Source organism: Gymnoscopelus microlampas (assembly GCF_963454915.1).
Source record: "Gymnoscopelus microlampas genome assembly, chromosome: 6".
NCBI classification, from domain to species: Eukaryota; Metazoa; Chordata; class Actinopteri; order Myctophiformes; family Myctophidae; genus Gymnoscopelus; species Gymnoscopelus microlampas.
Genome location: NC_139943.1, coordinates 47,721,084 through 47,786,971, shown reverse-complemented (window position 1 = coordinate 47,786,971; position 65,888 = coordinate 47,721,084). Strand labels below are relative to the sequence as shown.

Here is a 65,888-nt window from a genome sequence, read left to right as displayed (position 1 = left end):
TGAGGCTTATTTTTCAACTCAGTCTTGCTGAATAACTTGACAATGAGATGATGATGGACATGGCTGCAGTCTCAAAAAATTGTCTCTCCACTCCTACATACATACACTCTACCTCAGTGGTTCTCACCCAGTGGTCCGGGGACCACTAGTGGTCCTTGAGGGGGTTCCAGGTGGTCCCCAGCTAAATGGAGAGTTGGTAACCAAATGGACCCTTATAGATCTTTAACTCCTGAGAGTGTAAAATGAAACATCTGCATTGCTTAATTAAAGAATTGTTATTTTGATCAACGTTTGCCAGTTATCTCTCCTATGGTACCAACATTAATACAGCATGGAATTGTGGACAAAATCTTATCCAACGACAAGAAAATATTCTAAGTCTTGGGTCTGAGAGGCTAAAATCTCATCAAATGGTGGTCTGTGGCTCATGCCGAATAAATAATGGACCTTGATATGAAAAGGGTTGAAAACCACTGCTCTATCTGAACTAGTTTGATGCATCATTAACCCTAGCATATGCACTTCAAACGCTGTTTGACTCAGGTCTGATAAATGATTTGCTTCATATATATTTCTTAAATTGCATGGGATTACAGTTCAGGACTAACAGCCTTTATGTTTTTTGTGTTAAAGTTATGTTATCGTTATGTCTTAAAGTGTGGTTTGATTTGAAAAGTCTAGGCAAGATATCCGCTGGACAAAATATTCACACTACTAATAAAAGCCAAACAACCATGACTTCTTAACCACGCAATGATATTTTGCAAACATTGGCTCAATTATTCAGGTAAAGTTCAGTAAAGTTTTAGTGACTATAGAGAAATTGCAAAACAATGGCAGGTGAAGCTGTGATTAGACAATGACACACATACAGTATGATATACATGTACATACAGCAAAGTATGATATTGATGCCTACAAGTAATGTAATAGGTATGATATGTGTACAAGAGAGACAGCAGGAAATAATATATTACCCTCGACACTTACAGTACCCGACTTAACAATTGACGACCAATTACCTTTTTGATAAAAACCTGTCTTGCATACACTTTATGGGAATAATTAGAACAGTTGGTTTCCTTCTTCAGCCTTAGTTGGCTCACATTCCTCTGTTACATAACTCACAAGTATTAGAGCCTTTTTCTCTCTTTATCTCACAAAGTTGAAGTATCTCTGCAGGTTATACATAAATGGCACATAAAAAGAAAAGAAAAATGAAACATTTATTACACCACACACCTCCCCCTTGTGATGCAATGTGATGTGACCTTGCTTCCTAACACAGCAGCAGGTAATTCTAAATTGATGCCGCAATGAGCTGCTGTTTTGTTTGGCTACAGGCGAGATGAAGCATGATGCTGTCACTCTCACTTTGTGGCGGTGTCATTGAATCAACATTTGAGGCCATCACTGTCCAACATTTGCAACAAAAACAAACCGACATACTATGAATGTTACTTTCAGCTCATGATGTTACTCAATACATTTATATATATTTTTACTAACCAATTGCTGGTAGAATGTTGTGACATTTTCAGCCGTGGGACATATCATATATTAGTTCAGGGGTTTCCCAAACTTTCCATGCCAAGGGGACCCCCAATTAGTCATAGCCTTTGGCTGCGAAATGGCAAAACCACCTGAAAGTGGCAGATCTACAAGCTCACGATGCAACATGTCTTTTTTAGTACGTTTATAGACAGGTTATTTTCTAAACCCTTTTTTTATTGTTACAAAAAAAATGCCCAATATAGGAATGCCGGGTTTAAAGTGGTTAAACTGGCACAATTATCCTATGAATTGAATATGAATTGAAACAAAATGGTTTAATCTGGCAGCCCCAAACGGTGCGTTTGATTAGTCTAGTGACTTGTGACTGTCAAATAAAAGCAGCAGCACCTGCTAATTTTACAGAGTGGAAGTCAATTGATCCTGGCAAGCGCCAGAGGCGAAGGTTCCCTCACACAACTGGTGTTTACAACAGACCTGGCTCTCATAGTTTTTGCAAATTATCTTTATTTTTAGAAGGAAATTGGGCCGTCCACTTTTGTACTGGTTTAGTTCGGGCATTTGGCTGATGCTCTTAGTGCTAATTGCAAACACTTATGTATTTGGGACTCCCATTTCCCCTTTTCACAGCAGCCATATTAATAGGTGAACACAAGGAAGGTAATAATGTTACACATGCACGTGTGTTTAATTTAGGTGTTGCTGTGTGCTGAGGAAGAAATTATATGGCTGCTTTGCTTATATCTAACCTTTAGATGTTACCATCACTTATAATACTTCTACAATACATTATATTTGACAGTTTCTAAGAGTCTAAATGTCTCCACTAGGCATAATAGCTGTTGTTTTGTACAGCCTATCTTGTTATGGTGCACTTTGTCCTTGAAACAGCTACAGTATAACTATGATCTCTGCCCTGTGCTCGAGGCAGAACTACCGTACCACTGACATGAGTGTTAATGTACTTCTGACCATGATATCATGTAACATAAACAACCACCTCCACCTAGAATATTGTCTCGACTCCTATGTGCCTCATCGATTGCTGATTGATTCAGAATTCCGCGACTGCTCATGAAGCATACTATACAGGAATTGTCTTTGCAGGCACAGTGCCATCTATAAACCACAACTAACCTTAATACGTTCCATTTTTTTTACCCATCAAAATGGCTGCTGTGAAAAGGGTCTATTTATTTGAAGATATTGTGTTACTACTGTGTGATGAGGTGTGGGTAAGGACAGGCATGACAAGGATTCTCATTTCATTAGGCATATAACTTCAAATCAGGTGAGCACAGTACAGCTGTTCCAGGACACAGCAATTCATGAATGATCACTGGTTATAGGCAGTACTGTCAGTAGGAAACTCTAGTTCTGGCACAGAACAGGAGACTGTCCATGAACTGAGCTCTGGGTAACCTTTCTAACAACTAGCAAGGACATAATGTCATCTGCCTTATAAACTGCCAAAGCCCTGCAACCAATGAGAATGAGACCAGAAGATGCACATGATCCAATCAATCTAGAAGTACATCAAATGTCCAATAACCTAATCCCATACTACATGTGTCACACAATTATGTTGTTCTGAGATTAAGTCGGGGGCTTGAGGACATTCTATGTAGTTTAACTTTAACTTCAGTGTAAAATGTAGGGGAGGCACAGGAGAGAAAGCTCTGGTCCTTGTCTTGCAGGGTTCATATATTGTAGGTCTAGAGACAGGTCTGAACCACTACAACAAAAGCACATTTTAAATGAATTAAGAGTCAGAGCTGGCCACGCATGACTATAGAATATTCTAAAGAATGTTTGGACAATCCTAACAGTAATTCTAAATCTCAATTTAGTACATTTTGTGGTTATTTAGAACTTAATAGAGAGTACTACATACATTATGTCAGAAATGAGAATCACAATGAGACTTTTCAAAGAAGAACATTTCACAATTTAACACAGGCCTGATGTACTGTACATTTCTGCCAACAAACACAGGAAGAAAAAGTGTAATGATACAGAAGCAATTCATAATTGAATAATTTTCCTTTGAAAATAAAGAGGGCAATTGTACCCAAGAATAACAAACACTGACATGCATGATGTTACAAGATGTCAGAGAAAAGAATATTCACAGCAGGATGACACTCACGTTTGATTCATGTTAAAATCAGAATAGTAAAAATCAGTAGTGGGAGTATACATGACTACTACAATTGTTTTTAATGTGTTTTTTTTTTAAATGATGAAGCAATTGTTGATTGCTGGCTTGTTGTTGATTCTGTCTTGTGTTTTTATTTAATTTCTTGTGTGTATGTGTCTTTGTAATGTGCATGTCATTTTGTCAAAAATATATACAAATATTGAAAGAGAAAAGCAGTTAAATCAGGGTAAATTGATTTCTTTCATTTCAGAACAAAAAAAAACGATTAAACAATTCTGTATCGTCTTTACGGTGTTAATATGGCAGCCTTAGCGCCAGGAAGTTACTTGGTTTTACAAAAGGAACTTTAAAACTGCTGTACCTGCTTCTCCAAAGAATGCTGTGACAGGTTTTCCATTAAGTTATCGGTGTTCAAACAACACCCCTGGGTGCAATTTGACAAATTTTTAACACCTTTTTAATCTACATATGAAAGGCAATCATAATATATCAAAGTGGAGGCGACTTCTCTACTTGCGATCAACTAGAACGTCTTATGCCATTAAATTGGATAATTCTGCATCTCAAAACAAAACAATTAACAGGTGATTGTTGCGATAACAGAAGGTTTATGGTAGTCCTAACGCAGCCCTACATCTCCTATTTTGTATGTTACTCATTACATATTCTTTCATCTACAGTATAATATATTCTAGTTGCATACTGTATATTTTTTTGCATAATGTTTGACATCCTGTTAAGTGTCCTGGCATAAGAAAGTGCTATACAGATCAAGTTTTACTTTATCTGTTGTGGCACCAATCATTACCAAGAACAAATGTTGATTAATTATCTAAATTAAATTTCGAGGATCCAGTGCCCAATTGAGTGGAAAGTTGAATAGAATATTGATAGTGATGAGATGATGATTTAAAAAGGATATAAATCCCTAGTAATACTCGCTTTCTACTAGAAAGCCAGTCTTCTATCCTACCAGTATCTATCCATAGTACTGCTTCTATCAGATAGGTAGCCCAGTCCAGAGCGTTAGTGAGTTCTCTCTAACGCCCTGCCAGGCGCTCGGCTCTGCTCATAGACAAGGAATTCCACTGCCCTGCGAGGGCTCCAACTGTAGTAAAGACAAACAAAACCACTTCGCTACTCACCAAAACAAAGGCTGTTTTGTGTTTGTTGAAAGTCTATTCTCGGAGGTGGGAAGCCTCGTACCATTGACCAGATCTGCAGAGGGCACAGTGGCGTAAATAAAATAATTTCCGTCTCGGACATATTTAATTTTCTGCCCAAAAAGTGTATTTTACAGAGTAGGTGGGGTGCTGAGAGGCTTCCCACCTCCGAGAATAGACTTTCAACAACACAAAACAGCTGCAGTGAGTAGCGAAGTGGTTTTGTATATTTTCACCACAGTTGGCGCCCTCGCAGGGCAGTGGAATTCCCTGTCTATGAGCAGAGCCTAGATAGAGAGAACTCACTAACGCTCTGGACAAGGGCTACCAGATAGGTATTGCATTCACCTGATGTCTTTGTCTAATCAGAAACTATTTAGATCTGGGACACCAGGTAAATTAAATTAATACCCTGGAAGTAGAGAAGGGTCTCCGACGAGTTTGAAGAACCACTGGTTCAGCATTGTGCAACTTCACATCAACCCATTCAATCCAGGAAAGCATCATTTTAGATGTCTTTGGTTATTCAAAAATAGCAGATATACAAGCTCATAGCGCGAGTTTCTTGTCAAGGACCCCCAAAATTACGATCCCCATCAAAATATGTTGTTCCAGGGACCCCCCCCCCCCCGAAGCAAAGATTTGAGTTAAAATGTTGTTTCAAATTATATGTATTCAAAGATTTGCACAAATATTCAAGCTTTTTCAAAAAATAGCAGATCTACACGCACGTAGTGCGGCATTCGGTGCCCCGCTATGACCTTGTAGAGCTTGTAGATGTATTTTGGAATAGCCAAAAGTATAGAATAATGGTTATAGCTCAAATCTAAAATGACACAGATGCGTTCCCGGATTGAATGGGTAAACAAAGCCCTCTACTCTCACAATGAAATGCATCATCTCTGTCCATTGCAAATTCTATACTAAAGACAATCAAATTCTTTATGAGGTTGTTGGCATATAAACATACACAGGTACTGTATATCTTGATTTTGATGTACACCATGTGTCAATTACATAATAAAAGCTGATATTAACAGTTAAGCAGCAGGCTGAGGACAGGAAATTGGGGGAAATTAAGTATGAATGTTTTCATTGTGTTTTACAGTTTTAAGTAACCATACAGGTAACCCACATTCCCTTATGGCACAATGACGATCAGTTGATCTTTTACAATCACATTTGAGAAGCTATTTTGATGATCTGGTAATTCTTACACCTTTTGTTTATTAAATGTATTTATTGCGTTTAATTGTGTTGTCTTGTTTTAACTGTTTTTTTATTTTTGTATTCTGTGGATATTTTTTCTTCTTTCCCAATTTTAATCTTCAGGAAATAATTCCTTTAATCTATTTTGAAAAGTGTTACTCTTCCTATATAAAAAGTATATATTGTTATTTAAATCAGATTAATGTTGAGAACCTCACAGGCCTGCTGGGAAATCAATTTGCTTTTGGCTCTCCCTGGTGGACAGGATGACATAATACACTGTTCTACTAATACACTATCAAAGCACCATTGCCCTTAACCACTTGAAGCCTCGCATCCCTATTCTGGATCTGGGGGGGAACATTACCTGAAAATATCTGATCTACAAGCTAACAACCCAATGCATTGTGAGGTTGTAGACTGGCTATTTTCGGCAAAAGTACAGTGCAGACCCCGTTCATCTAATATTAGTTAAGAGGGTATAAAGAATTGTTAAAACACTCAGGTTATGCTGCAAACGGTAAAGTCGTCTAAAAAAAGAATACAATTTCTTTCACACTCCAAAAGCTTAAACTATGCAGATTTTTATTTAACTTTGTTAAAATGTCTGAACAGGATTATCCAAATAAATAAATACATATTATTCTCAACACAAAGCAATGGTTTGTTTGTTAACTTCATTAAACAGTATTTCACACAATAACTCTATCCACGCAGTATTGTTGTTGAGTTCCAGTCTCTCATTAAATTTCTCGTAGTGCCTCTGCACTGATCCACTCAAAATGAGTTCTCCAGGCGGTTTCCAGTGCTTCATGAATCATGAAGTGTTTGCTTTGCTCTGGTCCCAGGTACCCAGAAAAATACTAGTTTTTATTTTCCCCAAAGTAGATGACTCGTCTCAACTCTTCTCTTCTACCAGCTACTTAGTAATTGGTTCTCAACTCTGGTCCTCCTGGGAAGTGCATGGGGACCAAGACTACTGCTACAGTAGTATTCAATTCAACCAGATAGTCCTTTTTTCCCCATTGTCCTAGGTTTGTATAGGTTGATGACACTATCAACATGACACTAACACAATATTTAGCAGAGTTCTGAGTCAAGTTCAACTGGGGCATCTGTGCTTAAAATATATACATTCTACATGCATGCTAAAGGCCAGTCCACACCAATTCAACTCCTTGCAACATGCAACTCCTTGCAACATGCAACTACTTGCAACCATTATCCCCAATGGCAGTTGCAAGGAGTTGCATTGGTGTGGACTGACCTTAAAACTGTTTTGAAGCAAGGAGTTGCGACTAGTTGCATTGGTGCGGTCTGGCCCAAGGGACACTTCCATTTATATAGAAAAAAACAACACACAAACGGTTAATGTCATGGAGCTCTGAATAGATCAGTGTCTCTCAAATGTTCTCAGTAGAGCCCCGCTTCCCCCCCAAAAAGCCCCACCAGCCTGAGTTAAATGTTGCATTTGAAAGGGAATCCAACCGAGTTCCCTTCTTTCTGTGATCTTTCAGTCCACTGTACCATCCGTATCCAATACTGTAGAACTCAAGCCAGTGCTACGCCTTGATCTCACAACTTTTTTAATCTTTTTTATATCCTCTGTGTTCCACATGATGCCGGGCTCTCTGCTGGGTACATGAATTCCCTGGGTGAAGAGTTAAACATAAAAAGAACAGCCGATGACATGGAGTGGCGAGTAGATTGGTGTCTCTCTTACCAAGGAAAACAAAACGAGAACCGCAAGGTGGGTTTGGGCTCACAGCTGGCATCCTGGATTGGCATTGTGACTTTTTGAATCTCTCCTATCTATTTGTCAACCCCCCATAAATCCAGTCAAAAGCAACACCATTACACGGCATGTTTTTGGTGTGTGCGTGTGTTTTAGGTATTCTACTTGGTGGCAGGCTCACCGTCGGACCTCATGCTGAAGGGTTCAAGGCGTTCGCTCTCGGGCAGCATGTTGTTAAGGCGCTCCATCAGAGGGATGGTCTGGTCGATACCCATCTGGATGCGTCGCAGGATCATGGACATTTCGTTGACTTTCTGGATCTGCTCTGCGTACTTGGCATAGCGCTTCTGCCGCTCCTGCATGATGCTGAACAGGGTCTCTACTGAAAGGTCCATCTGGGCGAGGGGAGAGAGAGGGGGGAACACCACAGATGGATACAAAAAGTGAAACAGAGTAGGAAGCAGAGAGAAAGTAAAGAAGAGAGAGAGGGGTCAGAGATGAAAAGAGAAAGAGGAAGGGACAGAGAGATGGGAGACATATTAATAGGCATTAAATATAACTATAGTGTACATTTTTAATTTATCAAATCACCATCATTTAGTTCTCAATAGTTATACAGTATCAGGAATAAAAACGTCTTTTTGCATATTCATCATCATAATTAATTATTTGTATTTTCTATTTACTGTATTACCATTTGTCTGCACATTGATGCATCACACTCACAGCCGAGTCGTAATAAAATCAGGACGAGTCGCGGCACGCTCCCGTGTGTGTGTGTGTGTGTGTGTGTCCACAAGTTCAGATGGATCATGTTTACAATAAACTGAATATACAGTAGCACCCAAGAATGGTTCATATGGCACTGTTCTCACTGTAATACAGAATTTCGAACATGATGGGAAATCATTGCAATAGTCTTTGCAAAACCTTCTAGTATAGTGTGAGAGCGAGGGTGTTTGACTTCAGTGACATCTTGTCAATGTCATGTTGTGTATGGGAGGCATTAAAAGGTAGGGTAAGTGATTTACTTTTATATAGCTCTAAATAGCTCTATATTCTGATAGTACTCATTGCTATAGAGTGTTTGTTCAGTAAAAGGAGTCTCCATGTCTCTCCAGCTCTTTATTAAACAGAAAATGCATTTTCAGTGCTCTCTCCTGATTGGCTTAAATGTTGTCACCTACCTGAAAATGTACTATATTCTGTTTACTAAAGAGCTGGGGAGGCCCCTGTGACCAAACAAACGCTCTGTAGCAATGATCACTACCAGAATATAGTACTTTAACCTTTTAATACAAAATACCTTTAAACGAATTAAGCATGGCTTCAACGGAAACAATATACAAGAAACATTTAAGAACATTCCTCACTATACAACAAAAGCACAATTCAAAATGACACAGTCTGCCTTGGGTGAAGCCAATGTTTGCATCGGTGGAGAGATTCTCACAGAGAGAGACCACACACATATATGTGTATTTACCTCTTTAATCCTCTTGACCAGGGCGTTCTGGTCAAAGGCCACAGCCTCAGCACACTGGTGGAGGTGGTCCTGGTAGCGGACACACAGCTGCAGTACCTGGCCCGAGTCCAGCCTCTCCAGACACACACTACTCGGGGACGTCTGGCCACTAAGCACGCCTGCAGAGCAACCAAGATCAAATGAGTTTGTTTCATTACACTGACATACACACGCCTGCAGCTGTTCCTAGTTTTAGTTAACCCTTTAAGACCAGGAACGCATCTGTGTCATTTTTAGATTTCTTTGGCTATTCAAAAATAGCAGATATACAAGCTCATAGTGTGGCACCGAGTGCCGCGCTACGAGCTTGTAGATCTGCTATTTTTTGTAAAATTGTGAGCATTTGTGCAAATCTTTTCATGTATATATATTTATTTAAAGCGAACATTTGTAACTCAAATTGAACCACTGATTTTGAAAGTTAAAAAAAAATGTTTTAGGATTTAGAAAACATTTGTAGAATCCCCAAAAAGCAAAGATTTGAGTTACAAATGTTCGCTTTAAAAGATACACATATTCAAAGATTTGCAATAATTTTCACAATTGTTCAAAAATAGCAGATCTACAAGCTCATAGCGCGGCACTCGGTGCCGCGCTATGAGCTTGTAGATCTGCTATTTTTTAATAGCCAAAGTATAAAATAATGGTTAAAGTGGTTGAAATCTAAAATGACAGATGCTTTTCCCGGTCTTAATGGGACAAACTGATACTACACATACACGGTTATATAAATTCACAAGCATGACCTAGCTAATACAACTTAAGTCTTCATCTGTTGACCACTGAGTAGCTTCATTGGTGAAATTTTGAATTATGTGCCTTGGTTAAGGCATGATGCCAGTGATAAATGCTGAGGGACGAAGAGAATGTTTCTAATGCACTTTACTGATCATATCTGTGACCTTCTGGTGACAAGCGTCAACCCCATACAATAGGCTGCATCCTTTTGTTTGCCGTTTGCCGACCTCTACTTCAAGGTTACTGCTGTCCTACTGCCACTATGACGAAGTTACAATTTAGACATTAAGAAGATGCTCTTGTCCAAATTGACTTACAAAGTACAAGGTATTTGTACTTGTAAGCATTATTTTAATAAAGTTGTTTTTATTTTGTTTCTGTAAAGCGACTTTGAGTACCGGTACTTAGAAAAGCGCTATATAAATCGTATGTATTGTTATTATTATGCGCATTTGTAACAACAGGTTAAGTGGTTGTGTAATTAATGTAGATTATATATATTTTTTACCTTTATTTAACCAGTAATGAACCACATTGAGACTGAAGTCTCTTTTATGAGTGTGAACTGGCCAAGAGAAGAGGCAAATAAATGTTACACTCTGCAGTAACAACAGATACAGGACAATAACAATCACAGACATATAACATCCGTAAAAACAATACACACTACCTAGGAAGCTCAGGGAAAAACAGTACAATACAATCAAAAAAGCAGACCAAGACCAATATAAAACCTAAGAGCAAGAACATTTGATACACATCAAAATAGGAGCACTGTCTCCTGTAGCCCTGGTCCAGAGCGTTAGTGAGTTCTCTCCAACACCCTGCCATGTGCTCGGCTCTGCTCATAGATGGATTTTTTATATTATTTTCATCTGTAGAGGGGCGCAGTGGAGTAAACATGGAAATGATTGTGTTTACTCCACTGCGCCCCTCTACAGATCTGACCAGATCTGTAAAGAGCGCAGTGGAGTAAACACAATAATTTCCATCTCGCGGTCATATTTATTTTCTGCCCAAAAAGTGTATTTTACAGAGAAGGTGAGGTGCTGAGAGGCTTCCCACCTCCGAGAATAGACTTTCAACAACACAAAACAGCCTTTGTTTGCAAAATATTTTTTTCATGTTTCCACTAGGTGCATGTTTTGCTAACAATCATGTTCCGTCTGCCTGTTTCAACCTTGTACTGAGACAAGTTCAAATCACAAGACCAGCTTGTAAAGTGTGGGTGGGTAAAGTGAACAAGAAAGACTGTCAAAGCCCTTAAACTCTCCACTGTTCAAGTGACATTGCCCAGTGACTAACAGTATAATGCGACTACTGGGAAGTGAGAAAATTTGTAACTACAAGTGAAAAACACATGTTAAAAGATATATGGTGGACTTTCTCTGAAGAAGTAAAGACATAACAATCCAACAGACTTGTAGATATCATGGGAAGCTAAGAGAATCTGAAGCTACCTTTCAGAAGTGGCTGAAATGTGGGGATCTCCTGGAGCTTGATGACATCTGGGTCATTGTGGATGTTCCGCATCGACTGTGTCCCCTGTGCCACCACCACTATGTCATCCATCTTGGCCTTATGTTTGGCCGGGGAGGGCACCACTGCAATTAACCAAATTGACCAAATTCATCCAGCTCATCATCAGACTTTAAGAAAATATATATGTTTAAAGCAGAGCACATTGAAGAGACGTAAACAGGTTGGGGAATGAATGTCCAAAGTCAGCTTTCAACCTAGGATTATCTGCATATTAACTGGTAAAAAAAAGGGAGAGAGAGAGAGAGAGAGAGAGAGAGAGAGAGAGAGAGAGAGAGAGAGAGAGAGAGGGAGAGAGGGAGAGTGAAGGAGACCCTATTAACCACACAATGACCCAGACCAGGTATAGTGGGCCCCTGAGAAAACTGGGCACCATTAAAAAAAACAAATGTTTTTATATATATATATATATATATATATATATATATATATATATATATACATATATATATATATATATATATATATATCAAAAAGGGAACTGAAACCTGAACACGATATGTTGTCAACTTGTCAGCACAATAATAAGCTGATCACGCGCCGCGTTTTCTGCTTTTATCACATATTTCTTGACTTCTGACAAAACTGTAATTAAGTAAATTAAGTAATCAAGTACAGCCCTGCTAGGAAAGTTCACCTGATGCGCTGTAATCGGAATGTTTGTGTTCCGACTCCCCGCTGTGTTCCGCTCCCATGGCTGTAGGCTAGCTGACTTCTCCTTCTCCTTCACACACTGACTGTCAGCAGGCTGATGGATTCTGTGCCATAAGAATAGTTTGCTGCTGATGTTTTAACAACAGAACCCAATGCAACATCAAAGGAGCTCCACTGTAGACTTAGATCTCTCTGTTTTATGGCCAAATACCCGATAAAGAGCAGTTAGTTGTGAACGACGGTGCTGCTGCTGGTCAGGCTGCACATTAAAGCGAGGAGGCGGAGAGCACTTCCGTACACAGTGATCACGTGGAAGGCCGGTGCAGCTTCACGCATGCTCAGATGCAGACTCTGAAGTACAGCGGCAGTGGTGTAAATAAATAAGTAACTGAGTACATTTACTCAAGTACTGTACTTAAGTACAGTTTTGAGGTATTTTTTGTACTTTACTGGAGTATTAACAATTTTCTGTACTTGTACTTCTACTCCACTACAAATATTGTACCTTTTTTTTTTTTTTACTCCACTACAATTATTTGAAACCTTTAGTTATAGTTATTTTGTAGATTTTGATTATTATTACAAAACATACAGTAACCTCTTCACCCCTATATACATTATGGCCATTTGAAAATAGCCGATCTACAAGCTGTGAGTTTGTAGACCAATTATTTGTTTACCAACATTGAGACTGGACCATAGGACTGGACTCACAGGTGATTGTTTCATGCAATCAATTCCCAACATAAAGTTAAACATTTTAGTGTTTTTTCCATTACTTATTAAGTGATAAGGGTTATAAGGGGCTGCCAAATCATGTTGCAGGTGACGTTTGTGGAATTATTTCTTCTTTGTTTCTTTATTCTAGCACATTTAATTTCCCTGGTATGAAATGTGCTTTACAAAATTGACTTAAGGGATTATCTAAAATGGTGTAGCCTACATGTCAATTGATAATGGTTTCTGAAAATTGAATTATTCACAGACCACGGCATCAGTCGAAAAACACACAATGCTGCCATCTTATGGCCTTGCTTGGGTTAACACTTCTGTGTGAAGACTGTCCTGCTCTTTATACATCTATGATATGACATGAGGAGACTGTCCTGTTCTTTATACATCCATGATATGATGAGACTGTCCTGTTCGTTATACATCTATGATATGATATGAGGAGACTGTCCTGTTCTTTATACATCTATGCTATGAGGAGACTTTTTTAATGTTAAACAATGAGCGTCTCCAAAGCTAAATATAAAATATCTATCACTAGCCAATGTGGAAAGGCGATGGGGCAAAGGCAAACACTAGGCCTACTAGACAAGAAGCCACACATAGGCAATAGTGTAAAACAACTAAGTACTTTTACTACTACTAAGTACTGTAAGTTAAAAAAAATGTTGGGTTACTTCACTTGAGTATTTCCATATTTATACTTCCATTATAAACCTTTTAACATAATGCTACCTTTAATAAGCTCAACGGAGCTTGTTGTGTTTTCTTTGAGGACGCCATGGGCTTGACTGAGATGGTCCGCGGGCAGTTACAGGCCTCGGGCGATACATTGCCCATGTGTGCACTGTGCAGTGCACTAGAGAAAAGGCCATGGGATGACCAAGAGGGCAATAGTTTTCCAGTTACGTTGTTTGAGAGTGAAGTGGTGGACGGACAAAAATCACATCTTTGAATGATCACTTCAACCGATTTAATACAGTACCACCATCAAAGAGCAATACAAAACACTTCAGCAATATCAACTGCAAAACAACAAATGACAAAACTTTACTTTATCATCAAGGGAACAAGATAATATTAAGGAAAAAATAAATCAATATGACAAAAATAAATATTAGTGCAAATAGTTTTTCACACACTTACTTTTTTCCCCACCAATGTCTTATCATTTCTGCTACCTAAAACAATTTTTTCACCCCAAAAAATCCCAACTTTTTTGTTCTTTCTTGCGCTCTTAAAACAGGGTTTTTCACCCAAAGAATCACCAACGTTTTTGTTCTTTCTAGCGCTCTTAAAACAGGGTTTTTCACCCAAGAAATCACCAACTTTTTTTTTCTTTCTCGCTCTTAAAAAAAACAACCCTTTAAAAAAAACAAAAAAAACATGTCCCTTTCAGTCAGTGTGTGCAATATACAAAAACAATTAAAGAACCATAGGAAGGAATAATAAGTATTAAAGACAGTGTATTAAACATTTATCAGTTATGAACTTACAGTAAGCTGTCGCTCTGGAAGTGATACAATAGAACAATCTTACAAAAGTAGCAATTAGGCCACAAGTGATACAATAGAACAATCTTACAAAAGTAGCAATTAGGCCAATAAAGTGTATTCAAATTACTTGAGGTATCAATAAGGGTTCTGGAAAATTGTGAGCCAGATAAATGCGTAAACAAATTGCAAATTGCTTGTAGATAGCTATCAGCAAACACCAAAATTAACCATTAAACAATTTCTTTGACTGAAGTATACTCAAGGTATGAAAAATAATTCTGGAAAATGGGGGCCAGATAAATGCCTGAAACGTGACATGTCATGTCGTTAACAAGCTGCAAACACCACAGTGCGTTCAATCAAGTTGACTTGAAGTTGAAAGTTGAGTTGAAGTTGCGGCGGATGCCTCGGATGGCATGGTGATTTCTGGCCCCAACTCATCCATTGCTTCCTGGGCTTCACCACCCTGGGCTTCACCATCCAAAGGGAATGGCCTCAGGTCCAGGGACAGCATACGGCTCACAAGGCAGTCATCGATCTAGAAAGGAGGGATTAGATTAGTTTGCATTAAATAGCATTTGACTAAATTAGACTCGATTAGACTGAACTAGACTACATTTTACTACATTAAACAACATTAGATTAGACTAGACTAGATTATTGGATGTAGTGATGGTGTGGTTTGTGGTAGTTTGTGATGGTGGTAATTGAGTCAGTGTCAAAAACATACAGATTTGCCCCCCCCCCCCTGAAATCTCAAGATGTGGGGAAGAAAACACTTGACCACAAGCTAGATTGAGTTTTAATTTATGAAGGTGGTGAGATCAGGTCTCAGTATTGTCACAAACTCAGCATTAAAAGACTGATTGGGTCATCTGCAAGTCATACTAGTATTGGCATTGATAGTAGTATTCGTGGTGGTGGTAGTAATTGTTACTTACATCTGCGCAGACTCCCAGCAGGGCATCAGATTTACAGTAGAACTCCTCTTTGAGAGAGATGACGATGATTTGCATATTCTTTTCGGACTCCTCCCTGATGAAATCTGTCACCTGGACACACACACGCGCACACGCACACGCACACACACACACACACACACACAGACACACAGACACACACACACACACACACACACACACACACACACACACACACACACACACACACACAGACACACAGACACACAGACACACACACACACACACACACACACACACACACACACAAAGTGTCATGTGTACAGAGATGACGATGATTTGCATGTTATGTCCTGAATCCTCCCTAAAATCTGTCACCTGGACACGCACAACGTGTGTGCGCGCACGCACGCACACACACACACACACACACACACAGGCACAAACAACACTGCATGCCATGCCATTGTAAATACATTTCCCTTAGATAAGGAGTCCTTTGCACAGCCAACAGCCGTCAGTAACCACATGTTAAACTTGCCTTGCAAATATTGGTGTTGTCCAGTGCTGCATCCACCTCGTCCAGCACAAAGAATGGAGCAGGACGAAAGCTGAGAGAAATAATTGATGTATCAGTGTTACAAAGAGCAGGAAATTCCTCAGACAATGCAATGAATGAAGGTGACAGGCCGACGGTGTAACAACAGACCTGCCTGCGTATGGTACATATACAACTTTTAGTCAGAGGGCATGTCAAATTGAAGGACTGCAGCTTCTAAATAACATTGCTTATTCTGTCCTAAAGAGCTTCTAACTAAACATCTAGGAAAAGCGGTGATTCATTTCAGGATTCCCACATGATTTGCCACGAGAGTACCACAAGGCCACACATTTTGCGGCACTGTGAAAGTAAACGAAAATAAGCAAGTAATTGGCTAATTCTCGCTGTTCTTCAGTGATAAATGAGAGCTCATTGGCTAACTCTCGTGCATATTTGAGTCTGCCCCTAGGACTGATGAGAAAATCAATTGATTTGATTTAGTCTCAACAGTTTTAGCAATTACTAAAACCGTATGTGAGTCAATGGGGAACACTCACACAAAAAAGCCCTTACACACACAAGTACATACTGTACACATACATTACATCAGTGGTCCTCAAAGTGGGCTCCGGCCGCGGACCCCCAGGGGTCCTTGAGGCAGTTCCAGGTGGTCCTCATATAAATTTGTTAATGCGACGTGTTGTGACCTTGTAGATCTATTTCCAAAAACTCTTGATCATTAATTTTATTTTATTTAGCATTTGGAATATTTACACAAATGTTGTATGGGGTCCCTGGCACAAAACATTTTCAGATGGGGGTCTGCGGCCAAATACATATTCATTTGGGGGTCCATGACATGAAAAGGTACTTGTGTAAGGCGAAGACCAGAGCCAGCGAAGCGATGGTCTTCTCTCCTCCAGACAGGTTTTCCATGTCCATGGAACGCTTCCCTGGGGCCACACAGTTGTAGTTGATTCCGGCTAAATAGGGTTCGTCTTCGTTGTCTGCACTCAGAAAGGCCTAGATGTGAGAAATGATTAGCTGTTTATGTTGATTCCTTATGTCAGATTAACAAATAACGGCAATGCCAGTACTGATGTTTGTTTATTGAATGATCATCAGCAAAGCGTTTGTCAAGTCAGGCGAACATTAGTCTCGCGTTACCAGACTGTTGCCTCCCACAATTTTAAAATGTTTCCGGCATACAGTCTGGGACTCGGAAGCTCTGATCATGATTAGAATATAAACCGGATGTGGAGCCTCCTCTACATTTCCGTTTCGTCTTTACAGTCGCGCAAATTTATCCTAATATAAATACAAATCATCTAAGTATACATAGCTTGCTGCTTAGCAGAAATGGAAATTAAAAAGTAAAGTGTAAAGATATTTTAACCCATTGAGACCTGGAACTGTCTCATTTTTAGATTTGAGCTAAAAAGCATTATTTTACACTTTGGGCTATTCAAAAATAGCAGATATACAAGCTCATAGCGCGGCACCGCGCTACGAGCTTGTAGATCTGCTATTTTTGAAAAATCGTGAAAATGTGTGCAAATCTTTGAATATATATATTTTTAAAGCGAACATTTTTAACTCAAATATTATTAATATCAAATATTTACAAAATATTTTGATGGGGGTCCGCGGCCAAATACATATAATTTTGCAGGTCCTTGACATGAAAAAGATTGAACACCACTGATATAGAAACATATGTTTTTGAGAAAACTGTTGAGATTTAGGAGACATGTAGAATCGGCTTCAGGTCTCAATGGGTTAAAGGATATTTTCGTGAACGAAAGTGCCAGTTTCCTCTCTCGGATTTTGGGAGTTGTAGTTCCAGACTCTATATAGCATTCAGAGATTGTGGAATAGTTGTCTGGCTACGCGAGACTAGGCGAACATAAACCTTCCGGCCGGTGGTCGTCAAAATGAGACTGATTTGTCAAGTCATATATAGGAAAGTAAGTGTTTGACTTCTGGTCGGTGGAATTTTAAATAAGAGCACAGCTGACTTGTAATATGCTGTTTTTTGAGGAATGCTTAGTTTTCACTGTTGCTACACTTACAAATATGAAATAAGAAGTGTGAAGTCATATTGTATAGTTATTGAGATATTTCGCATAAATATAGAGTTTTTTTTCACATATTGTACAGCCCCAGTGTGCATGCATTGGGATTTTTTTTCCTGCAGGAAACCCTACCTGTTATTTGATATTGAAATATAATGATAAGGATAAAAAGATTCTTCATAAAACTGCAAGTAAAATAGTTTTTATTTTGAATTCCGCTGATCATAAGTTAAAATCATACTTTCCTACGACTTGACGAATATGCTATGTTTCGCAATGGTCACATAAAATCATTCAAAGTCAAACGAACTTCAGTGCAGCTGTTTTGAATCTGACTTAAGAAACCATCAGTAAAGCTTTTCATACAGAAGGCTCTGGTAAACTGCTTGCTAGCTGCATTAAGATACTTTAGATGGCGCCAAGTAATTCATTTTCCATGAGAGTGAGCAGGTCCTGTAAAGCTAAGTGGTCGTGATCGTCACAAACTCTCGTGCAAGAGTTGGGCAGACTTGATATGTATTCTATGTGACGGGCATGGAAAGAGGGTTGGAATGGGCTGAACTTGAAGCATAGGGCGTGTTAAGTGTTGGTGTAACGTACATGGTGGAAAACACAAGTATATTATGCCATTGTGGTATATTTTTGGGACGTTAAGTCACCCATTCAGGTCAATTCATTCTTGACATATTATGGTTCTCAACTTGCTGTGTATGCGCAGGTACTATCATGTGCATGTTTGAGGGTGTATGCATACTAGTGACGGTGTGTGTGTGTGTGTGTGTGTGTGTCTGTGTGTGTGTGTGTGTGTGTGTGTGTGTGTGTGTGTGTGTGTGTGTATTATCATGTGGTTTACTGTAACATGCTGAAGGCATGCGTTTACCTGTGCACTGGTGTTCTTGCAGAGTCTTTTGTATATCGGGTCGATGACGTTTTGTACGTGTTCAAAACACTTGTTGAACAATTCACAGCGCTGTGACTTGACACGATTAAATTCCATAGTGCATTTCCTGGCTTCCGCGGTGCTTCCATCTAATGCTACGTATAAGAAACACAAAACACAGGGGGACAATTTTACGAAGCCATTTGCGCAGATGTGGTTTCATGCAGAGATGTGGTTTCATTTCCCTCATGCACAGTGCATGCAATTTACCAAACACAGTTTCCCCATAATATACCTAAGACAGGTCCAAATGCAATCCCCTCTCTCATATGTAGGGTTCCAAAATGTCATGTCATGTGGTCAAACAGCAATTATTTGCAGTCACACAGATGCTCCCAATTGTATTTTTAGGTTGAATAGATCACATTTCTACCAAAATGGTCCCAATTTCGAGCCCTGAGTAATGTGGTATTAAAATTAACGTGATGAAAGGTTTATGATCCGGGTTGCGTCATAAGATCAGTCTGTTTCTATTAGCCTGTTTGACAGGGAAGCTTGTGGCTTACAAAAATAAACCAAAAATACATAAGGAAGGCATCCTCACACATCTTAACCACATCGGGTGGTCTAGAGGAGTAATGTCAACTCCATACACATAAACACAAAAAAGTACCAAAATCGTTGCACAGACTCTTTAAATCACATGCCAAAGCAAATCAAGCAAATCAAGCACATAAGTGATTATCATTAAAGAATGAATCAGACTCAATAAATAAAAACAGTCAGAAAGGTAAGACTGAAGGAAAGAAAATAGATAAAATAGACCAACATACCCTCCTGCGCATCTTTGAACCAGGTTTTGACGTCTCTCAGCTTGCGTAAGGCTTTGAGATTGGGGGTACTGGTTTTATGGAGAACCTGCTGTATGGAGGTCTTCGCATCTCTCAAATTCTCCAACTGAACCTCCATCTCCTTCTCTTCCTCAATTATCTACAGTGCACACGCACGCACACACACACACACACACACACACACACACACACACAGAACAGATACAGACACTGTAAGTCAGTCAGCAGTGGTTTAGGAGGGTAGAGCATCCGTCTTGAAAAAGGAAGGTTCCCGGTTCTACCCCGGCTCATCCTGGCCGTGTGTCAAAGTGAACTTGAGCAAGACACTTAGGGCCCTATAATTGGGCACTGCTATACCTGCACCCGCTGCCCACTAGCCGAGAATTACTGCCCACTACCCGTGAATTACGGATAAGGAAATAGTTTTTTCTTTTGAATTGACGTAGATCTACGTCCTTGGCAGGCAACGTGTTAAAGGCAATGGCATCTGGCACGGTGATTGGTTTTATTATTGTAATGCCCAAACCACACCTCTGCGTAATGTAACGGGTAGTGCAGGTGTTTTGTGGGTAAGGCAGGTGTCCCAAAATAGCAACTTTTGCACGGAAATGCCCCTTGCGCACTCCTAAATCCTCAAATAGTGGGTTTATTGGCGATTGTACTGATAAGCAGTACTGTAACTGATAAGCAGGTTGGTGCCATGCATGGTTTCCTCTGCCGTCAATGTATGGGTGAATGTAAAGTACATTGTAAAGCACTTTGGAGAAAATGTATTTGTGCAAATCTTTGAATATATATATTTCTTAGTTTTACTTTTTTTTATGTTGCTATAATATCAGTGGATCTGCTATTCTTGAATAGCCAAAGACATCTAAAAATGACACAGTCAGATGCGTTCCCGGTCTTAAAGGCTTAAGATGAACATTAAAAAGTGTTGTTGAAATACTTACAGTGAGCTCGGCTGGCAGGCCAGCAAAATCGATGTCGAGTGTTGCCTCGCGTAAGTAGATCTCGGCGCTGCCTAGAGCACTCCCCGATTCCTCGTCGAGCTGCTCAGAACAGATCAAAACGACATCAAGGAAAATCGTGAGCAGGAAGCAGCAAGTATTTCAAGATCCTATCCACATGTTCCATGGTGTGGTTTAAAAATCACGTCTGTTTAATAAATGTCAAGCATTGTTCTCCCCCCCCAAAAAATTCCCGCCCACCTGCCACACTGCGCCACAGACAACTTGAGCTTTATATACAGTATAAGATATTTTAATTGTTGCTATGGGCTCTATTATTTATATATCTAATCATTATCATATCTAATCATCACCAGTAGTGCAATTGTCTACAAACTTTCATGCTTTCAACTATCATGACTTTTTTTAACTTTGATTTAAAAGTCAGATCGTTGCCCACATTTTGGGCAGTACGCGTCTGGCTCTACTGTGTACATGCGCCATCTACAGGCAGCTACAGAGAACACATGCCCTCATTCACATCAACAGAGCTGTACTGGAGACTGAGCAGTTTCAGATTCCACACATGACCTCCTTTCAGGGGTAAGATGTAGTAGATATGGAAGTTGTGGGTAAAGGGTATGGGGTGGGGCCCTAACTGCTTGCTCTGTAAGATTGGGTTGTGGGCTGGTGGTTGGGGGTATGGGGAGTTGTGGGCAGTGGTGGAAAAAGTACTTGAATGTTTTACTTAAGTAAAAGTATCAAGTAAAAGTCTGGTGTTCAAAATGTACTTGAGTAAAAGTACAAAAGTGTTGGTATCAAAATGTACTTAAAGTACCAAAAGTAAAAGTACTGAAATGTTTGTTTTATAATGTAATAATCGGCAAAGCAACTAGTAACTAAAGTTTTCAAATAATTGTAGTCGAGAAAAAGTACAATATTTGCCTCTGAGATGTAGTGGAGTAGAAGTATTGGAAATTGGAAATACTCAAGTAAAGTACAAATATCTCAAAATTGTACTTAAGTACAGTACTTGAGTACATGTACTTAGTTACTTTCCACCACTGATGGGCGGTAATCATGTTGGGGGGGGCCTTCACGTAGGATGTGGCCAAATGCCCACAGGGAGCTTTGTTCTAGTACTGAATAATTATACAGCGGTACCTGTACATCAGCGATGTCATCGATGCTCCCAGAGATCAGAGCGAGGTCCACACCCTGGATCTTACAGTCCAGCAGCAGGTTGTGTCTGGCCAGAAACTTCTGTTCGAGAGACGTCTCTGTAGATATTTGCAACTTCTGCAGCTTTACCAGCTCACTGACAGATGCACATTTAGACACACAGGGAGGGGAAGAGACAGATAGGGTACAGGACACATTTCCAGTTTAGATAGCATTCCAAATGAATATGTTAAATCCAATCAATAACTGCCGAGTGGGACAGTCACTTTGAAAAACAGAATGAGCGCAACTGCTAGTTGTGAGAAGGTAGAATTGTTCCTCATGAATAGCCAATAATATTTAATGATGAGAAAAAGGCTGCTGCTGTTCATAAAAATGTCGCGCTCAGTTTGTCACAATTTCTCAGGCTTTAGGCTGGGCTCGGGCCGAACTTTTGTCGGGCTGGGCCAGGTCGGGCTCACACTTTTAAGCCAGATGAAAGCTCTAGTCGTGATATTAGTAGTAATAGCAGCAAAAATATAAGTAAATTAGTACCGATAGTAGTAGCAATAGCAGCAGAAACATAAGTGGTAGTGGTGGTATTTATAGGAGTAGCAATAGCAGCTATAATAGAAGTAGTATTGGTGAATGATTATCACCTGTTAATTTCTCTGAAGTTCTTGGTGCTTTCGTCTATCCGAGTCTTGGCATCAGACACCTCTCTTGCCTTGGCCTGTGAGCGGTTCTGGAGCTCCTGCAGTTTGTTCTGACTTTCCTCAACTGCCTCCAACAGCTTCTCCTCCTCCTGGGAGTTAAATATAAAAACAATGTTAAACGCAAGTTAATCATTCGTTGCGTTTAATTGTTGTTTTCAGCACAACACAAAGGATCAAATTGGACTGTGTGTGAAATAGTTTAAGGCCCTGCTGGTATCCCGTAGTTAAACATACCGTACGTATAATGTCAAACGCAAGTTTTACTATGATTAAATGTATTATTTTCAGCACAACACAAAGAGTCAAATCGAACTTTGTGTGAAATAACTAAAAGTCCTGCTAGTAGCCCCTATAGACTGTGGTGCTCCTTACACTCAACCTGTCCAAAGTGGTTTGAACGGACCTACCAACTAACATTTTAATTAAATGTTGCATTTAAGAGGGAACTTTCAGGATGAGCTTGTACATTGAAGGACTGAGAAACAAGAAACCTAATTCTCTTTAAAAAATGGAGGTGGAGAAGGTGGGGGACCGATTTAGCATGGCACAAGGGGCGTTTCCGTGCCAAAGCTGCTATCTTCTGACACCAGCCTTATCCCTAAAACACCTGCGCTACCCGTTACATTATGTATAGGTGTGGTTTGGCCGTTACATTAATAAATCCAATCAGCGTGCCAGATGCCATTGCCTTTAAGACCAGGCTACGCAAGCCGTTATCCCCAGTGCTATCGTACGCTCTCTCTCCCTCTCTGCGCATGGAAGAGCGAAGAGGCAGGGTAGCGGGCAGTGCCACGGGATAGTGCAGGACGGAGAGTAGGGCCCCATGTATTTTATCTTAAATAATGTGTTTTACCTCCTTCTGCTGATCTATTGCTCTGTCCTCTTTGGCAATTGTCTCCTCAAGGGTCCTTTGCCTCCTCTCGTTTTGCTCCACCTGCTGTTCCATGTACTCCAACTGGGCGTTCAGACATCCAATCTGGCCATCAAAGTCCAACCTAGAGTACAAATAAGACAAGACAAAACAAGACAAGACAAGGCAAGATATAACTTTGGTAGTTTGACCAATTCAAATACTCTTTAATCTAAAAATGATCTAATATCTATTATTACTGTAGGATTTGCTATGCCTGATTTATACTTACATATCTAAAAGCTCACAACACTGTTGTGAGCAGTTTGGCTATATTCAGTCCGCAACACAGGCACATCACTATGTGTGAGAAAGACATGGACTCTATGGCATCCAAATGACTGAAATCAGTCATAGCGACTGAGAACTTTAATCAATCCTTGAGTCCAAGTGGACCTTTATGCCAGGTGAAATGAAATTCGGAGATATTACGTTCATGACAATAGGACGAAAGTGAGGTGACAGTGACCACCAAAATAGAATCAGTTCATCCTTGGGTCCAAGTGGATGTTTGAGACAAATTTGAAGAAATTCCCTGAAGGCATGAGATATCATGTTCACGAGATATGGACAACCCAAAACAATAACTCTGGCGATGGCTATCGCCGGTGGAGGCATAACATTTTAAAATATGTTAAGTGTAGCTTAACATATTTTACCATGTTACATATTACCATGAAGACTAATAAATATTAAGCTACAATAGATATTAAGTGAGAGGTAACGGTACCGTTTCTGGTCCAGTTCTGCTTGCTCTTTGAGGTGCTCCTGTTCATACTGCCTGATGTTTTCTATGCCGATCTCAGCACAGAAGTCAGCAAACACAGTGTCCTCCATCTGAACACACATACAAAGACACATATTGAACACAACCACTCACACCCATATAGTACAAAACACATAAAATTTAGAAGAATATGTTTTTTTTTAATATCTATATTGGGTAGAATTTGAAGGTACTGTAATATGTTTTTGTTCTAACAAATGGCTGTAATCCAAAATCATATCCAGAAACGCTTCATTTGTCAACTAAGTACAATAAATACACATCAATTTGACTTGGTAAAGATCCATACACACTGGGAGTGTTTTTTCATGCAATTAATTCACCTGAAAATATATTGTTTAGTTATTTGTTTTTCAAAGTATATTGCGTGCCGATAAATAAACGAGTACGTTTCACATTTTATTTATAACCGTTTATTCATCATGCTCCCGGTGTGTTAAGGTATACAATAACACACAAGGAAGACAGACGCCAGTCGGCAGAGAGCATCAAGATTACTCAATTAGCAAGACAGCACAGAAGATAATAGTCAAAACAATGCTGTACCTGGTTGATTGCATCTCTAGTGCTCTTTCGCTCAGCTTCCTTCTTCTCCACATACTCCTGCTGCATCAGGATGTCTGCCTCCAGGTTGGCCAGCAAACTATCCAGACGGGACCTCTCCTGCAGACAGTACCATACCCAAAAGATTGACTGGGTGTGGGGGTAAGTATTGTGTATTATGTTGATGTGGGTGTAGTGTTATAACAACTGTACACATATTAAGTCAGCACATATTGTGTATTCACTGAAACAGTCCCCCAAAATACTAAACACACATACTGTGCCACGAGACATTGTCAAATCAATCCACCCATCCACTGTGTGCCTCACACCAATGTGCCTGCCCCAAAATAGGGCCCTAAGTGTGTAGCTGTGGGTTTTACCGCTTGGCATTCTGGGATTTTGGTTTTGCGGAGGTTGTCCAGTTCAGTGTTGGAGTATTTGAGTCTGGTCTGACACCCTTGAGCCTGAACCTGGACCTGTTTCAACACAGTCTCCTTCCTCCTCAGCTTCATCAGTCCCTGTAAGATTAAATTGGCAAAACTATAAGTCTATACAGGTAACTGAAGGTTTGTAATGACATTGGTTGATACTGATACACAATGATTTTGTTTCAACATAGTCTGCCAGCCGAATCTGCCAGAGCTAAAAAAAACGCAGTGATATTAGTCTGTCCATGCCAGGTTACAGTAGTTTCAACACACTTTTTTTCCACTGCACCCCTGTACCGACTAGTCAATTGATCTCTTAGACAACCCACTGACATTTTGACTTACAGTATAAGTCAACCTGTCAGTGGGTTGTCTGAAATAAAAATCTTATCATCGTCGTTTATGATTTGTAGTATTTCTGTAAGGGTCAGGAATAGTTTTTATTCAAATGAAATTAACAATCCAAGACAAAAAATGCTTATAATTTGTCTAGAGCCCGGATGATTTATCAGCTTAGACAATTATGTGTTTTTTTTTTACAATTCATTTGTTTGCTTACTTAAATGTTTAATCAAATCAAAGTTTTTAAAATGTATTTGACATTATTTCTAGTCGGTTTCATGAGCTCCGGCACCTAATAATTTACAAATTAAGCACTGAGTACAGGCACATTAGAAAAATCATAAAATAACACTAACTATTTTCCTATTACTCATGACCTGAAATTTGAGTTGTGGCTGGTATTAGTCAGTGAGCACAGTATTTTCTTGTTTCCTTTTTTATGGTTTCTTGTAATATTCTGACAGTATCAAAGATACATTTCTTAACATGGATAATTCATTCCCTATTCTATTCTATTTTTTAGCATTTCTCCAAATAATCTGAATAATCCTAGAATAAATACCTCACCCATCCAGTGGGCTAGGGATTTGGGAATTCAAAATAGTTTGCTGTGCTACTGGGCCCAACAGATTTGTTTATATCCCTTGACTCACACGTAGCTCTGTTGTCAGATGGTCCTTGCGTTCCTTCAGTTGTTTCATGTCCTTCTCATCCCATCGCCTGGCTCTGCTCCGCAGGTCACTGGAGCCTCCAGAGATCACCCCTGACTTGGAGAACATGGTGCCATCCAGAGCTACCGTCTGCAGGTAAACGCAGAGTGACTGTGGTGAGATACAGCTGCATAATATATAACAAAAAATATATAAGATACTCACTATTGAGATATCAGAGGGAAAATGCGTGCGTGTGTGTGTTTCCCCCTGGGGTCCCTGGCCTGGGGAGGGTGTAGACCATACATGGGCAACTGGCGGCCCGGCCGCTTAATGCGGCCCACAGATTAATATCGGATTAATGATATATTATTGATTTCAGCTGTTACAATTTCAAACATGACCCGCTTTAATTACTTCAGTCTATATTAGTAGCTTAATGACTAGTATTAAAATTAGGGTTGTCCGATATTGGCTTTTTTACCGATAACCGATATACCGATATTGTCCAACTCTTAATTACCGATACCGATATCAACCGATACCGATATATGCGGGGATTATTGTGATTAGGGTAAGCTCAAATTTCATATCACACTCACCATACACAGTAAGAACTCCTGTAACTTATTTATAAAGCAAAAAAAAAAAAAAAACGATACCGATATTTTCCCGATATCAATTTTTATGCTAATATCGGCCGATAATATCGGGAGGCCGATAATATCGGACATCCCTAATTAAAATGATATTGTCTTTTTTATGTCCAATGTATTTGTATTTAAGTTCATAAAGTTAACATAAGTATAACTAAATGCATTTGAAATTAAATAAAAATGTTACTTTTCAGGATTCCAATTAAAAAATGGCAGAAAAAAAAATCTGGATGCCAATTCAAAAATAGCAAACATAGCAGATCTACAAGCTCAAAACACGTCGCACTGCGACACGTTTTGAGCTTGTAGATCGGCTATTTTTGCTACTTTGTGTGACATAGAACAGTATATGCAATGTGGCCCTCTGGAGTGAGTGTGGAAATATAGTGGCCCTCTCCATCATCAAAGTTGCCCACTGCTGGTGTAGACAAACAATATGCCTCCTCCAGAACCCATGGACTCACCAGCCGCTTCTATTCACCTGACAGCGAGGTGTTTCCCCGGAAAACCCGTACAAAAGTATGTCTTACCCAGATAATCTGAACTGGCCCCCTGAGACAAACCACGAGATCCCTTGCTGAATACCCATCCGTGAACATTGCCAATTATGCTTGTTGGAACACCGGCCCAAGCCAGAGCTACTGGGAATTGAATTCCATTCTCTGCATTGGTGGACGTGTGTTTTTCCCCTCAAGTGAAAAAGTCTTATTAAAAAAAGAACAAAATAAACGCACACTGACAACTTAAATGAGTCTGTCCAGCTTGATCTAAACTTAACATTTAGATTTACATCATACCTTTTTGAAATAATTCTTTAGCACCTGATGGGAACAAAGCTTTTTGCCAGTCGGTTCATCTATTCTGCCTTGTGACTTTATCCACTACGCATCTGACTGGTTGAGAATGATGGAACTGCTATGACTGGTAATGCAGTATATACCTTGGAAACTGATATAAACAACAGAATATGTTGCTCTTGTATAAGAGATCAGGTTGTCATAGACTAAAACTAAACTAAGCAAGGGTTCTTTGATGTTGTCTGTGCAGCGAGTCTCCCCAGAAAGTAGTATTTGGCTGGTACAAATATGTACCAGACAAATGCTGGCACATATTGACTCAATTTGACAAGTAACCACTCATAACTTAGAGGACATTTTGCATTTACTGTACATGCATTGGCTGGGAAAAGAGCAAGAATCCAGTACATTTTGGAATCCATAGAATCTGCACAATAATGTCTATGCCAGTGGTTCTCAAACTTTTTTGATTTCAAGGACCCCCATAACTCCAAACTCCATTTGGTTCCATTTGTACACTAAAGAGTTAGAGACCTGTAAGGGTCCATTTGGAACCCCTTCAAGGGACCCTGAGAGTCCCTGGACCCCACTTTGGGAACCACTGGTCTATGCAATGCCGATGAGAGTGTGTCCATCCATGCTGGTGTTACCTTAATGCGCTCTGGGCCGCTGAACGCCACACTCTGGGCGTCTTTGATGGTCTCGCATACCAATGCGTTGCCACAGACAAACTGCACCACCCTCTTCAGCTGGGCGGCCATAGGACCATTGCCACAATTCACCACATCAAACACCAGATTGGCTCCCTCGATCTCCCTCAGACGCTCGTTAAGAGGAGTGACCTGGGCAGTCACAATCCATTTCAGACACGGGAGAGACAACGGAAAATAAACAAAACAGTGTTAGTTAGTTGTATGGAGACCAGACAGCAATTTCAGCTGTACTGCACTTCTGAGCTCAGACCAGAGGAAACTACAAAGATGATCACATTGTGTTTATAGGTTTGTGTTTATATATAGGGACATTTATTTACTGTAGTTTGGGGAATTCCTGTTTGCTGGAGATCTTAATTTTCCAACATGAAATGCTTCTGAAAATTAATGAATCTTGTGCAAATGGCAATGCTAAAAGTGGGATAATCCATTTCAACAACCTTTTTTCTTCTTTTCTTTTTAAGGGCATTCTCTATAGCAAATGTGTTAAAAAATCTCTGAGCAATTCAAGATCCCTGCTTTATTCTTTTCAAAACTTTCCCTCTCTGCACATACATCCAGGAAGTCCATAGGTAGGAAGGTCTGAGCCTCGGCTCTCTCCGACTTGATGAACTGGATACAGTCTCGGGCTGTTTTCTCTGTGGTCACCACGATGGCGTTCATGTAGCGGCCGAAGACCTTGGTGACAGCCAACCGGTACCTGGGATGACTGGGATTGCACAGCTCCACCAGACGGCCAAACTGAAAAATTATATAAAAGTAGATCAGGTGTCTTCAAAGCTTAAGTGTTACTTAACAAGTAAGACGCGCAAACGCTGGAAGCGAACGTTGCAGGCTGTTGTGCATTTTAATCAGAGCATCTACCTTACAATTGGAACCTGCGCCAGAACGGTTGTCAGTATGTCGGTTGTCAGTATGTACGTTGCAATCTGGCAAGAGTGATGCAACACTGCATCACTCTTACTGTCTGTCTGAAACTTTACACTACAACATCATCACAACAAACCAACCTGTTACCAAGACGACGATGACGATGAGACGGTCGTCCCGAATATGGACACAACGCCAGTGTGACGTAATCTCACGACAGCATGACATCACATCCTACCTATAAATTCTAGGATGCCGTCAGATCGCACCAGTTCGCGGCTTCCATCTACCTTACAATTTGAATCCAGTGTCGAATGTCCCCGTGTGTGTACGTTCCTGTCCCCGTGTGTGTAAGTTCCACTCTTTATATGGTTATGGCTGAGTCGTGTGACATGAGCGTGACGTCAGAGGGGCTGAGTCGTGTGACATGAGCGTGACGTCAGAGGTCCGCCCACCGGCTGGATTTGGTTCCATCGATGTTCCAATGATCTATCACTGTCATTACAAAAAGTTTCACATTAGCAAATATGGTTGGTCTATCTTTTAACATTCTACACCACTGCACACTGCTCACAGGTCTGCCATGCCAGGTGTGAGTAATCACAAAGTGGGTTTTGGTCATTGCAGAGGTCATGCACGTCACCTGTTTGTCAAGTGGGTATTTTCATAGCCTGGCGTGGATTTAGGGGAGCACAAAACTCTCTCTCACACTGTGAGGTGCCGGTAATGTGGCACTGCCAAGTGGACGCCGCGTCACGCTAGACGTTCGGGCCGCGTAGCGGCCCGAACTTCTAGTTGTCTACATTCCTGCGTTCTTCATGGCCACACTGTAGTGCAGGCGTCTGTGTGTGTGTGTATGAAACCCTACTCAGCACTCTGGCGCACTCTGGCGGCTGCACACAGGCAGTGCACGCACACAGACAGACACACACACACACAGACACACACACACACACACACACACACACACACACACAAGCCTTCGCCTTCGCCTTCCGCGTTCGCAATAATTCCTTAAAAGCTCAGTTTTTGAGTTATCAAATATTCATGTGAAGTGCGTCTCTCACCACAGCGTCAGGATAAAGCCTGCGGAGGCTCTCTAGCACCTCTTTGTGCTGCTGCTGCCGTCGACTCTCCAGGCTTTCAACCCCAGCTTCGCTCAGCTCCACCAGAACGTCTCCCAGCTCCTGATTCACCTCATCGCTCCTCTGACGGCCACGCTGCAGCTCCTCGCTTAAGCTCACCTCCTGATGACAGTACTCCTCCAGGGATGCCCTGAGACACGCACGCGCATGCACACACACACACACAAGCACGGATGCACACACGCAAGCAAAATGTGGACATAAACACACAAAAGCATGAGCACAATTACATGTACACACAAACATACAGTACATGGATGCACACAGAGATAGGCACACAAATGTGCTTAAATGGTGCATTTATATAGCACTTTTATCCAAAGCGCTTTACAGAGACTGTGCATTACATTCACCCATTCACACACCGATGGCGGAGGAAACCATGCAAGGCACAAACCTGCTCATCGGGAGCAATTAGGGGTTTAGCGTCTTGCTCAAGGACACTTTGACAGTAACTCTTCTGGGGGAACCCGGGATCGAACTGGAAACCTCACGGCTTCCATTCGGCCGCTCTACCGGCCACTCTACCCCTGAGCCACTGCTGCCCCTCTTTGCAGTAATTGTGAGCACTAGCCATTACATTGATTTCTCCCGTATGATATGTTTTAATGAACAATACGAATCAATATCAACATATCAAGACTAGTCTTTGTTTCATTGTATCTCTCAACAATGTAAAGTGAAAAATACGTTTACAGTTCTCAATGTCTGTTGCCTCCACCTTAATCTAGTTTCAGTAAATAAATGCACATAAACGCTTTACATTAAGGCTGGGCAATTAACCAAAAATATATCAAACCTAAAATTTAGAACAGACTTTATCTTGAAGCAGGGTTTCTTGTGATATTTCTTTTTAAATGTGTTGTATATCAATGAATCAACAAGAAAAATAGAATAGAATAGAAAATAGATTTTTTTATAATCGACTAAAATACCCACACAGTGCTTGGGGCCAGACCGGTCTGCAGAAGACACATGATAATGTGAATTCACGCGACCGGGATGGTTTACGAGGCTAGTATTATACTTTGTTGTACAACGGTTGCGTACAAAATAGTGTAAAATAGCCGATTTACAAGCTCACAATGCGTCCCATCTGCTATTTTCGCTATTTAAAACATCTTTAATTAATCGTAATCAAGGTAAAAGTTTTAAATAATCATGACATAGATTTGAAGTCATATGGCCCAGCCCTACTTTATATGCATTTACAGTATTTACTGAGACTAGGTTAGGTATATTGTTCTGTTGTGTCAACAACACAATTTAGTGATAACGTGAACATACTGTGTGGAAATAATACTGAATATCAGTGCCATTGTGCAATATTAGTAAAAAAGGTTGGCTTGACAAGGACAGTCATACTTGCAGGTCTTGGTGTATTCCTCCAGTTTCTCTGCACGCTTGGTTAAGTCCTCAAGCTGGCCCTCGTTGGCCTTGATAGTGACCTGTGTGTAAAGAAGGTAAACAGGATCTAGCTGTAGGGCTTGACAACTAAGACAATATCCCTGATTATTATCTTGATCATAGGGATAATTTATTTTTATTGCATTTTTTGTACTATTTTCTAATTATATTAATAACACTAACAAAGTTTATTATTAAATTAACTTCATAAACTACTGATGTTTTACTTGTTCTTTATTTGTTTGTGTGCTCTATTAAGTTAAAGTTAAAAATATTGTTGGTACAGCGACTGAAATTGAATACCTGCAATTCCTTCTTCTTGCGCTTGTCAAAGGAGATCTTTTCTTGGTTGGACTTAACACCCCGCTGCAGTTTGTCAGCCTTCTGACTGAGTACGGCCCCCTGCCTCCTGGACATCTCCTTCAGCTGTTTGTATTGCTCAAGCTACAACAGAAGGACACACAATAGTCTTTTTAGAACAGACTTTTCTTTACTTCGATGACAGAGTAAGGCAACCATGTGGTTTGCCACAATATAGATGGATGTCATGTTATAGTACATGACACATCATGTAAAGTCAGGCATAATAAGAAATCTAGGGGCAGTGCCCTGGTAAGGGTCCAAAGGGCAAAACATCTGAAAGCGTCTTAGTTTTCAGCGATTCAAGGAGGTAAAACAGAAATGTAAACTGTGCCAGTATCTTAAAAAATATCATACTACTTGGGCTCACTAAACCAAAAAGATTTTATACATCCACTGTAAAGTAAATTCACACACTGTAGCAACCTAGTTTCAACCATGAGCATTATTACAACAAAATAAAAAACGAAACATCAAAAAGTACTTAATACAGCAGGCATTATGATGACAATACAGTATGTACTCTACACAGCGTTACGTGCTGATCCGATCACGTAACTATAGTAAGGATATTATGGTCTTATGTTGCCCATAATGTTAAATGGTCTGCCCAGTTTTAGCACGGTGGGATTCAGAGTGTGGCACAAAGATTGAGTCACACTCAAGCCAGGCACTGGCTCGCTTGTGGAAGTAGTTTGTGATGTAGACGCATGAAGGGCACTTAAGGAGGGTGTCCCTAGGGGCGTATGCGCTCGGTGGGCAACTTTCATTGAAATGAGTGGGTGTGCCCTCTCCAGAAATGATATAGCTCTCTGGTCACACTGTGGAACAGAGGAAACAGCAAGGCACTGCACCACAGTAGTTTGGCGTGCGAGCGAGGGAATACTTTCTGGGGAGACGCGCTGCACAGACAGCATTAAAGAACCCTTGCTTAGTTTAGTTTTAGTCAACCTGATATTTCAAACAAGAGCAATCCGAAGACCACAGCATTGCAAACAATAAGTCCATAAGCCCTATCTATAAACGGAAATGTCAAGTGAAGAGGTTTGGAGTGTGGCCTGGAGAGTTAGAATTAGGAACAATACAAGGGTATTGTATTAGCTGGTTAGCTAAAGGTAGCCATATCAGGTGCACCGGGCTGTAGAATGAACAAAGTTTACTGTCAAATCAAAATGCCCTGAAACCTAGACAATGAGAGCCACATCACACAAGTAATGATTTTAAGACCATGGGGTTCTGAATAGTTTTCATTCTACTGAACTAAATCAAGGCTGTTGTGTATGTATTGTACATTTATCTGGATTTCATGCAATAGATACAGTGATAGGAGATACTGTATAGTGATAGGTAGAGTGGGAGCTAGTCATACAGTACAAACAATGCTGTGATAGAACATTGGTTATGGCTAGACACTAAATGGATGGTGTTTTCAAAGGAATAAATACAAAAAGCTATTTAATATAGATCCAGACTAACACAGATTTGTGGTTCCACCCCAAACTTCACCTGCTCTTCCCCCAGCTCAACGTCTCTGTCCTGGGCTCTTTCTCTCTGGAACTGCTCCTCGTTGCTCCTCCAGGCCCTTTCCACCTCTGCCACCTCTTCCCTTCCTTGGCGCAGCTCCACCTGTTTCTTGTCCTTCTGCCTTTTGGCCTCCTGCAGGGACGAGTGCGCCTCCTTCGCCTTCTTGAGGTGATGGGAGGAGTTGACCTTGGTCTTGGTGTACTGTGACTGACATACTGATAGTGTCTGCTCCTCAGAGCTAAGAAATAAAGTGATCAATTGATTTGGTGACATCGACATTTCTCAGTTCTACAACTATGTGCAACATCCACACATATTAACAGCTAAAAAAGAATTACAAGTAATTACCAACTATGCTTTTTTTCATACTCTCACTGTACTCTAATATAGAGTTCACAAAATCCCATACAGTACCAACCCCCATTTTAAATGTCTGGCATCTTTTTTAAGCAAGATCATCTACCATAATGTGTAACAGCACTTTTATTTTTTTACCATTATCTTTACAACTAATGTGCATACCACTGAAGATCTTGTAAAAGTAAACATATTAATAGTGGATTTACATGATTTTTTTTTTAACATGTTTTTGATTTGCAAATGCACTTTGTGCAAATGGTTTTGCAAACTTACACACTGAATGTATTAGTGAATGTGTAAATAGATCTGCAGACTTGTAGATTGATGATTCTTTTTGTTTGTTTATTGATTTGCATGTACAGTAGCAGATTTGCATAACATAAACTTGCTTCACAGGCCTTGTTAACAGCCAGACTCGAAACTCACAAAATAATTACACAAGTGTAATGAAACCTATTTCTTTTTGTTTTGTTAAATGCAAAGTCAATGTACACATTTGCAAATCTAACTATTAACTATTATTTTCAAAACAATGTGAAAGTTTGTAAATCAATCTACAATTTTGCAAATTAATGTATGTTTAAATGTTCAATTCATTGTGAGTTTGCAAATGTCTTTACGCTTTCACCAATCAATGTGCACGTTTGCTGATCTGTTCACACATTAGCAAATCAAGTAATAATCTCCCACCTCAAATCTAATCTCAAATCCACTCACCGTATGTCCTTGTCGATCTGCTGCAGCTCCCTGTTGTGTCGCCCATGATCCCTCTTGCTGGTCTTGATCCGCACGTCCCAGTCATCCAGGGTGCTTGTCATATCATTCACAGATTGGTGCCTCCCTGTCATCGTCGTGTTCAGAGTTTCAACATCCCTCTTGTTGCAGTGCAGCTGGAAGAGCAGGAGGTGCAGGTTGCTCTGGTCCAAATCATCCAACATTGTCTGGTACTCCTTGGCCTGGAAGGTAAAGCAAGAGGCCTTGTTGCACTCTGTTCATACATAGACTAATACTGTATGTCTTTTATGCTCATTTCAGTCAAATGCGCTATCTACCAGTTTTGTTACTAGATTTGGGCAATAATAAAAGCATTACAATATCCATGTACCATATTGCGATATATCAGACAAATGACGAAAGGAACAAACAGCCATATCAGTAATAACCTAAAAATAGCAGAGAACTAGTACTACAGACCTATCACTAGTTGTATTAATAAAGACTTAATGACAGGTCTTGCATCATAGTGCCTCGGGGGTGTGTTTTGTCTACAATGCTACTTGTTTACGAGGCACTAAATAGTTTAGCTTCTGAATCCATACAGTATCTCATATGAGTCTCATATCTGCCCACTGCCTATACACCAATATTTGTATATCTTTCAATATGACGTGCACTGAGGTTAACCACTTAAACCCTCTATTCTTAGTAAAACGGACCTGAGTTACAACTGTACTTGTACCGTTTTTTTCCGTCTACACAAAATGCCTTCGCCAAAAATAGTCAATCTAAAAGATCAAAAACACGTTGCGTTGCAATTTTTGGTGAATGTTCCCCGAAGAATAGGCATGCTGGGGTTCAAGTGGTTAATTTGTATGAAATCTGCATGCTATACAAATAAAACTGACTTGACATGACTGATTTACCTCCTGTTTCTCCTCCAACAGTGTTTTCTTCATGAGAATGGCTTGCCTCTTGTTATTCAAATCCACTTGAGTTTGGTCTTTAGCTTCCAGCATGGCCTTTTTCAACCTATCATACTCATCAACCAGCTCGCTGGACAGGCTGATCCTCTCAAAAATCTTAGTCCTCTCTTTGGGATTCAGCATGGCGATGGACTCCACCGTTCCCTAGTGGAGACAAACACATGTAGATGAGTTAATTTAGGGAATAACATATTTGTAATGAATGGGCTGTCAATTTTAATTTGTAGTTAAAACTATTTTTCAAAACTGGTGAATTATTAAACGTTTAGTGTAGCTAACAACATCAATGAGCACATATACAGTACACACACACACACACACACGCACGCACTCCAATACATTTTTTGTATTTGAGTTTTGAAGTCATTGAGATTCGGGTGGACAAGTGAATGAATAAACACAATCTTTGAACGATTGTCAGCTTTATAAAATAATCGGTTCCGTAACGTAGAAAAAGACATAAAACACATTGTTTTCCGATCTCTTGTTTTTTGATGTGCAGACTATATAATTAGAAGTAACTAAAGAGCACATAGGAATATTCTGGCTGGGCAGTATGGGACACTGCAACACTGTGTCTATTAGTGACAGCCTAAGTGACAGTCTCACGGAGAAAGAGAACATCATTTCAAAACGTTATCCCCAGTGTTAACACTGGTCGACTGGAGGAGCCAGCCCTATCGAAGGTCTTGAATGGCGGATCCAAAGCCTTGCGCTCGGTACCAGCGCCGCTTCTTATTGCTTCACCAATCTATGTCCCCCCCCCCCCCCCCCCCCCCCCCCCCCACCCCGGCCTGTGCACGGAACACGCTGACATCACCAAATTTAGAGCGACGCCCCTCTGCACTCTGATTGGTTAGGAGATAACAAGGTTCACTCCCACTCCGGAACCACCGTTCCTGCAAGGTTCGCCCAGGAAACAAATAAAAAAGGCATGGGTTTCCGAGGCTAACACTGGCCTAACATAGTAACACAAGAAAGGGTGTAGGTCAGGGGCAAACAAAATGTCCATACATGTTTTGTCTGGACAGAAAGATGAGTGAGTGAGATGACTAGTTTAGATTAAGCGATGTCATGCTTACCTGGAATACCAGGCAGTTCATGGTCTTTGAGAATATGCCAATCTTCTGTAGCTCCTCTAAGTATATGGCCAGTGTCACAGGTGAATCGTTGACGTGATACACAGTGGCGTCACCTGGAAAATACATTGTACGGCAGTCAGACAGGTGTACCAGCATTGTTTAACCCATTGAGACCTTAAGCCGATTCTACATGTCTCCTAAATCTCAACAGTATTCTGAAAAACGTATGTTTCTATATCAGTGGCGCTCAATCTTTTTCATGTCAAGGACCCCCAAAAAAATGATATGTATTTGGCCGCGGACCCCCATCAAAATATTTTGTTCCAGGAACCCCCCAGAAGCAAAGATTTGAGTTCAAAATGTTCGCTTAAAAAAATATATATATTCAAAGATTTGCACACATTTTCGCGATTTTTCAAAAATAGCAGATCTACAAGCTCGTAGCGCGGCACTCGGTGCCGCGCTATGAGCTTGTATATCTGCTATTTTTGAATAGCCCAAAGTGTAAAATAATGCTTTTTAGCTCAAATCTAAAATTGACACAGTTACAGGTCTTAATGGGTTAAAAGAATATAATAATACTAATAATACTAATAATAATATTTAAAAAAACGTTGATATTGTATGACAGTTGAATATACGTAGGTAGCCTACTGGTTTCATGTAAGTGTCTACTACAGTAACTGTGTAATAGGGAACAGGCGACATTTACAATAGTGCTAAACAACAGTATTGTGATTTTAGTAATACAGTTGCATTTCACAATGTATGATTGGTTTGATTTAATTCAAAGCCACCTGGTGTGAAATTAAATTAAACACATGGTCCCAATTGAAGAAAAGCATGGAGCCAATCAAAATGCCTCTACTGCTCCAATACTTAACCATTTAAACTGCTTATATTTTGTCAAACTGGGTCCCACAGGGTGGATGGTTCGTTAAGCAGTATCATGGTATCAGTATCAATAAAACTTAATGAGCCTTCTTTTTTCCCTCAACAGCAGCAAATCTCTTGGATAGGAAACAAGCTCACAACACATTGTATTGCAATGTGTTGTGAGCTTGTAAACAGATCTGCTATCTTAATCCTCCCCAGAATAGGTACGCTAGGGTTCATGTGATTAAAGCCGCCATCCGACTCTCAGTAGTTTTCAGTGTTTGGTCCTATGTACTGTAGGTGAAGGTGGAGGAGAGCAATCTTCAACCTCAAAGCTATTTGTAAAATAATAAATATTTTACCCTAGATTTTGCAGCCACAACCCCCAACCTTAAGCACACAAAAAAAAGGTTTGTGTGTGTACTGTATATATCGTGATTGATAACATTGCAATATTAGTGTAAAATCTTAAAATAAATATTTAAATGAATACGTCTAAAGTTGCAGTATCATAATACCAATTATACCACCATTATTCCCAAGCTTGCATTTTGATTGGCTGAGAGGCTTTCTAATGAGGGCTTAGGCTAATATGTCCCAATAACAGCATTCAGACCATCTATAACCACATCACTCTGCCTTATTAAACGTATTACACCTGTACTCTAGCAATGGCCGTCAGGAACAATGGGGGGAGAGGGGGGGATTATAATGAATTTCTCAGATCTATTGGTTTTGATATTTGTATAAATGTAAATGTTAATGACAATGAACCTAAAACAGACGACCAGCCTTTTCCTTACGCTAGAAAGGAAAAGGATTGAAGGAATATTGTTTCTTTGTGGAAGACTTCCACAAAGGAAGGAGGAATAATAATGGTTGTTCTAATCTATACCATGAGATATTGACACTGGTGTACTGATCTACAGCACTGTGCCTTTGACTCCATAGTCCATACCTAATGTCCACAGCACACCAGTGCACTGCTAATATACCACGAAAAGCACTCCATCTTAATTGCTTAACCGGGAAAGCATCTGTCATTTTAAGATATCTTTGGCTATTCAAAAATAGCAGATCTACAAGCTCATAGCGCGGCTTGTAGATCTGCTATTTCTCTAAAATCTTGAACATTTGTATGAATATTTGAATATATATATATATTTTAAAGGGAACATTTGTAACTCAAATCTTTGCTTTATGGGGGGGTCCCTGGAACAACATATTTTGAGATGGGGGTCCGCAGCCAAATACACCATCATTTTGGGTGGTCCTTGACATGAAAAGTTTGAGAACCACTGATATTGTAGCAACGTGCGTTTTTCAGAAAACTGTTAGGATTTAGAATACATGTAGAATCCCCAGACGCAAAGATTTGAGTTACAAATGTTCACTTAAAAAAAATATATATATATATATATATATATATATATATATATATATATATATATATATATATATATATATATATATATATATATATATATATATATATATATATATAATCAAAGATAAGCCAACATTTTCAAAATGTTTCAAAATTAGCAGATCTACAAGCTGGTATATCTGCTATTTTTGAATAGAAAAATGACACACAGATGCGTTCCCGGTCTCAATGGGTTAAACATAAATCGGAATCTAAAAACAGATGTGGTAAACGTTAGTAGATTGACCAAAATTAGAAAACATTAAGCTCACCTAGGATACTCCGGCAGAAGTTAAGCGACACATCATCAGAGGAGAGAACCATGGTGACTCGGGCTGTGTTGGACACAGGCTTTCCTATGTTGGCCCCGTGGATCAGGTCCTTGGTGTGTTTCACCCGGAGAGAGGCGATCCGCTCGCCCATGACGAAGGCCAGGGCGTCCATCACATTGGACTTGCCTAAAAACAATTTTCTCAAATGGTTAAAATAATACAGAGGCAATAATACGATAATACTTTATTGTAAGTTCACACTGAAATCTGTCTTGCGACCCAGCAGCCATGTATGGCTAACACGCCATGTATGGCTAAGTAACATGTAAGGGAACACGGAGTAAAGAAAAAAATGACATTAAGGTCACGATTTACTGCATATGAGCCCATGAAATGATACTTTGTGAATGTACATTTTGTTTTGATATACATTTTTTTTAGTGTAATTTGTGTGCACATTATTATAGTGTGTGAACAATTCCCTCATTTTGGCTAATCAATCCCCTGATATCTCTGCCCACTCTCTAAGCACCCTCACTCCACCATCATACCTCCCTGTGTGTTTCTGGTGGTTCGTAGAGGGGCCACAATTAGGGCCTGTATTATCTAGATGTAACGCACTGTGGCTAGATATTATTGTGTAGGAGGATGGTGAGGGTGCAGGAGGCGGGCAGAGAGAGCAGGTGTGTGTGTGTGTGTGTGTGTGTGTGTGTGTGTGTGTGTGTGTGTGTGTGTGTGTCCTGAGGTCGATTCTACAAAATGTCTTCTAAATCCTAACAGTTAAAAAAATAAAAAATAATGTTGCATCAGTGGTTCTCAAACTTTTTCATGTCAAGGAGGACCCCCAAAATTATATGTATTGGTATTAACTCAATGTCCGTTCCAGGACTCAGAAATCAAACTGGAGCACCATGAAATTAGGGTTGAGAATCACTGAGACTGCAAAAGCATATCATGACATTTACGGTTCCAAATATTCTCCTTAAATAATAAAGCTAAAATATTGAGAAATGTTTTGTGTAATGCTGTTTAGTTAGTTAATTAGTTAGTTAGTTAGTTAGTTAGTTAGTTAGTTAGTAGTTAGTTGAACCCAGTGGTGTAAAGTAACTAAGTATATTTACTCAAGTACTATACTTAAGTACATTTTTGCTTTTACTTTACTGTACTGTGTGAATATTTCCAATTTTCAATATTACTCCACTACATCTCAGAGGCAAATACTGTACTTTTACTCCACTACAATTATTTGAAAACTTACTACAAGTTACTAGTTACTTTGTTTAGATTTTGATCATTATTATAAAACATACATTAACTTCTGAGGCTCAGAAGTTAATGTGAAGGTTGTGAGCTATAGGGCTCAGAATCTGAGCCCTATAGCTCACAACCTTCACGTTGTGAACTTGTAGATCTTCTACTTTCAAAAGATTTTAATACATTTTATACAATATGATACCTTATGGAAATGGGACATTAATAATGAGAACTGTCTACTTTTGGTACTTTAAGTAATTTGTTCTCAAAGTGGGATCCTTGAGGGAGTTTCAGGGGGTCCCCAACTAAATGATAGATAGTTAGGAACCAAAATCGACCCTTATGGCCGGGTCTGTAACTCTGAGAGTGGCCATTGGGGGTCTGAAACTCTGAGTGTACAAATGTGGTTCCATTTGTACACTCTCAGAGTTAAATTAACATTGAATTTACAATATAAATTGAGGTCCCAGAGATGGATATGCCATTAAATGGGGGTCCGTAGCCTAATGCATGTCAAACTGGGGGTCCTTGAAATTAAAATGGTTGAGAATCACTGCTAGAGCCGTAAAAATCTTCTCTTAAATGGGGGTCCCTGACATGTCTTCTCAAATGGGGGTCCGCCGGCTAATAAGTGTCAATTTGGGGGTCCTTGACTAGCTCCGACAGCGTACAGCGGAGGGAGAGGTTCCGTAGGGGCTATTCCTTGACATGAGTAAGTTTGAGAACCACTGCTTTAAGTCCATTTTGATACCAATCATTTTGTACTTTTACTCGGGCAAATTTTGAATTCAAGACTTTTACTTGTAACAGAGTATTTCGACATTGCAGTATTGATACTTTTACATGAGTAAAAAAAACATTTGAGTACTTTTAGTTGAACCACCGTGTTGAGTAGCACATGTCAGGTTACATCAGAAACATGGCGGCCAGGTCAATTAAGCCAACTTCAACAGTATAAACTAATACATATTAACAGAAGATAAAAACACACACATACCTGAGCCATTAGTGCCTATGATGCAGTTGAACTTCATAAAAGGCCCAATGGTGTGCTGTCCTCGCCATGACTTGAAGTTTTCTAATTCAAGTTTAATCAGATGGATCATCTTGAAGGAGGAAGAAGGTCTCGCTGCATGAGATGAAAGGCTGAGTGACCGCTTAACCAGTGTTGCCAGATCCTGAGAGAGAAACAAGCAGGGCCACTGTTTCCCAAACAGTTGGTCGGGACCCATGTTTGGGCCGCGGACCAATTTTCATGGGGTTTTCATGAGTGAAAATCCCCTTTTTTTATTCCGACATTAAAAAATACATAATGATAAAAAACACATAATATCAAAAGATGTTTTTTAAATCAAAACTTTTCATCAATTAAAAACAATTCCAACATTTTTTCATAAACAAAATGAAAATAATCTAATCATTTCCAATAAATGAAAAAAAGTTTAAGAAACATGCTAGTTATCTTCGCGCCACCTTGTGAGCTTGCATATCTGCTATTTTCACTAGGATCTTGAAATAATAAGGTTTCATATTAGTCTGGGGGTCCATGACATGAATATATTTGAGAACCACTGCACTGGTTGAAATAATAATTACTAAATTGTGAAACAAGCCCAAAAAAGCAACTATACTTTAGAAACAAGCCCAAACTAAACTAACCAATATCTACAAGCAACCTTACAGATAAATAAGACCAAAGTCGCTTATAATAAACGGACATGGCAACCCTGCCACTTACCTTTCTCGAATGTCGACACGTGGGCGCACTAGGGCGTCACGTGTCAAACAGCACCGATCTATAAGCTAACAACGCGTGGATACCAATGCTCCATACAACGCTTTGTTAGTTTGTAGATCAGTTCTTTTTTTGCGCGAGTGACACCGTTTTACTACGGATTATAAATCAGGCTTGGCGATAACAAAAAAATAAAAAAGAAAAAAAAACTCCTTCCAAGCTTTCTTGACATGAAATAATTGTATTAAAACAATTATAATAATATATAGGCATATCCTATTTTAATTTTGTAAGATTTATTTAAACTTAAGCCCTCACAACACCTTTTGTGAGGGCTCTGACTAGCTGGAACCATCAGTTTGGAGCTGATTTTATGGTTGCTTGGATTTAGTTTTTCTGGGGTTTCCCTGACACTCCACCACCAGTGCAGGGGCTCCCTCTGTCTCTACAACTTCTTAATTCAGGGGTCTTCAACAGGGTGTCTGGGACCCCTCGGGGGTCCTCAGAGTTACTGCAGGGGGGCCACCAAATCTTTGTGTGATTGGATATTTTCTTTACATAAACCACTTGAACCATATTATCCCTATTCTGAACAGAACTAAGCCAAAAATAGCAGATCTACAAGCTCACAACGCGAGCTTGATGTTCGGCTATTTTTGGCAAAAAAGTTTGGTGTTGGTCTATGAAATCTATGAAAATACCATGTTATACAGTATGTACAGTAGTGTGGGTCCCTGCTTCATCTCTCTCAGCTAAGGGGTCCTTGGCCTGAAAACGTTGAAGACCCCTGTTTCGGGGTGACATACAGATATATAGAATACCACATCCTATTGGATGGGGGACAATTAACCACTTACCCATATGGGTAACCGGAGTCCCTCAGGGCTCAAAACTAGTGTCTTTTCTGTTTTCTGTTATTGTGGGGAAAGCTTTTGCTGAAAATAGCTGATCGACAAGCTCACAATGCGAGCTTGACAATCTGCTATTTTCAGCAAAACCTTCCCCACAATAGGGATGCTGGGGTTTAAGTGGTTATTAATCAATATTTATAATTAATTGTCCCTTTCAATTTATCAATCTGTTGCTTTCTGTGTTATTTTAGGCACAGCTGGTGAGGTGTTGTGTTAGTAGGCTAGATCCCTGTTGAAATTCAAGGACATGATGCTAATTGATCATACAGTACATGATCAAGAAGAAAATAGGATGAAGAGGATAATTGAACTAATACTGCACATGCTACTAAGCACAGATCTGGAGTTGTACAATGATTTCAATGTAACCCAAGGACACACAAACACAACTCTAGCCCAGATACACTTTATTTTTCTTTACTTTTTATCTTTATTGCTTCAATTGAAATCAAACCTCATACATAGGCTATAGACTACTACTGTAGGTTTTAGATGCTTCAATAGGGGTGGTCGCGGACATATTCCATGAGGTGTTTCAGGGCCAGCCAAGTCTCAGTGGCGGTGGGAATAATCTGATTGGCTGGCAGGATGAAACCATAGCGTCCGGTGTCTCTCAGCTCAAAGGCATAAGAGTACTTGATTCCCAGGTCGTAAGACCAGTCAATACTGCCACCACTGGCTTGATCTGAAATAGTGGAGGAGAGAATGATTAGAGATTTCTATTTGCAATAATGTCCTATGAAGCTCATCTATCTATCTATCTATCTATCTATCTATCTATCTATGTATCTATCTATCTATCTATCAATCTATCTATCTATCTATCTATCTACCTACCTACCTACCTACCTACCTACCTACCTACCTACCTACCTACCTACCTACCTACCTAGTACCTACCTACCTACCTACCTACCTACCTACCTACATACTTAACCACCTGACTATCTATTTACATATATCTATCTATGCTTTCCCTACAATCTGTCTTGCCGTTTGTTTAATAACTGCAATTCCAAAGCAGTTGCTTCTGTCTTTGAGTAACTCAATGTGGTATGAAGTTCCATCTAGACAGACAAAGTACTTACAGATGATGTTGCAGATGCTTCCAACCTTGTATCGGGTGCCATAGAGGGAGGTGAGTTTCTGAACTGCTGCCCTGCCAACGGAGTCCTATAGGAGAACAATAGGGTTAGGGAGGACATGCAGAGGACACAAGAATGGGAGTAGAGTTATATTTTCGTGTGTTGGAAGCCAAAAGGCCATAGCTTGTTTAAAAATGTTCATGAACATTCAGCAGGCATGCAGTAAATGCAACCTCAGCAGTAGCTGCTTAGTGACAAACCGCAGCAAAGAACAACAGCAAGGTGAAAGCTACAATGGTGTCCAACTTGAAATAAGGCTGACAACAATACATTACAGTGGAGAAGATGTACAGTACAGTTTGTTGTTCCTACCAGCTCAGGTTGGTCAGCCGCAGCTCTGCAGGAGTAACCATAGGGGTACATGAGCAGCTGGGAGTAGGCATGGACAGAGATGAAGGCCTTGAAGTTTCCATGGTTCTTGACGAGGTTGACCATGTTTTTCACCTCGATCTCAGAGTGGGCAGAGGGGCCGTGGAAAGCGTCAGAACAGGGGTTCTTACTGGCACCGGGACCTGGTGGTGAACCAGAATCGGGATCACAATCTGAACTGGATTTTCTGACTACCATGAATCTGGGAGTCAGGGGAAGGCTCCTTTGATCTTATCAGTATATATTTAGCATATACTGTATGTAGCTTATAGATCTGACTGGACATCCCCATCTTAGTTGTAACAAATCTCAATCTATACATCACAGATGTTGTATGTTTGTCGAAATCTTTGTCCAAAGTATTTATGTATGTATGTATGTATGTATGTATGTATGTATGTATGTATGTATGTATGTATGTATGTATGTATGTATGTATGTATGTATGTATGTATGTATGTATGTATGTATGTATGTATGTATGTATGTATGCATGCATGCATGCATGCATGCATGCATGTATGTATGTATGTATGTATGTATGTATGTATGTATGTATGTATGTATGTATGTATGTATGTATGTATGTATGTATGTATGTATGTATGTATGTATGCATGTATGTATGTACTGTATGTATGTATGTATGTATGCATGCATGCATGTACTGTATGTATGTATGTATGTATGTATGTATGTATGTATGTATGTATGTATGTATGTATGTATGTATGTATGTATGTATGTATGTATGTATGTATGGCTAATATGATAACATTTGATATGCATTTGTGTGGAAAAATAAAATGAACATACGCTTTCTTTATCAGTTCATTTATGTTAATGTTTCTGTTGTACCAACCGCCAAAGCCTGCATCCCAGTTTCTGTTGGGATCCACTCCCACACAATAGGATCCAGGGTTCTTGGAGCGGGTCTTACGCCACATGCGGTCCTACACATCACACAGTTTGTATTAGTCAAGTTCTACATCTTCCCTGGCATAATGCCAACGTCAATTCCACGTTAACCTTTTGAACCCTAGCGACACTATTCGGGGCAAATACATTTAGGTCATGTTTAGTAATACCAAACATATTAAACATAATAAACACCTATATTTATATGTATAGATACTAGAGGTTCAGGACACCCACGTTGCACTGCCGATTCGACCAATATACGGACCTCTGACGTCATGCTCATGTCACCATAACTCAGTCATAACCATAGGAGTTCCCAATGCAGCTACGCCCAAATATGGAGTGTGTTGTCTAACCTCAATGTGTCGTCATGGCATCAGGCGCATCAGTCAGCTCCATATATGGGCACAAAAGGGGGCATGCCCACATATGGGCATATACTGATGACATCAGGGATCTCCATATATGGGCATAAAAGGGACAAGGACTGACAGATACAGAGATCTCCATATATTATTGGCATTTCAGTCGGTTCCGTAGTGCAACGTAGGTGTGAGGGCCGTGTAGCGGCCTGAACTCTAGTATTATGTAAATTGTCTTATTTTTATCTTATGTATGTCTTGAGTGTCATATAACCTACGTTGCTGTGTGAGTAAGCATAGCCATCAGGATTAGCGAAGATGAGAAGGTAGACGTCCATGTTGTTCAATAGAGAGGTCATGGAGGTGTCACTGCCGTAGTCAGTGGCAATCTGCATAAAACACATGGGTGGTTATTCTATGGCTTTTTTTGTTTTGTTTGTTTGTTAGTCATCATCATTGTGGATTCCTTTTCAGACTTACAATATACATTCTCAAGCCCAAATTACACTACACTTGGACATGTAGAAAAGGAAAAGATTACAAAATGTGTACCTACTGTACCAGTAGATTGGCATTTAATGACTGTGTAAGTGTAGCTACTGTACATATATTAGAGGGAACATTTACACCATTTGGGCCTTTACTGGAACCAAAATGTTTCTGTAGATTATTTTCCATACACTATAAGTGTGTCAATTTGAGTGAATAAAACACTCTAACACGTATGATGTATGATATGAGTTGTATATTTAAGTATTTTCTATGTTTGTTGAATTGTCCTCCCATTCACCTTGTTGGCAGTCCAGACCCCAGTGGCCTGAGACACCCACTCCCTGGAGTGGATTCCAGTGTCGATCCAGATGGCAGGACGCTTTGTGCCACCAGTGCTGAACTGTACAGACAGAGAGACATTTGTTAAAACATGTTCCCTGTGACGAAGGAGTCCCATGTATGCAGCCAAGTTCAAATTGCATGCAGTTCATATTACAGTATGTTCATTCTAATGTTGATTTACGTCATTCTTTTGCTTTAAAACAAGTCTGTTTCCCTGGATCCCCTTGAGAATTTGGGGGGAAAATATTAAGCCCTAGTTGCCTAGTATGTACACATGTGACACATATATATCTTTAAACGCGTAATCAATTGATTGTTTTACGGCTTTTAAATAAATAAATACCATGTCATTTTTGTACATACATTTTGTCAAATTATTAATATATTATTAATATATCTTTATATATTTTTGATCGATTGATTGAATACTTTATTAGTCAAAAATGTAAACAGCACGACGTACAGTCGGACATTCAGGCTAAAAGGATGACACAAAAAAATCTGGGGACTTGTTGCCATTGCGGTCCTATATGTATTCAATTCATCAGCATACTGTAGCATAAAAATAACACAATAATACATGGCATCAACAAATACAAAACTTCTCTTGGCCTGTAGATCTGTAGTGGTCTCCTACCTTGAGCACATACATAGGCCTGTTCTCATAGCTTCTCCCGATCTCCTCCTTGGTCACCAGGTTGGGGTGTGCAGCCACCAGCGTGTCCATCCACCTGTAGATCTGTATGTATGGGACGGGGGGGGGAGTATTACAACAAAGACCAGGGGTCTTCAACAGGGGGTCCGGGACCCCTCAGAGTTACTACAGGGGGGCCGCCAAATCTTTGTGTGAGAGGATAATTATAAACCCTGGCATCCCTATTCTGAGGAGAACTTTAGCCAAAAATAGCCGATCGGCTTTGTGGGCTTGTAGATCTGCTATTTTGAAAAGATTTGTATGCATTTTGAAAACTTGTGAAATGGGACATTCTGCACAATGAGGACTATCACTTTTTGGTACTTTAAGTGCATACTTTTGTACTTGTACATTTTGAAAAACTAACTTTTACTTGTAACTATGTTTACATTGTGGTATTGATACTTTTACTTAAGTAAAAAACGTGAGTACTTCTTCCGTCACTGATTACAACAAGCTTAGTGTTTACAGTGCGTAAAGTACAGTGCTATAAGCTCAATTGTCCTCTGTGGGTAATTGGTTAGGCTAGCTTGGTTGCAGGACATTTGGGCACTTGTTCTATGATTGCCAATTTGTCACTACACTGCCCATGACTTGCACTGCCTCTCCTCTTTCTTTATCCCCTTCATAAAATATGGATGCTAATTAATAAAATAACTTGACCAATATACTGAACAATAGCCCAAATACATTATGTACACTATACTAGTCTACTGTAGAAGTGTGTGTGTGTGTGTGTGTGTGTGTGTGTGTGTGTGTGTGTGTGTGTGTGTGTGTGTGTGTGTGTGTGTGTGTGTGTGTGTGTGTGTGTGTGTGTGTGTGCTAGCTTGTGCGTGCGTGTGTATGTGCGCGCACATGCATATGTGTATGCGCGTTTCTGTGTGTGAGTGTACGTGCACGTGTGTACTGTGTACGTGCATGTGTGTTTACATACAGTCTCCAGAGGGTGGTAGGCTCCAAAGTTCAAGCTGCGGGTGCTGCGTTCCATCACTTCGTTCTTCTCCATCTCTGCCTTCTCCTCATCAAGCACCTCCTACACGTCACATATCAGCACAGCTCATATTGACTCCATACTCCATATTCTGTTGTTTTAGGACTTGGTGTGCAGTAAATTCATGGGCTTAATAGTGGAATTAGGAACGTTCCACAACTGTTTTCTGAACATTAATCACTAAGTAACAGGGATGTAACATAGTTTCATTTACTCAGCAAAAGAAAACACATTTATATCACAGTCATATCACCCTCGTGTGATAGCATAATGTACTATATAGAAAGAGAACATGACGTCACACCATTGAAAGTAATAGCTGAAAACCTCGTTCTTGATAGTTATGCCTCATACTTCTATTGCAGGTGTTAAAGTTGAAAACTGTGCACTGAAATGTTTACTTGTGTACCAGATAAGTACAAATATAAGTATATACAGTAAACAAGTAAAAAACATAAAATGTAATTATATACTGTATGATTAGATGAAAATATATGAAATACCTGAAGGTTGCTGATGATGACAGAGAAGGGAATGCTGTGGGCATTGAGGTAACCCTTGACAGCACTCAAACTGGGGTAGGGCACCCGAATGTCAACAGGCAGCTCAGTGGAGACGGGATCGAGCCAAAAGTCCAGCTGTAAGAACAACAGGAAAGTCACAGCTCTGGCTGGATAAAATATCTTACACAGTTATAAAGCACTGATCACTATGCTGTTGTTCTTGTGTACTGTTTCATCATATGCTGTGATGATACTAGACAGAAGGATGAGGAGGGCAGCGATTCAGGAGTCACTCTGGCATCACTTCTGAATCGGGGTACATGGTGTAAGTACTGGCAGCTGACAGTAGGTATGGCACTCCATCTCCATAGATACCCTTGTTGCTCGACTGATACAAATAATAAGCCACTTCAATATGCTTAGTTACTTACTTATTGGGGTATTGATTGTGTATACGCAGACACTATACATACAATAATAAATAAAATAATATTTTATTATCTGATTTCTACAGTTAGACTTTTTTTCTGTACCTCTGATTCACTCTTGGGCTTTCTGAACAACACCTGGGGGGGGTCATATCTTTGTGCATGTGTGTAGTGTACACTGTGTTTAAGTGTAGCATTGTGCTTTCATGTGTGTGTGTATAGATTGTGTGTCTGTGAGTGACATGCTTAAGGGAGACATGCTGTCAGATTACAGACAGCCAGTATCTCTCCGCAGTGTCTTCTAGCTGTCACAAAGCGATCTGATAAAACAAATGAAAAGTTGATTTAATAGGCCAACGTTTCAGGAGCAAGTTGCTGTTGTTAGGGTGAAGGGTGAATAAACCTTGCATTCTGTTGACTTCAGCTGATTCCAACAGCCTGTTTCTCTGGCCATGTTTCAACGATGGGAAGTCAGTAATGCATTCTCACTATAAACTGACTGTGTGTGTGTGTGTGTGTGTGTGTGTGTGTGTGTGTGTGTGTGTGTGTGTGTGTGTGTGTGTGTGTGTGTGCGTGTGCTTGTGCGTGTGCGCGTGCGCGTGTGCGTGTGCGTGTGCGTGTGCGTGTGCGTGTGCGTGTGCGCGTGCATGTGGCAGCGTACTGTACAGTACCTCCCAGTTCTGTTCATCCTCCAAAACTTGCAGCAGTTTGATGTGTTCCTCTGTCTCCACATTGACCCTGAGGACCTGGTCCCTGGAACACAAACACACTCAGGTCTACAACATCACCTCTGCCTCCAAAGGGACAACCGTGAAGTCACTTTGATTTGAAATATCATTTGTTTTGGCATGTCTGCATTATTTTTGATAGAGACAGCAAGCAGAGAGACAGGAACGGTGGGAAAGAGAGGGGGGATGATATGCAGCAAAGAGGATCAGATATGAACCTGGATCAGCGGGACTATAGCCTTAATGCACTCTAGAAGGCATTTGATCTACAACTTCAATGGCTCACCACTTGAACCCTATAGGGCAGGGGTCGGCAAGTAAGTCTGGCCTCAGGCCAAATGTTTTCTAAGCCAATAGATAGTAGGACAGAACTCAATAAATGGCAAATTTAGGACCTGGAACTTGCAACAAACTAATAAATAAAGAAAAACATCACATGGATGCGTGTGGTATAACAATTGATAGAAATGCATGTGGAATCAAATATTACAGGTGCACCCAGAAATGCTTATATGCTTTTTGTGACTTGAATGTGGCACTTAGAGGATATTTAGTTAATCAAAAAGTTTCAAAATAACATTTTATCTGGAGACAGAGAGTCATACTCCTTTCAAAAAAGAGCTCTTTCATGGCTCAAGGTCTCTTAGGACGGAGAGAAACAATGTATAATAATTTAAGGCATGTGAAACAGCTTTGCTTTATATATTAGGGATCTACAAGCTCACAACGCATTGGCTAAATTAATAGTAATCACATTTAAAGTCAAAATTATAAGTCAATACATGTTTAAAGACTGTTTAAAAAGACCATCAATTAAGGCATAAAAAGAAATGTACTCAGTTCATGAAACATGGATGAAAAGGAATATTCAAGGAATCTGAACTGATCTAAACAAAAATTTGATTAAATACCACATGGATCCGTGTCTAATGGATAATTTATGCAGAAGAAGATATACAGTACTGTCTGTACTGTAATGAGATTTGTTTAATTCTTTTTTTCTGAGTAGTTTTTTTAGGGTTAAACCATGTGGATGTGATTTCATTTGGCAGTTTATTCAATTGTTCTTCACCAGTGTTGAGAAATGATTTTATTTGAAAAATGTAAAAATGTACCTATGGGTCTACAGCACACCACACAGTAACTGCTTATCCATTTTGCACACTCGTAGAGTTAAAGTTACAAAACATATTTTACTTCTACTCCACTACATCTAGGATCCAAATATTGTAGCCTACTTTCACTCCACTACATTTATTTAAAAACTGTAGTTACTAGTTACTTTCGATCGATCTACGATCTACAAGCTTGTAGATCTGCTATTTTCAAGGGATTTTTATACATCTGAAAACTTGAAATGGGACATTCTGCATAATTAGTACTTTTGGTACTTTAAGTACATTTTGATACCAATACTTTTGTACTTTTACTCAAGCACGTTTTGAATTCCAGACTTTTACTTGAGTATTTCTATATTGCAGTATTGATACTTTTACTTCCTAACCACTGTTTACTGTGCAGTGCCAATATCTTATGGTATAATGCTCCGCTCATGTATTATTGCTCAATCACACAGGATAACCGCATCGATCAAATACAGTACCTGAAACATAACTTACCCAAAGAAGACCCTCTCACACTGGGCAGCCACCAGAAACACACACAGCACCACCAGGCCTTTCATGTTGCAGCCTCGTATTGTCCAGCCTGCTTGGTCTACCAGCGAGCCAGGCAGCACCTCTTATAGTGTCTTAAACACCACTGACAACATGTGGTCCCTTTCCCAGAGCAGCACCTTCCTTCTACTGATAATGACATTGACACTCCTTCCAATGGAACGCTGTGAAATTGGGGAATGAACATACCGTTTCAGCTCTATTTGTCTTTCCTATTGCCAGCTGCTGATAGCGGCGTTCTCCCCAGAGACCTTTCGGCAGATAGATACCTGTCCCTCTGTTCACTTTATTGAAGGAGGAGGGACAGGAGAAGACAGACTGCAGTGGTGGAAGAAGTACTGGCATTATTTAAGTAAAAGTAAAAGTAAAAGCAGCAATACCACAACGTAGAAATACTCTCTTATAAGAAAAAGTCTGGTATTAAAAATGTACTTGAGCAAAAGTACAAAAGTATTGGCATCAAAATATACTTAAAGTACCAAAAGTAAAAGTACTCATCATACAGAATGTCCCGTATAAAAAAATCTGTTGAAAATAGCAGATCTACAAGCTCACAATGCGTCGCTTGGCGACGCGTTGTGAGCTTGTAGATCGGCTATTTTCAAATAGCCAAAGTACAGTATTATATAGGGTTGAAGTGGTTAATTTATGTTTTGTAATAATATTCAAAATCTACAAAGTAACTAGTAACAAAAGTTTTCAAATAATTGTAGTGGCGTAAAAGTACAATATTTGCCTCTGAGGTGTAGTGGAGTTGAAGTAAAAGTATTGAAAATTGGAAATACTCAAGTAAAGTAAAGCATACTGTACCTAAACATTTTACTTAAGTACAGTACTTGAGTAAATGTGCCTTGTTACTTTACACCACTGCCAGACTGTGACTGCATCAGGGGAAAGTGACTTTCATTTACAGAAACGCCTCTAGGTCTATGCAACAGCACAAGAAGCATAGGCTCTTGAATGATGAACATTACAATGTATTTCATAGCGATGAAGATGGTACAGTACATTTCTCAAACTAAATCACAAACCCTCAATTCAGGTGAGGTTTTGTTTTTCAATGTACAATGAATGCTTGATTTATGATTTACAGTCTGGTCTGTCAAAAACAATATGTAAATAACTTTTAAATAAATACATTTTAGGTCAAGAAAAACAGAATATGTTTATCTAAATAAAACATTTTATAATATATTATGTTATATATATATATACATATATATATATATATATATATATATATATATATATATATATATATATATATATATATATATATATATATATATATATATATATATATATATATATATATATATATATTATACAGTATATAGTTGTATGTATATAGATATAGATATATTAGGGATTTCAAATTAAGACCACTTGACGAGCAAGATGGCTCTTGACTGCAAGTGGAGAGCCACATGGTGGCGCTCCAGTGCAGCATGAACACCTACAGTATAACAGGGTTGATTGTAGCTTAGTCTTTAAAGGGCAGTCAATCTGCTGATGTTGCTGCTATAGTAATTATGCCTGATTTGCATTTGCATTTGCATTTTCTTATCTGTATTTTTCTTTGCTATCGTTATGTTGATGTTCCACAGTATTTTTGAGGTCCTCCTCACACACTTGCATTTCCCTGCTTGTACCTGCATGTGGTGACAAATAAACCTTCTTGATATTCTGGTCTTTTGTCTTTCAGTGAGACCGGGGCCACCCTGCAAAGTTTGAGAGTGGACAAGACATTGAAAAGGAGCATCATAAACTGTCAGCTGTTTAGATACAGCTGATGGTTTGGAGCAGAAACGTAATTATTTTAGTTGTAGGCCTATGGGCTGTAGGCCTACCTCTGGAAACAACTTTTTCTTGTACTAAACCTGGGTGGCTTTTAACACTATAGAGTTGTATCACCTCCTAGCCACTATCCCAGACCCTGATATGCAATGGTTTTGAGTAATAAGCACAATTATAAAACAATAAACAGTGTATTTCAAAAGTAATATGTACTGAAAGACAAGAGAGGTTCATGGCATGCGTTCAGTGGATCAGTGGAGTACTGCATGTCTGCCAGGGCAGATGTCAGTCTACTCTATGACAACTGTCACCTAAGATGATACAGCATCTATGACATATGCCCATGTGCTGAATATATGCCCATATTTGGGCATGATTTCAGCCTGATCTGACCACCATAAAATTAACGTTAAATATTTAAAAAATATATAAAACATGAAAAGAAAGCCGACTGGCAGAGTGCAGAACTTTCAGTCCAGCGGTTCAGCCTCGGACAGACAAACAGACAGTCATCGGTTTCACTCTTACAACTGTTCCACCATAAACTATAGAGGCTACAGTTGTATAATTCTTTACTAAATATAATCTAACAACAAAAGTCTTCTCTTATGGGGGTCCCTGGCACACCATATTTTTCAAAAAGGTGTCCTGGGCCTAATACATATCGGTTTGGGGTTCCTTGACATGAAAATGTCAAGGAACTAATCTCACAAACCAGCTGGACCCATGTCCAAATAGAGTCATAGATACGTCATAGATGACTGACATGGCATCACACACTGGCCGCATGAAGTTCCACCACTGCCATGGTCGTATGAGCAAAACATAACTAACCGTAAATACAATGGCTATCATGACATTACTATGCTTCAGATGTTGCATAACGTTGTATTTGTCAGTATTCCAGTGGGTAACCGGAACGCTCGCTCCAAAACACACTCGTCCCCATTTTTTTCGCGGAACGCACAACCCCAGCGGGCGGAACACTTGCCTTGCTTGGCGCAGAACGCTTGCCCTCAGCGGGGGACCACTCGCCCCACTTGGCCCAGAACGCTCGCCCCCAGCGAGGCGGACCACTTGGCCCGCTTAGTGAGAACAGACTACAGCTCCTAATTAGGAAGTAGTTAGGCAAAAAAACTGTTACAACTATGTAGAGCGCGCCGTTTGAAGTGGACTTAGCCTCGAGAGCCGAGAAGCATCACTGAGCGAGTCGTATGGTGAGTGAGTCGCCATGCCAAACGTTGCGAAGTCCGCGTCAGCCGACTCAGCGCCGTTCGAGTTACGACCCCGACCCCGTAAATCACCCCCCCGTACCTGTGCAGAGGACTCATTTGTACTTCGTAAGTTATTCATAATGATAGACAGCACACATGGCCTGATCATGAATGACCTCACTTAAGTGAATGGCAAAATAATATATCCCTTCAGTACCATCCACCAAGGTTTGAAAAAATGCATAGATGTCACCTCTCTTCTTCCTATTTAATAACATTTGTACCAGACAAGTGTTTAGTGGGAAGGTTAGATGGGGACATAGGAGTTGAGTGGGGCTCTCCACTTTTCTTCTTCCTCAATGTTGAAATAATTTATTGCCGCCCTGCTGCATTTAGTGAAGCTTTAATGGCTGCGATGAAAGTGACTTCACATGCAAATATGGCTTTTGGAGTGCGCGTGTGTGTGCCTCCTCTGTCAGTTTTCCTCTAAAAGCTACATGAACAAGGCAACCTCCAAGAAGCTCGTTCCACATGGCTTCCTTGGACACACTATAAATAGATCCATTTACATTGCATTTCATGGCTGAGCTTACTCTCAATATTTCAGAGACCCGCCAGTAAATTGACTATTAATCATTTATCGCTCACTTGTTCGTCTCATTTCGCCCACAGCATATGCTTAGACGTTGCATCACAATCGATCAATCTGCTACAAAAAAAAACTCCTTCATTATTTAAACAAAGGGTTACAGATGTGAGTTTTGAAACATTGTTTTTAATGCTGTGGCTCTGAAAGAGGCTAAGCATCTTTAACAAGGTTTCTGTGTCTGTGCGTGAGTCTGTCTGTCTGAAGCTAATCTCGCAAACCAAACATTGCCAAACTTTGTATACACACTGCCAGTAGGCCACAGAAGTTGTTTATTTGCTTTTTTTCCTCCACATTGTATACTTTCTGGAATATTTAACTTTCATTTTATGATGGAAGTCAATGCGGCTGTGATCGCAAAGAAACTTTGCTCAAATTAGGAGTCATGTGTCATAAATAAGACGATATGACTGATGACTATTTAGTCTATGTCGTTCCACTGCTGTACCTCATGAACTTCACCTCCTGCTAGCTTTTTTTGTTTTATCTGCATCTTATGTCTAACCTCATGTACATACCTGCTACGTTAACGTAGTTACTGTATCTCAGATTTTTCTTTTGACCTGTTTCGTTCCTGTATGTTTTCTCATTGCTCTCCCTTTCTTTGCCCACCCCCCTCCCCCCTTTCCTGAAAACTATGAATGATGGAGCCTGCACCAAAAAAAGCAATGTTTCCCAAACTGGGGGTCGGGACCCCCAGGGGGTCCCCAAATTATTTTGGGGGGTCCCCAGATGATTAGCTTAATGTGCAACATTGTCTTCTCACTCAACAGTAAACAAACCAACATACAGTATGTGTACTGTGTACTTTAGAAGGTATCTGCACATTTCTAAAGTTACAATTTAATGACTTTAAAGACCATTTTAATACCAAATTGGCCAAATTGTCAAATATTACATAAGAAAGAGGCAAACATTGTGAAAGTAGTCGATCTACAAGCTCACACAAAGCCTCGGAGTGCGAGGCGTTGAGAGCTTGTTGTTCGGCAATTTTCACACTGTTTATCTGTGGAACTGAGTCAAACTAAATGTAATGCCTACAATTTACTTATTTTGTTTTCACTGTATTCAAATGTCCTTTTATATTGTGTCTTTTGCTCTGTGTCCTGAATAGGTATTTCCTATTCAGGAGATAAGCGTTGCAAATGTCCTGTCATAACGTGTTTCTTTTGTTTAATGTTTTATGTAAAGCACATTGAATTGCCTTGTTGTTGAAATGTGCAATACACAAAAACACTTTCCTTGCCATGCATGTGTCAGTATGTCAGTGTGTGTGTGTGTGTGTGTGTGTGTGTGTGTGTGTGTGTGTGTGTGTGTGTGTGTGTGTGTGTGTGTGTGTGTGTGTGTGTGTGTGTGTGTGTGTGTGTGTGTGTGTGTGTGTGTGTGTGTGTGTGTGTGCGTGCATGCGTGCGTGCGTGCGCGCGTGCGTGTGTGTTAGCAAGCGAGACGGCACACTTGCATGTGGGTCACCTGGATATGCCTCGCTCAGCTGACCGTGCCTTCTGTCCACTCTGTTGGGAAAATTAGTGAGGACAGGGCTGGTCAACCATCTGCGTCTCCTCCTTAATGCTTTTTAGACGAATATTGAATTCTACCGTGCCCCTATGACTCAGTGGCATCTAATTTAATATCTTAACGGTGGAAGAGAGACATTTTATTTAAGAATTCCTACCGAAGAGTCCAGAGGACAGTCCAGTCAATTGTAAACCTGACCTCATTTATGATTATATTGAAATGGAAGTTATTGCAAAGGAATTACAATTTGTATTCCTTTTAGGTTATCGATTTATTGATTATTGATTCATTATTCATACAGTATTAATCTTACTTCAGTTATATTTATGTATGACCGTATGCTGATGTGTCTGAATGCAATGTCCTTGCAAGGGAAGTAAATTAGTTTGATAATTTGTCTTGTGAGTTTAGTAGACCCTCTGTGTAGTTATTAAGCAGCTATCCCTCTGTATTAAGCAAGCAGGCTCATACAAGGTCAAGTAACTACTGTATTCCTCTGTGGGCAAGTGGCAGACCCAGACATCAAGACGACAAGTTACAAGGTTTTATGAACACAAGGAGAATGTTTCTCGTATCAGGCGTCAGTATTCTGAATGAGGCAGTGACCATGGCCTTGGCGTATAGCAGTGGGCCTTCCGTTCTCAGTCGATGAGAATGGAATACATAGTTGGTCAGGGTAGTGTCGCCGCTCTCAGTCGCTGAGCGTGGAGCAGCACATTAATAGTCAGGTAGCATTTACCTTCCATACTCAAGTACTGAGAACACATCTTTTGGTCAGACAGAGGAATGTCGGTCCTCAGAATGATCCTAACAATGTGTAAGTATCCTTGTAGAATGCCCCAACATCCAGATCAGTGTCAGACTCCCGTTGCCTACCGAGACCCTGTCCACCTTTCTATGTTCCATCGTCTTCTATCACTTTTCCTTTCTATTCTCAACTCATATTTTCTCATTGTTATTATTATATTATTACATAACTATCGTCATATTATTGTCATCTGTTGCATTGTCTACTAAAATGCATATTAGTATCTTCATTCTCTCACTGAGTATATGTTCAAATTTCCACAACAGTTATTTGCCCAGTGATGCGGTAGCAGCAGTTAAGACCCCTGGTATACAGACCTACGTCTGCTGGCCTTGGAATGAACTCTTATGGGCCGTGTCCACCGAGACGTTTATCATTTGTGAACGTATATCTTTTGAGCTGCGTGTTCACGTGCAGTTTTATCTGGGCATCCTTCCAGAGTAGAAATATTTTCTCAACTGTGGCCGTTTGGAAGCATTTTTAGCAGAACGCCTTGCATTTTAGCTGAGAAAAAAAAAACGTTGGTGGATTTTGAGATATATTGTGTGTGCAAGTAGACTAAAATCTGTGGGGTTTATCCTCTGTGGAGCATGAAGGTGAACAGCTAATTCCAAATTACATGAGTTGTTTGGGACCAGAGTGGTGGATGGACGGACGGACGGACGGACGGACGGACGGACGGACGGACGGACGGCCGGATGGACGGACGGACAGACAGACAGACAGACAGACAGACAGACAGACAGACAAACAGATAGACCAACATGGTGATCTCTAGAGCCCTGCAGGGCTAAAAATACAAAAGAGAACAGACTATTCAACTCCCCTTCTCAAATGATGTAGTATTCTGGGAGCCTGACTGTTTGTTGAAGCATTGAACCAATAAAATGAAATGAAATGAAATAAAATCCACTCGGTGGGCCCGGTCACGATTACATTTTCCATCTTACTTTCTGATTGCGGAGTGGAGTTGTACACGTTGCAGTGCCAGTGACATCATCTGTGTTATCCTTGTCTAAATAAAGGTTGACTCACCCAGGACACATAATACAGTATTTCAGTGCTACAGTTCAGCACTTTCGTCATCAATGTTATGTTTGCGTAGGCATTCAAGGTGATCTGCCTTGTATTGATTCCCATAAGACAAGCACGTAACAAAAGAAAATTACCATGCAAGGAGTTCCTCTTTCAGCTGTTCCACCACCCACTCAATGCTACATTATGCAAATTGGCCATTTTTATACACTGCTTAATACAAATTCCTTCACGTCCTCATATCCAAAACCTTTTAGAAAAATGTCATCCTTTCTGTCTCTCATCCCATGAATATTTCTCAGGCTTAATGGACTTTGCATTTCGTCTCGGGCGATGGAGTACTTTATCCTTCATATTTCTCTCTCTCTCTCTCTCTCTCTCTCTCTCCCCCCTCTGTCCATGTCACCCCATAGGATTTCTGCATTACGCAATTGTCTAAGAAAGTATTACGACGAGCCAGGGAGGCCTGGGTCAAGCGCAAAAAATAGCAAGCGAGGCACAAAAAGATCCAGAGCTATATTTAGCCACGTCTCTCTATAAATAGCATGGGGAGTGCTTCACATGCCTCCAAAGTAGCCCTGCAGTGTCGCTCCTTCCCTGCTGTTTCTGAGGGGATTATAGACGGCAGCAGAAATCTGCAGGGCTAGGCTGATGTGGGTACTGCTGTGTGATGGATAGTGAAAGGTGGGTCAAAGGTGCATGCGTGTGTGTGTTTCTGTGTACTGTATATATGCATTGCATACAGTGCGACTCATTATACAGTAGTATGTTATTGTGGTTCTACTCCTAATAGGAGTTCTACTCCTAATTGGAGTAGAACCACACACACACACACACACACACACACACACACACACACACACACACACACACACACACACACACACACACACACACACACACACACACACACACACACACACACACACACACACACACACACACAGTCTAGTCTTCCTAGTCTTTGGAGTAGAACCACACACACACACACACACACACACACACACACACACACACACACACACACACACACACACACACACACACACACACACACACACACACACACACACACACACACACACACACACACACACAGTCTAGTCTTCCTAGTCTTCCTAGTCTCTCTCTCCTAAAGCAGTAGAGGATCTGAGGATCTAGAGCACCTACCACAACGTGGTCACCAGCCCTGTTGAGTCTCTGCCCGGTGATATTCACTTTGAGCTGGACAGCACTGTGGCGCCGATGCAGTGTGCTCCCAGGAACGTTCCAGTGGCCCTCAAGGCAGCTGTTAAGGCTCAGCTTGATCGATATGAAGAGGAGGGACACTTGACAACAGTCACTCAACCCACGGACTGGATTAGCAATCTAGTCATAGTGAAAAAAACAGACAAATTGAGACGGTCCCACTACCTTATGCCCACTTTAGACGATGTGTTGTATGAGCTGCCGAAGGCACGTATATTCACCCTGGTGGAAGCATGTGATGCATTCCTGCAGTGCCGCTTGGATGAAGAGAGCAGCCTGATGACAACATTCTGGACACCGTGGGGTAGGAAACGCTGGCTGAAACTCCCTTTCGGTGTGTCAGTTGCCCCGGTGCTGTATCAAAGGAAGCAGCATGAGCTGCTGGCTGGTTTGACAGGGATTGAGCCCATAGCCGATGATATCCTTATAGTCGGCTGTGGGGACACATACAACCACATACAACTACTAACACACACATGCACATAGTACCTAGAAAAGTGTGCTCAGTAGAGCGCAAATCTACTGTGCCTCCCTCCGTCTGTTTAGACAATGTTTAGGGGTTGTTTGTGTGTACGATTATGCATGATGGGGCAATGGGGGGCAGGGACATGATAAAAGATGTCATTATGGTGCAACCGTAATGCAAGGACCCAACATTGCCAACAAGAAAGTTCTGCGACAGTGGCAATGAAAAACTTCCTTAGCTGGTAGAAACGTCAGACCCAGGCTCTAGGGTGGCGGCCATCTGCCTTGACAGGGGGGGGGGGGGGGGGGCAGAGAGAGGAGAGAGACTGAGAGAAGAATAGACAGTGTGGGAGAGACAAAAAGTGAGCATGTATCCTATAGCCTGGAGGGATGGTGGGTCTTGAAAAACATACAGGGACAATGTTGAGTAGGACACTTAAAACCCTGTGCTCCCTCTGGACAAACAAGAGTTCCTGGGCCTGCTGGCATGATGCAAAAGAAATGTGACACTAATTGGCCAAGTAGTTTTCAAGATTAGTCACGGACAGGTACACACACGCACACATCCACGCGCACGCACGCACGCACGCACGCACGCACGCACGCACGCACGCACACGCGCACACGCGAAAACACAATCCTCTGCACTGATAATTAACAATGTTGACTGACCTAGCCAAATAGCTGACAGGCTTGGTATTGCATTAATTTCTACCCCACCCACCCATCAGCATATTTAGCTTTTAATTTGACACAAACTTGGGGCTTTGATTTTACAGTGTCTACAAAAATGGGCCGCCCTACTTACAGGCTATACAGAGATGGATACGAAAAAATAGAGTAGAGATTCAAAAGCAATAAAGCAGACTTTAACTTGCTCAGCATGAATCTAATACAGTCTCTTGTGGCAATATAGAGGTCTCCGTAGCTTTGAGCCTCCAAGCTGCTTTTTTTTTTTACACCAGCATTATTATCAGTAGCGGCTGGTGGTGATTGTTTGTGGGGGGGCTACAAGACATCCATCATACTAGATGATACTCATAGTTCACCCTGCAGCAACAGCATCACATTCCAGATAGCAACTGGATCCACGGACTCAATAGAGGACCCTCCTATCATAGGAGGGTACATTCACAACTAGCAGAATTAGATAGATCTCTAGACTAGAGAACTGCCGTCACATTACTTCCACGCTTTGTGTAGCTGTGAGAAGCTGCTTGCAACTTCCCTGACCAATGTGACTGAGGTCCAAGTGGATTAAAGGTCCCACAGAGCAGCTGGACACCATGCAGTGGAGGACACGTCTCTGCCGTCTGCATATCGCTGGATTCCTGTATCTCCTCTTGCTCCTGGGAGTCATGGTCTTTCTGGTCCATCGGCCGTGGTGGAGAGAGCTTCCCGTGGAACTTTATAATAACATCAGATTCTGGCAAGATGCGGATGACTCCTCTCCTCAGGGGGAGGCAGGTCTGGAGAACTCTCTGACAGCTAAAGCCATCCAAAGTGAAGAAGGCGACCCAAGTGGCATGCTGTCCCCCGGGCCGTACTCCTACATCATTAACGAGGTAAACAAATGTCCAGAGGGGAAAGCACTACCATTCCTGGCGTTGCTGATAACCACCCGTGTCTCTGAGGTAGAGGCACGGGACGCCATACGGCAGACGTGGGGCAATGAGAGCCTCGCTCCAGGCCTAGGAATCATCCGGCTGTTCCTGCTGGGGAAGATTAAAGGCGAGCTGGGGCGCCTACATCAGATGAACTTGGAGTCCGAGAGCCAGAAGCACCACGATATCGTTCAGCAGGACTTCTTGGATACCTATAACAACCTGACTATAAAGACACTGATGGGGATGAACTGGGTGGCCATGCATTGTCCACAGGCCAGATTTGTAATGAAAACTGACAGTGACATGTTTGTCAACACCAATTACCTCATCCACAAGCTGCTCAGACCCGAATTGAATCCTAATCCTAAGAACTTCTACACAGGATATATCTGGAGAGGCGAATTACCGATCAGAAACAAAAACAGTAAGTTGTACAAGTCCCCGGAGCAGTACCCGGGTGAGGATTACCCCACCTTCTGCTCCGGTTCAGGTTACGTGTTCTCCGGAGTCTTGGGGGCGAAAATCTACCGAGCCTCTCTGAGCATTCCCCGGCTGCATTTGGAGGATGTGTATGTGGGGATCTGCCTGGCCGAGCTACGGATCGAGCCCACACCGCCGCCCAAACGAGTTCCTGTTCAACGGCCGACGAGTGGAATACTCCAGCTGCAAGTACAGCAACCTGATCACGTCCCACGGGTTTCAACCCAGTGCTGCTCAAGTACTGGCACGATCTGCAGAACAGCGCCTGTATCAACGCCTAGGGCTGGGGACAATAACTGCTTCACCTTGGTTATGATGTGTACTGTTTTGCTGGTAAGTTACAGGAGTGGATATGGTGAGCTTACCATATACACAATATTTGTTTAGTTAAAGCAGCACTGTAACTTTCCTCTTCTACCCTGGATTTCAACTGGTTTCATTCGCAAGTGCTGGATTTTTTACCATTGATTGAGCTAATAGAACCTGCCTGCTTGCTCAGGGTATAACTTGAATCTTGACCATCAGGTCAAAATTTGTGTCAGATCCTGTGTTTAGGTAAGACATGACCTTTGACACAATCTAAATGTCTCAATAGAAGAGCAGGGAGACAAAATACAACCACCCCAATTATATAAGTTATGTTGTATTAACATACTCAACCATACAGATTGGACAAAATGTAAATGTATTAATTTAAAAAAACTTACCCAGTGAGGCTTTAATATCACTAGGGCTGACCAAGTGATAACAAAGAAGTGAATGAAAGCAGCCTGTAACTGCAAGTTCTTGTTTGCTGATGAAACTGTTTGCTTTGTGAACTTGGTGAAATTGAAAATGTGGTTCACTTTTTATTGCTCTAAATATGATGATATAAGAGAGGTATTTGTTAGTAAGATGTCTTCTATTTGTGGTGATTTCCTTGAGTTTATGAAAAACTGTGTTATATGTTTTGTTAAAGGAGATTTTGTTGTGGCAGATTGTATTTGTCAAGCTTGGGAGAAAAGACAGAACAGTCTGTGTAATTCTGATATGTAATTGAATGTATTATGTGAATATATTGTAAACATGCTGTAAGCTTAAAATGGTGTCATATACAGTAAACGTTTTGGAAGCTCTCAGATCTGAACATAGTCAAATCCGTATTTGGCTTTCTGATAACAAACCTTGGTAAAACATAATCCATTCTTTTTGGGTCCAAACACTCCCTTAGTAATGTAAATGCAAATGATTTCAAGGTCAGAGTTGACAATATAGTAATCTCAAGCAAAGAAGAGGTTTCCTATTTGGGCTTGACATTATTCTTGACAACAAACTGATAGGATCAAAAGTAAAAAAATAATAATAATTGCATAAAAGTCAATCAAATAAGATTTTTGGGCAGAATTTTCTCTTTTGTCAACAAAAGTGCTCTTGTCGGAGCCTTCATTCAATTTAATTTTACTATGTTTGCACCCCTTGGTTCTCCAACATCTCAATGTCACTAAAACCTAAGCTTCAGACCTCCCAAAACAAACTGATTCGACTACTTCTGGGGAATACCCAAACGCTTGCCCCAAAACACAGTCGCCCCTGGGGAAATCCGACCGTATTCACCTGGTATTCCTAAACCTCAGTAAAGCTATACCTAAACCTAGTGGTGTAAAGTAACTAAGTACATTACTCAAGTACTGTACTTAAGTACAATTTTGAGGTATGTTTTACTTTACTGGGGTATTTCCAATTGTCAGTACTTTTACTGCTACTCCACTACATCTCAGAGGCAAATATTGTACTTTTACTCCACTACAATTATTTGAAAACGTTTAAAACTAGTATACTTTGTAGATTCTGATTATTATTACAAAACATACAGTAACCACTTCAGCCCTATAATATACATTTTGGCCATTTGAAAATAGCCGATCTACAAGTTCACAACGAGTTGCTTTGCGAAGCGCAGGGGTCATCAACATGTCTGTAGATGGACAAATATGTCCGTGGCAAGACTTGCCTACGTCCGTGGCACTCTTTTTTTTTCTTTTTCTTTTTTTAAAGAAAAATATCGCCTTTTACAACTTTTTCATTATAATGTAAAAACATAAGGTGGACAAGATATCTAAAATAATTGCCCCGTTGATTAGAAAATGATAATTCAAAATATGCTCCTCATTGACTTACAGTAAAACAGCTCTCAAAGTCAGTATTTTAGCACGTAAACGAACACAATCACAGCTGATTCTGTTGCCATCTGGCCGTCGTCTGGGTGCCCCTGGTGTCAAAAATAACAGATACAAGCACTCCTTTGTCCCTGCCTCAATTCGTGCAGTCAACGCTGCCAGTAACAGGTAAAGGATATGTTGCTGATGATGACGATGTTGAAACAAGCACTTTATGCCGGCACTTTATTTCCTAGCACTTTTTTTCTGAATGTAGCCTTTTATTTTCTATCTCTTGCACTAGATGCGACCAGACTTCTGTTTTATGCTATCATTTCCCATGAGTGTCCCCGTTAAGCTCATCATGACGAGCAGAGACAGAGGTGGTGGTGATGAGCAACAGCCAGGGGAAAGGTGGGGGCTAAAGCGCACACATACGGTACCAGTGGTGTAAAGTGACTAAGTACATTTACTCAAGTACTGTACTTAAGTACAATTTTGAGGTATTTTCACTTTACTGGAGTATTTCCAATTTTCAATACTTTAACTTCTACTCCACTACATCTCAGAGTCGAATATTGTGCTTTTAGTCCTCTACAATTATTTGAAAACTTTAGTCACTAGTTACTTTGCAGATATAAATTATTATATTATAAAACATACATTAACCACTTCAGCCATATTTTACACATAGGCTATTTGAAAATAGCCGATCTACAAGCTAGTCAGAAGCGTTTTTTAATACTTTTCATTGGTTCAATATTTGTAAAATACACACCAGACGTAAAGGGTGTTCAATAGCACTGATTTATTAAAACAAATAAAAAAGTAGAACATTTGAGATGGCTGGTTTCTGCCCGACAGCGACGATATATGATTTTTATGTACTGAATTAAACTGTGATGACCCTTGCAGGAGCTGACACATTGAAAATCATATACCAATATAAATCCAGACAAAAACAAGGGTTCGTTAAAC

At 40.4% G+C, this 65,888-nt stretch overlaps 3 protein-coding genes and 1 pseudogene across 4 annotated transcripts; 1 reads left to right on the top strand and 3 right to left on the bottom strand.

Annotated features, from left to right (window-relative positions):
- Positions 1–5,941: 5,941 nt before the first annotated feature.
- Positions 5,942–12,518, bottom strand: borcs5 (BLOC-1 related complex subunit 5). The gene is made up of 4 exons (XM_084059268.1): positions 12,220–12,518; positions 11,504–11,647; positions 9,267–9,424; positions 5,942–8,175 (listed from the first exon to the last, which is right to left on the bottom strand). Exons 1-4 carry the CDS (start codon positions 12,275–12,277, stop codon positions 7,942–7,944), a joined length of 594 nt encoding a protein of 197 aa, XP_083915394.1. The 5' UTR covers positions 12,278–12,518; the 3' UTR covers positions 5,942–7,941.
- A 2,301-nt stretch (positions 12,519–14,819) lies between these two features.
- Positions 14,820–41,769, bottom strand: LOC311047024 (structural maintenance of chromosomes protein 1B-like; the record flags this gene model as incomplete). The annotated part of the gene is made up of 25 exons (XM_084059606.1): positions 14,820–15,002; positions 15,406–15,516; positions 15,926–15,995; positions 16,797–16,948; positions 18,881–19,035; positions 19,714–19,870; positions 20,682–20,780; positions 21,843–21,996; positions 22,499–22,644; positions 23,409–23,550; positions 24,196–24,302; positions 24,799–24,915; positions 25,179–25,316; positions 26,222–26,368; positions 28,322–28,513; positions 28,940–29,125; positions 30,322–30,529; positions 31,765–31,847; positions 32,110–32,250; positions 33,673–33,928; positions 34,768–35,006; positions 35,694–35,897; positions 36,836–36,948; positions 39,410–39,595; positions 41,661–41,769. 25 exons carry the CDS (start codon positions 41,767–41,769, stop codon positions 14,820–14,822), a joined length of 3,795 nt encoding a protein of 1,264 aa, XP_083915732.1.
- Positions 41,770–43,806: 2,037 nt separating this feature from the next.
- On the bottom strand, positions 43,807–51,968 carry cpa4 (carboxypeptidase A4; the record flags this gene model as incomplete). Its single annotated transcript, XM_084059605.1, has 11 exons — positions 43,807–43,994; positions 44,398–44,482; positions 44,767–44,966; positions 45,686–45,776; positions 46,385–46,495; positions 46,897–46,998; positions 47,578–47,679; positions 48,569–48,667; positions 49,129–49,263; positions 50,228–50,309; positions 51,904–51,968. 11 exons carry the CDS (start codon positions 51,966–51,968, stop codon positions 43,807–43,809), a joined length of 1,260 nt encoding a protein of 419 aa, XP_083915731.1.
- Positions 51,969–61,895: 9,927 nt separating this feature from the next.
- Positions 61,896–63,056, top strand: LOC311047022 (beta-1,3-galactosyltransferase 2-like; annotated as a pseudogene). Its single transcript has one exon. The product of its transcript is annotated as a beta-1,3-galactosyltransferase 2-like (transcript).
- Positions 63,057–65,888: the final 2,832 nt, after the last annotated feature.

Excerpts from the sequence above, each read along its gene's own strand:
- borcs5 (XM_084059268.1), bottom strand. The coding sequence starts at position 12,277 with ATGGGAGCGGAACACAGCGGGGAGTCGGAACACAAACATTCCGATTAC. Across the intron at positions 9,425-11,503 it reads ATTTCAGCCACTTCTGAAAG|GCGTGCTTAGTGGCCAGACG; the intron begins GTAGCTTCAGAT and ends GTTGCTCTGCAG. Across the intron at positions 8,176-9,266 it reads TGGTCAAGAGGATTAAAGAG|ATGGACCTTTCAGTAGAGAC; the intron begins GTAAATACACAT and ends CCCCTCGCCCAG.